This window comes from Diabrotica undecimpunctata, chromosome 6 (assembly GCF_040954645.1).
Source record: "Diabrotica undecimpunctata isolate CICGRU chromosome 6, icDiaUnde3, whole genome shotgun sequence".
Lineage (NCBI taxonomy): Eukaryota > Metazoa > Arthropoda > Insecta > Coleoptera > Chrysomelidae > Diabrotica > Diabrotica undecimpunctata.
In genome coordinates, this window is record NC_092808.1 from 145,694,654 (window position 1) to 145,766,742 (window position 72,089).

At 33.1% G+C, this 72,089-nt stretch overlaps 4 protein-coding genes across 8 annotated transcripts in view; 1 reads left to right on the forward strand and 3 right to left on the reverse strand.

The window, feature by feature from the left end:
• Nucleotides 1-2,606: 2,606 nt before the first annotated feature.
• LOC140444042 (sushi, von Willebrand factor type A, EGF and pentraxin domain-containing protein 1-like) lies at nt 2,607-49,924 on the forward strand. 3 transcript variants are annotated; one of them, XM_072535640.1, is made up of 31 exons: nt 2,607-3,065; nt 5,526-5,651; nt 7,269-7,527; nt 15,215-15,394; nt 15,455-15,601; nt 16,329-16,511; nt 17,533-17,745; nt 19,248-19,445; nt 19,512-19,613; nt 19,699-19,851; nt 22,059-22,180; nt 22,241-22,355; nt 22,562-22,693; nt 23,473-23,550; nt 24,896-24,981; nt 25,033-25,372; nt 26,051-26,212; nt 26,276-26,392; nt 28,021-28,221; nt 33,508-33,726; nt 37,503-37,716; nt 37,947-38,193; nt 38,325-38,434; nt 39,337-39,509; nt 41,837-42,054; nt 42,293-42,485; nt 44,959-45,132; nt 46,887-47,069; nt 47,926-48,552; nt 49,122-49,316; nt 49,662-49,924. In XM_072535640.1, the coding sequence occupies exons 1-31, from the start codon at nt 2,685-2,687 to the stop codon at nt 49,823-49,825; spliced, it is 6,012 nt and encodes a 2,003-aa protein (XP_072391741.1). In that variant the 5' UTR covers nt 2,607-2,684; the 3' UTR covers nt 49,826-49,924. The 3 variants fall into 3 exon arrangements, with proteins under 3 accessions (XP_072391741.1, XP_072391740.1, XP_072391742.1); XM_072535639.1 differs by having other exon boundaries at nt 2,608-3,065; nt 5,520-5,651; XM_072535641.1 differs by lacking the exons at nt 2,607-3,065; nt 5,526-5,651 and having other exon boundaries at nt 7,275-7,531.
• A 1,790-nt stretch (nt 49,925-51,714) lies between these two features.
• On the reverse strand, nt 51,715-60,132 carry ND-42 (NADH dehydrogenase (ubiquinone) subunit ND-42). The gene is made up of 8 exons (XM_072535642.1): nt 59,792-60,132; nt 59,390-59,640; nt 58,419-58,549; nt 58,133-58,343; nt 57,720-57,884; nt 56,451-56,568; nt 52,870-52,979; nt 51,715-51,790 (listed from the first exon to the last, which is right to left on the reverse strand). The coding sequence occupies exons 1-8, from the start codon at nt 60,020-60,022 to the stop codon at nt 51,781-51,783; spliced, it is 1,227 nt and encodes a 408-aa protein (XP_072391743.1). The 5' UTR covers nt 60,023-60,132; the 3' UTR covers nt 51,715-51,780.
• Nucleotides 60,133-61,562: 1,430 nt separating this feature from the next.
• Nucleotides 61,563-67,988, reverse strand: LOC140444044 (protein timeless homolog). Its single transcript, XM_072535644.1, is given in 3 exon segments — nt 61,563-62,419; nt 62,421-65,318; nt 67,860-67,988. Coding segments are annotated over 2 exon segments (3,666 nt in total). The 5' UTR covers nt 67,860-67,988; the 3' UTR covers nt 61,563-61,651.
• A 3,457-nt stretch (nt 67,989-71,445) lies between these two features.
• Nucleotides 71,446-72,089, reverse strand: part of LOC140444045 (uncharacterized) — a 19,434-nt gene continuing 18,790 nt past the window's right edge. For 2 of the 3 annotated variants that reach the window (XM_072535647.1, XM_072535645.1), the window contains one exon: nt 71,447-72,089. This exon is cut by the window's right edge and continues 1,141 nt beyond it. In XM_072535647.1, coding sequence (XP_072391748.1) covers nt 72,023-72,089 — 67 coding nt within the window. In that variant the 3' untranslated portion in view covers nt 71,447-72,022. The other variant, XM_072535646.1, reaches the window with a different exon arrangement.

Consider the following 72,089-nt stretch of genomic DNA (forward strand, 5'->3'; position numbering starts at 1 on the left):
GAGCAAGTGATACTTACCCGTCTCCGTATCGGCCATACACGACTTACTCATGACTATTTATTCCAGCGCAAAAATAAACCAGTGTGTGAAGTGTGCAACAGTGCTCTAACGGTTAAACATTTTTTAATACAGTGTACCAAATATAATAGTGAACGACTAAAATATAACATACCCAACTCCCTAAGAGATGCCCTAGAAGAAAATACAGACACCCGAAAAATATTTTCCTATCTTAAAGACTGCCAACTCCTTCAAAAGATCTAAAATGAAGATTGTAACATACAAAGATATTATTATTATTATTATTGTAAACTAATGTATATTTTACTTATTGTATCTATATTGTATTAATCTAAATACGCTAATGACCCTGCGTGGTTGATGCGTTAATATAATAAAAAAAAAAAAAAAAGCGATACAAGAAGAGTTAGTAAAACCTTAAAATACTTGAATGCCATTATGGTTCAAACTTCTTAAAATGTATGCTTTCAAAGAAGAAAATTCAGTTTTAAAATAATTCACTCTAAAAAAAATAAGAGCAATTCATTTAGTCCAGAAGAGCTGCAAAGTACTCTACTCTACAGCTGCAATGGCTTTTTGATTGCAACATTAGTACTGCTCAGCCAGGAAGTTCTTCAGTTTTAAGAATAGATGGAAGTCTGAGGGGAACAAATTTGGAAAATGGCATTTCATAGGGCAGGTGCTTCAATTTCCCAATTAATAAAACATTTTTGAGGCAGGTACATTATCTTCTTTAAACGAAGACTATTCTCAAGAATGCTTGCGTCCAGTTTTATTAGAGATTAGTATTCCTCGGTTATAATTTCGGAATGACAGATGAAAAGTCTATAGCTCATCGTATACTCAAATGAGAGGATTGTAAATATAGGCATAAAGGGATTGCAAATACGTTTACATATTAAGAGAGGTCTGAACCTTGGGGCTCTCGTTTACTGGATAGGAATACGACCTTCTTCTTCATGTACCATGTCCTTTTAGAACGTTGGTATCGCTATCTTAATTTTATTCACTTCCACCCTAAATAGCATGCTTTTATCAATACCACATCAATCTCAGAAGTTCTTCAACCATGAAGTCTTTCTTCGTCCTGGACTGCGTTTGCTTGCTATTTTTCCTTGCATAATATTTTGTAGTAACCTATATTTGGGATTTCTCATTACATGTCCGAAGTACTCCAGCCTTTCTTTTCTTGATGCTTTTTATAATCTCAATGTTAGGTATATATTAATCCTGCATTGGAACAGCAGATACTTCGGAAAAATTAGACATGCTTGGGTAAGGTTATGTTATGTCGATGAGCAGCTCCGAATATCCACGCTGCTATGAATAATTGATTTGCATGTAACTGTTTTATAATTACATAAATAGTTATGTTTTGTTAGTCTGTGCTTCATTAAAAACACAACACTCAGGAGTCTTGCTGATATGTTCTAGTATTGTAAAGTTTAGAATCTTTTCCAATCAAGAAACTTTTAAAATACTTCTATTCTTCTGGTGACTGTTGGTCTTGAATGTCTTACTATTTGGGCTAGTATCTTACTATACATTTGACTTCTATCTGACTTCCATTTCGTTGTTTTGGTAGATGATTTCGATAGTTTTTATAATATTTAGGGGAACTTCTCTATTATACAGAAGATGGATTATATCTTTGAGTCTTACTCTGTCAAACGCTTTCTTTAGGTCAATCAGACACAGAAATTATGGTCTATTATACTCTAATGATTTTTCAGTAATTTGCTTTATAACGAATATTGTATCTGTAAACGATCTTCCACTTCGAAAACCCTGTTGTTCATCTGCTAAAGTTATTCTCTGATTTATTAGCACTTGTAAAGTTTTAGCGTAGTATTTAACAAGATAATTCCTCTGTAGTTTTCTTGCTGTTTTTTACCTCCTTATAATTTTAATAATTAATGTTGTTAATTGTTCTGTCATTGCTGCTCCACAATATTTCAGTAATTCGTTTGGTATCCCGTCTTTACCTGCTGCTTTTCTGTTCTTCAGGTTTTCAATTATTTTCCCAACTTCCTGTACATTTATATTAAGTTCTTCATTTGTGGTAATTTCTGGTGTTTCTGGTTCCAGCGTCGCGTCGTTTTTTCTTCCTCTGCATGGAACTTTTTTAGGTAGTCAATCCACGTATTCTTTTCTATGTGTTTTTGTTCTATTAGTTCCTATACCTCTGTTCTTTGATCTCTGATGAAGCGCCATATTTCCTTTACAGACAGGTAAAAATCATGTTCCATTTCTTTCGAAAAGCGTTCCCAATGGTCATTTTTTATTTTTCTTAGGATACAACTTTGGAAAAACAAGACATTGTCATAAGAAAGAAAAAGAAGAAGTAGATAAAGAATGGATGCAAAAAAGTAAATACTCTTATAGAACATTATGAATGAAATAAAGAAATTTGATCCAATAAAAGTGAAACGGCCAAAGAACACAGACTACGAAATCATTGATGTTAAAAACACACACATTTACTTGTATCATATAAATATGTCATTGAAACTATGACTGACAAATATTTTTGGTTTATCGTTATGTAGTGAACGCATTTCCTGCGAACATAGTTCAAAGACTGAGCTACAAAATTGTTTTACCAGGCTTACTACGAAGATCCGCACATTTACTATGAACATAGGGATCGGTGCATATATACAATGACCAGCACTCTTTTTATCTTATTAATTATAAGTCTGATAGCAAATACAAATTGCGAAATACCCGAAGATACATTTAATAATTACAGTGCATTTTTGAATTTCGGAAGAAAACGATTATTCGACGGCGAAAAAGCGAGTTCCGAAAGTGAATCGAAATCAAAAATAGATGTATTAGGAGATGTATTGAAAACTTATACAGAGACTATTAAGAACTATACAAAATTAGATATTGTGTTTTTGATAGACGGGTCGTCGAGTGTTGGTGAAAATAATTTTAGAAGTGAGTTAAAGTTTGTGAAAAAGTTGTTGAGCGATGTTATAGTGGATTATAATCATACAAGGGTAGCTGTGGTCACCTTTAGTTCCCCCAATAATATTGTAAGTATTCTGTACGACTTTTAACTTTTATTAAAGAGGAAATACATATCCGTCTTTTTATTGGCTTTATTAATCATTAGTAATCATTTACTGATTTGAAGGCTCACACTTTGATACGATCACAAATAAATTTAAACTTACTTTAAAATCCTTCCCCGTTTGTTTTTTAATGATATATTCTATAGTAGGTACCAAGTGTATCTCGTAGCCTTAAATGATTTGCAAAATAATATCCTGAAGAATACTTCTTTTTCTTCTTTAAGAGCCGAGTCCGTTACGGAATTTGAAAAGCCTGTAACTATACCTGTAACTATACCATTATCTTAAATTCCTCAACCAAGATATTCGTCTTCTTCCGACACTCCTTCTGCTCTCTATTTCGCCTTCGATTATGAGCCGCAAGATGACATATATATTTTGCGTGCACTCCTCTGCTCTTTCTATATGCTGGCCTCTTACCAGTAGAATTTCGGTAGTACTGTTGTTCTGACTAATTTGACTGAATTTGATTATTTAACATTGAAGAAGAGTCCATATTCTGCGCTGCACCGTAATATTTTATTCATACTTTTTTTTAGATTTTCTAAATTATCAGCTATTATTACGGTATTATAAGCATAGGTATCTAATCGTTAATTTAAAACCTATTTATTTTTAATCCTGCTGTTTCTAATTCAATTCGATTTCTTTATCAGATATTTCTAGTTCAATTTATATTGCTGCAAATAATTCTTATATTAAGGTGAATCACATTAAATTCTTCTTTTTGATACAGCTTGCTATGTAGCTTGTTTCAGTTCTATTTTTTTTTCTATCCTTTTCATAATTTTAATGTCTCTAATAACATGGTGCTCTTTTTTCTGTGTAGTTTTCATTCTTATTTTTTTTTATTTCTGGTTGTCACTTGGTATCTTTTTCTTCAGGAAGTTGGTTCAGTTAGTTTTATGTGTGACACCCATCTCAATCTCCGTACTTAATAATGAAAATACGACTAGATTGAAATGTGAGTATATTTTCTCAGTTTATCATGTTAATTATGTCTTGATATATTGTTTTATGACTTCCCCATTTTCCATCCTATTGGAATTTTTGACAAAATTCTCTTAAATATTCTTAAACTTTTGTGGTAATATGTGATGTGAATGTGCTGGTCATATTTCGAATTGAAATCCAAACATAAGTCTTCTGACTTCTTATTGCTTCATATAGAGTTCACTACTAGTGAACAAATCTTCCTGATGAGAGGTGAAATCTCGGAATACTTGACGAAGAATGTTGCAGCTCTGACTGAAAAAAACTGCGATTGTCTACTTGTATTTTAACGTTTTTTCTCGACGTAAAGAGTGTAAAGAATGGTGTTTTGCAAGGGTAAACTGTAAATGTATTGTCGAAACAAAAATGTTTATTCCTAACATCATCCAATAGCTTCCAGCAAGCTTAGATTCGCAGTTCACCTAATTTGCCATCGAAAAGAGAAGTCTCCTAACTTCTTGTTGCTTCATATAGAGGTCACTACAAGCGTCCTCGGGCATGTTACGTTACTATAACAGTCATGTAGATAAACAGCACTTTATTTTCATCCAATAGCTTCCAGCAAGCTTAGATTCGCAGTTCACCTAATTTGACATCGAAGAGAAGTCTCCTAACTTCTTGTTGCTTCATATAGAGGTCACTACAAGCGTCCTCAGGCGTCCACAAAGCTTCTTAGTGTAGGCTATCGAACGATGCTAGGAATAACCTTTTACTCCGACGCATCTACAGTTCAACCTTAAAAAAATTATCTTATTACTATTACGACAAAGTTCCATATGGAAAATTAATCAGAATTATAAAAACATATAGAATCGATTGATAAAGATAAAAATTTATCTTTAACAAAAAGCAACTTGTCTCTCGATATCACCCTGTACAATAAAGTATATGTTAATTATTCAATATAGTAATAATTAAAAATGTATCGGTAAAACATGTTGATACAAAGTTTTGTAATAAAGTTTAATAAACTAAGTCCCAGGGCCCTGGCTTTGCAAAAAATGTGAATATATCAAAAACTATTAAATATGCTTACCAAAGTGGCATTATTTTTTTTTAGTAGATTCTAAAATTAGAGTAAAATAATTGAGAATGTTCCATTAAACAATATATAATCTTATATCGTTGTTGTAAATTGGCACTTCTTGTACATGTCATACTAATTTCATTTTTTATATTAGTGGTATAGGTAATGATAGATTTCCTATTAATCCCGATAAGATTTAATTATTTAAGATTCAATTAAATGCTCCTGAAGATGCTCTGAGAGCGAAAGTACTTGGGCAAGATTTAATAAAAAACTGCTTGATATCTGCCTTTTATTTGAATAAAGTTTATTTAATTTCGTTCTATATTATACTTAAGCTTCTCATTTATTACTTATATTGCCATCAAATAGTTTGTTACATTGATTTTCTTAAGTTTAAGAATATCGACCAGATTGGAAAAATTTCCCAAAATTATAATAAATGCATTTTGCTGACGAGACAATTGAAGAGAGTACGATATAGAGGAGGGGAAACGTTTACTTTAGGAGCACTTAAGAAAGCCAAGGTAAGAACCGCCAGGTTTATAACTGCTTTAATGTAAATTTATCACTAACGCACACATGGCAAAACAAGAAATAATTTTTAGTATTCATATTTAAAGTTCATGCAATATAGGGTTCTATCTATCTATCTATACAGTCCTTGCTGTCCAATTTTATACATAGGTCTCATCTTCCTTCGTCCACGTCTCTATTGTAGGCAGCTTGTATCCACTTCGGGTCATTTTATTCCATCTGTCGTCTTTCTGTCTTATGGTATGTCCAGAGAACTTCCACTTAAGTTTTGCTATCTGCGTTAATACATCGGTCACTTTTTTTTTGTTGCGGATCCAAGTATTTCTTTTTTTGTCTGATAGCCTGATGTTCAGCATTTGCCTTTCCATGGCTCTTTGGGTCTTTGCTATTTTTCCATGTTTTCCTTTGTAAACATCCAAGTTTGAGAACCGTAGGTGAGAACAGGAAGTATACATTGGTTGAAGACTCTTGTTTTTAAATATTGGGGGTATTTTCTATTTTTTAGTATATAGGAAAGTTTTCCAAAGGATACCCAAGCCAACCGTATCCTTCTCCTTAGTTCTCCGGTCTGATTTTCTTTATTTAATTTAACTAGTTGTCCCAAATATACATATTCTTTTACTTGTTCTATAGTTGTTTGTGCAATTGTAATTATTAATTCTTCTGGTTGGTCGATCATAATTTTCGTTTTATTATAATTCATTTGTAGACCTATTTTTGTTGATTCGCTATTTAATTCATCCATCATATTTTGTAATTCTTCCCTTTTATCTGTTATTAATGCAATGTCATCTGCATATCTCAAGTGATTCAAGTATTGGCCATTTATGTTAATACCCCGTTTTTTCCATTGTAATTTCCTCATAACGTCTTCCAAAGCTTGATTGAATAGTTTAAGTGATATAGTGTCACCCTGTCTGACTCCTCGCCGTATCTTAATGGGCTCCGTTTGTTCAACTATTTTGATGGATGTTTTTGCTTGATCATATATATTGGAAATTAAGTCCGTATATCTATAGTCTATTCTTTCATTTTGTAAAGACTTCTTTACTGCGCAATGTTTCACTTTATCGAATGCTTTTTCAAAGTCTACAAATGCCATATACATTGGGATTTGTAATTCGTTGGCCTTTTCAATTAATATTTTTATCGTAAGCAGATGGTCGCTTGTACTGAATCCTTTTCTAAAACCGGCTTGCTCTCTTGACTGGTAATTATCTAACTTAGTTGTAAATCTGTTTGTTAGGAGTTTAGTTAACAGTTTGTACATTACATTCAGTAGCGTTATGGGCCTATAGTGTTTCAGATCTTTTCTATCGCCTTTCTTAAATAGTAATAGTGTTATTGCCTCATTCCATGTAGTGGGTATTTGTTTTGTGTTCAATATTTTATTCATTAGTACATAAAGGACTTCCACTGTAGTTTTCCCCCTATTTTTTTTAGGGTTGAGTTGTATAATTCCTATATATGGCAATACAATCAGGTAACAGTTATGGTATTAAAATATAGCCCCATCAGTATTATATTACATAAAATTGTTGAAAAACTTTTCAGAAACAGACGCTTTTTAATATACATTTAATTCTTAAAATGATACATGATTTTAGGAAATATTTGATTTATCTAATAGAAACGATTCCAAAAAAGTAATATTCCTTATAACTGACGGATATTCAAATGGAGGCGATCCTGTGCCGATAGCAAAGCAGCTTAAACTGAACTCTGTCTCGATATTTACTATTGGGATACAGAATGGGAACTACAAGGAACTATACGATATATCGTCGACTCCTGGTCAGTTCTATAGTTATTTACTTGACAGTTTCAATGAGTTTGAAAGTTTGGCTAGGAGAGCCCTACACTCAGGTAAGTAAGTATGATCCCCTTATATTTTACTTTAAGCAAATAATAGAAATTACTGATTTAGTCATTTTTTCTTCATTTTAGAAATCAATATTGTTTAGTATATAACATGCGGCGGTTGTAATCGCTTGTTACATTGACTGAATTGGTTGTTCCCTTAATCCTGGATAGCATAGCAACTTGTTTCATGAGGGGTCGTGTGGGATACATGTGTGTCCCAGGATCAATCAGACCAAAAATATACATTCAATTGACGTTTTATTATAAAAAAAAAGATTGTTTTTATGAAATATTTATTAGACAACCTTATATTTTGTTAAAAGAGAATAAATATGAGTCATTTTAAATAGACGACCTGAGATTCTTTATGATATTGTTTGCAGATCCAGTTATCGCAGAGGGAACAATAGTCTGTTGTACTTTTACCTCTTTTTCGAGGACATATGTAGCCTCGACCATTTCCTGTTTTGGACCTCTTTGGTTGGGATGTAATTGTTTCTGCAGAAATCGAAGCTTCTTCCGAGTGTTCTTTGGTTCCAAATAAAAATCCGCATTTTTCCGTCAATTGTTTCGAAACATTAGGAGCGCACAATCTCTTTTCAATCTGCGGCTTCATTAGGTTCAAAGCTAAGCTGCGTAAAAAATTACGCCGTACAACACTCTGGTTCAAGTTATTCATTTAGAATAGTACTAAGTCATTTATTTCTGTTATATTCTGACGACATTACAAGAGCCACACAAGAGAATGTTTGTAGTCCACTACCATTGTTGCTTTGCCAGTTTCCTTGTCTGTGCTGTCATGTGTATGGCTTGCAGATAGGACAAATACATTTTTCTTCTTCCTTGGGACAAAAGATACAAGCGTGCAGTTTTTATGAAATGCAAACTGACTACTAAAGTCTGGTCTTTCGGTGGTATTTATGAATTCTATAGGTCTCACCCACTTGTTTTTCTTTACTGTTCCGAGTATAGTTAGCTTGAATTTATTCTTTAGTTATATTGCTAGTGGGACGCTAGAAAACAAATTTTTCGTAGTTATCGTACACGATATGTTCCTCTTGCCCTAAGTTCTATGGGACTTATACAAGACTCGCCCTCCCTATTCTACAGATTCAGATGATATGTTCCTCAGTTCCTAAGTCGCTTAACAACATCCGATGGGCTATTAGATAGTCGAAAGGGGCCTTCTGGTTGAGTTCCTGCGTATATTACGAGGTTCAGAGTAGATATGTCACTTGAGTCAAATAATGAGAAGACCTTAGTGCCGTATTTAGCAGGCTTTGAAGGTATGTATTGCGTTAAAGAGCATCGACCTCCGAAACTTAAAAGTTGTTCATCAATTGTGAAATCAGGTCCAGGTATTACTGGTATTACTGATTTCTGGCAGTTTCTTATAAATATCTCAAAAATATCCTGCATTGCTGCCAACTTATCGATTTTTCTTCGGTTCTAACGACCATTGATATCATCAAAGCGTAGGAACCGATTTTAAAACATCGTGCAATATATGGCGTCTGTCCCAGTACCGTCTGTTCGCCAAAAATCTGTTTTATTTTGTCTGCCTGATTTAGTAACTCCTTGAAGGGTATAACATTCCAAGTAGAGCTCTCATTTTATACTAATCCGTTTGTTTAGCATTTCATTCACGGTTGTACTTGGCTGGCCATTTTCAATTTTTATATATTTGTAGTAACAAAAATTTCAAAACATTCTGTTATGGTTTTGACATTTGCTGTATCATCTATGGTCGAGATCTTTTTTTGAATATATTATATACTCTAATTCTTGTTTGTGGTCGACAAATTTTTCTCCAGCGTTTTGTACGGTCTTTTCCAACATAACAGGTAACTTCATCGTTATCGTAACATCCTATAACTTCCTCGGCAACATCCTCCTTCCCGGCATCTTCTTCTGAACAGTGTCATAGTTTCTAAAGTTGGTAATACATATTGTAGTATTGATTTATATGTGATTAATGTTGTAGTCTATAAGTTTCATCAGCCTTATTCACAAACGAAGATACCACAATATACAAAAGAGACATCTGGGTCCTGCAAATAAATTACAGCCATCCCATATTACAAAACAAGATCAATAATAGAAGCCATAAAAATAGAAGCATAAGGAATCCTCAATAATAGACGCCTAAATCTAAATCTAACGTAGAACTAGCTATTAAAAATGCCAACATTGAAAATCACCAGAAAAATTCTCACCTCAAATTCCTACCTACCCAGGAAGAAGACTACTCTATAAACACAGTACAGCACACGTTTATTCTCTCACAGAGTGTATATAATATGAAGCTTATAATTTAATTTTTAGTTGTTTAGTTGAATGATTCATTAAAGTTTTTATTATAAGTTTCATTTAAGTAAAATGTTTACCATAATGCGTAGATAAAAATCTAGTAAAACGACAAAAAAATTGTATTTTTTTGTGAAATGTTTCATTACAGGAACTACTTCTGTATCACACATGATAAAATTCCAACAGGCGATATAAACTGCTCGTCAAAAATAAAAGATGTTAGTTTTCAAATAAAACACTTGAAATAAACAAATTTTAGTTATTTTTAAAGCAAATGGAGGTAAAAAAGCCTATAAATGTTTTTTATTTACACTAAAATTATTGGTTTAGTATGTATTATGATAATAATTATTTGAAAGATAGGTATTGTTCAGTGTCCGTTTCGGATTTGTATAAAAAACGGAAAGAATATTTAGCATACCGAAATTTTTTAATGTACCTATAACGATGCTAAGAAAGAAGTTAATTGCTGTAGATGTCAATATATCCATTGGTATCATTCAGGTCGAGACTAGACAAGTGAAATAGAACATTTTAATGTATCGCTTTCAGATCAAATCGAAGTACAATGGATAACCTGGTCACACTACATACTGACATTGTTAATGCATTTTCGAATAGAAGCGAAGTCATAGCAGTAACTTTAGATATCCAAAGTGCCTTCGACACTGTACAAAGACCTCTAATTCTAAGAAAATTAACGGAATATAATTTAACTAGTAACATTTATTTATTTTTAAAAAAATTTTTAACAAGTCGATATTTTAGAGTATTAACAAATGGAAAAATATCAAAACCACACGCTTTGGACAACGGTTTGCCTCAGGGCTCAGTCTTAAGCACTACCTTATTTTTACTTAGCATGAATGACTTTTCCTCATATATAGAACCACCAGTCAGGTACTCGATATATGCTGATGATATTATATGATACTGCCGAGGCAGAGTCACAGCTACCACCAGCACTTTGCTACAAAACGCAATAAACAAAATAGACACCTTGTCTACGCGTGCTGGATTTGTGTTTTCAGCTCCTAAATCCAAAGTAATTCACTTTACCAAAAAGCATAGACCTAATCCACCTATTCTATAACTCTAAACGGACTTCGTTTACAAACAGTTAATTATTTGACACTTCTTGGTATCACCTTTGATAAAAAGCTTATCTGCAGACAGCATATTCAGAAACTTAAAGGAAACTGTACCCAAAGAATCAATTTACTTAAATCTCTTGCTAGCTTCTCTTGGGGAGCTGACGAAGAATCTCTTCTTAAAATATATAGAGCGTTAATTCGCTCTAAGCTAGATTATGGCAGTATTCTTTATATGGCATCTAGTAGCTCCCTACTAAAGTCTCTAAACACGATTCAAAATACATCCCTACGACTATGCCTCGGTGCTTTCAAATCAAGCCCCGCTGAAAGTCTGTGCGTTGAATCTTCAGAGCCACCACTCCATCTAAGAAGGCAGCAGCTTCTACTTTCATACTTTGTAAGAATATCAGCAAACCCAAGTAACCCGGTAATAAATCTAATCAATCCCATAGAACCTCCCCCAGTAAACGCTTCCAATCAGTCTCTCACATTACCACAAATATTATCTCCTTTATTAGATTCCATCAACCTCTCCAATACTACTTCTATTTATACCCCCAAGACAGCTCCATGGATGCACAATTTTCCAATATTCAATACTGATTTATGCAGATTCGACAAAACAGAAACCCCAAACTCAATCCTTAGAAAATCCTTCCAAAACATCCTTAACTTAACACAATTTGATGAAATTTTATACACCGATGCGTCCAAGAATGAAGACTGTAGTGGCTTCGCTGTGTCCACACTGACGACGACAATAAGCTCTGTGCGATTGCCTAAAAGTTGTAGTATCTATACCGCAGAATTATATGGAATACTCCAAGCATTAAAGACTTCAATCCGTCCTACTTCAAATGAAAGCATAAAAATCGCCATTTGCACTGATTCTCTTTCCTCGATTTATTCAATAAGATGCATTTTCTCGAAAAACCCACTAGTCCAGGAAATCCACACTATCTGTAACCAACTATATTCTGCTAACATAAAAGTCATAATGATCTGGACTCCATCTCATGTTGGTATATTGGGAAACGAAAAAGCAGACCAAGCCGCTAAAGCAGCATGTTCTTCTGACATAGCCTTCCAAGAGGTCCAAATCCATACGGATCTTAAAATATTGGTAAAACAAAAAATCCTCAGCTCATGGGCGGACCTGTGGAGTAAAACAAAAACTAAGCTGCATGAAGTTCAGCCCAACTTATCTCGCGTCAATATCTCCTCTATGAACAGGAAAGAAAAATCATTTATTCACCGACTACAAATAGGGCATACACGTCTCACACATGGATACCTTATGGTATCAGAAAACCCTCCAGTCTGCCACTACTGTAATAACGTCCTTTCCATCAAACACGTGATAGTGGACTGCTGCCAGTATGACTCTTCCAGAAACAAGCACAGCCTAAAAGGAAATCTAAAAGACATTCTCAGTGTTCCAAACCGTTTTGACAGTGTTCTTAGATTTTTAAAAGAAACAAGTTTATTTCAGCTAATATAAACAGTGCATAGTGATAAGCTTTATTGTTCTAACCTTTCTATAAAAAAAAATGTTCATATTAAATTCTTGTACCTATACCTATATAAAATATGTATAATGCTGTAAACTACTGTACCCGTGTCAATGACCATAAGCTGTCGAGACACGTTAATTTTAAATAAAAAAAAAAAAATGTATCGCAAAGTGTTGAGCTCTAGAATAATTAATGATAACGAAATTACCGCACAGTTACTAAAGATATGTGCGCTTATCATTTGACAGTGTACAAAAATATGCACATAGTGAAAACATATCGCTGCACAGCGCAGTAGCAATAAGAAAACGGTTTATTATAATACATTGTTCTCACAATAAACCAACATACCTTTTAGAACCGTTAGGAATTAAATGAGTTATGGGGAGTAATTTATAAGGTTTGCTATATCATTTGATGTGGTTTCTAAAGACTGTTTATGAAATGGGATTTTGGATTGGATTGGATGTTTTCGATCGGTTGTTAATACACGCTATAACTTGGATTAAGAATAGGTATATTATAAAGCACACAGTCTTTTTCAGAATTATTGGGTTTTCCGTAGCAACTTTTAATAGGGAGCTTTGACGATTCTATCTATCGATCACCTAGGACTGGCATTACTGTGCAATGAGTTTGGAAACCAAACAAAGGCTTTTAATTCCTCTGTTCTTTAAATTATTGAATTGTGAAGTATTCATAAGGAGTATTTTCCAGGACATTGAAATATTCTTCCGGGAATCGAGTGTCGACAGAGGCCAACAAGATTGACAGGAGGAAGGGTAGTTTGCATTTGAGACACCTGAAGAATAGATGTCTTTTAGAATGGTAAGGCACTCTGAGGACACTTTGAGCCCTTATGTTCAGCTCCGAATCATCCTCAAAATGGATTTATTAAGAAGTCTCTAATTTAGATGCGCGAGGTTGTATATAGTCTTAGTAGACTACTTAATATTATTAAGAATTTTTTTATTTATTTTTTATCATTATTAGTCCATTGAACAGTTACATTTAGGGCTGTATTTTTCAGAGGATTTTTTTGACCTGTAGGAGGGTTAGAGCTTAAGATCAAGTTTGTAGGGTCACCCCTTGTCCCCCGGTAGCCAGGAATGTAAAGGGCTTTCGCACTGTATCTCGCAATACAGCAACCTTACAGAAAATTCCATTTCCAAGGTGGCGGCCGGGGACAAGGACAAACTTGAACATAAGCAACCCCCCCTCCCCCGCCAACACATCAAATGAAATTTCTTTCTCTGAAAATTGCATGCTAAGGCCTAAAAAATGTGACTATGTGTGCATATTTGCTAAAATAAACGCATATTTTTGTGTAAGTTGATACATATTATGTGCATTTTTTTTTATATAGCCCCTTTTCTATCAGAATTGTCGAATAAAGGCCTCTCCCATTTCTCGTCATTCATCCCTGTTGTGTGCTAGGCGTTTCCACATTGGTCCTGCGACTCTTTTGATATCGTCGTTCCAGCGCATTTGAGGTCTTCCTCTTGGTCTCTTCGCATCGTACGGTCGCCAGTTTCCGACTTCTTTGTTCCATCTACCATCTTCGAGACGTTCGTTGTGTCCAGCCCATTTCCATTTCAATTTAGCTGCTTGTGTCGCGGCGTCCTTTATTTTTGTTTTGTTTCGGATTGCTTCGTTCGTTTGCCGATATATTAGTGAGATACCAAGCATCTGTCGTTCCATGGCTCGCTGAGTTTTTCGAATCTTGTCCATGTTCTTTTTTGTGAATGTCCAGGTTTGAGCTCCGTGAAGTGAGAACGGGAAGGATACAAGAATCGAACACTTTGGTTCGAAGGTTTTGGGGTATCTTTTTGTCTTTCAGTATGTATGAGAGTTTTCCAAATGCGGCCCATCCCCCAGCGTGGTTTTCTTTGTTTACCTTGATATTCTGACCCAGATATATGTATTCTTCTACATGTTCCACTTTTGTTCCTTGGATGGTTATCGTCGGTTGATCATCTTTATTTGACATTAGCTTAGTTTTACTCAGATTCATTTTCAGTCCTTTTTTATGGATTCCGTATGAATCTCATCGATCATCGTCTTCAGTTCTTTCCAGCTGTCGGCTATTAGTACTACGTCATCTGCATATCTTAGATGGTTTAAATACTTTCCGTTTATCGATAGTCCCTTCGTTTCCCAATTTAGTGATTTAAAGATGTCTTCAAGTGCGGCAGTAAGAGTAAATAGTTTTGGAGATATGGTGTCTCCCTGTCTTACTCCTCGGTTGATTTTTATTGGCCTCGTTTTCATTCAGTTATCCATCGTGACTACCATTTCAGCGTGTTATATATATTATGTATATATATATATGATGTATTATATATATTATATATTATGTATTAATATCCTATATCTAGAATCTATTCTGCTGTTGACCAGTGCTTCCGCAATGGCCCATAATTCTATGCTGTCAAAAGCTTTCTCGTAGTCTATAAATGCTAAACAGATTGGTAAATTGTATTCGTTAACTTATTTCTATTAGGATTATGTGCATATTTTTGGTTATTTTGACCATTGAGTTTAATGATGAGGAATTTACGTTTGGAAACTTTTGGAACTTTATTTTTGAAGTTTGAGCTTTCAGATTAGAATAAATATGCAGAATACAACTTCTAACATTCAAACAACTTCTTTAACGTTAGTAGGAAAATCAATTGACTCTTCTTATAGTTTAATTTTAATTGCCTCATTTACAATGACCATTTAGACAAAATATTCTAGTGATTTATTATTAAATTTGTCTTTTTTCAGACTTAAAACATGGAGACTACATCCCTTTAGGATATAATTTTGCTTGTAATGAACTCTGCAAAGAAGGAGATAACTGTTGCGATGAACATGCTATGTGCACATGTGGTACAACTACCGGCCACTACGCATGCGTATGTAAAACCGGATACTACGGTACTGGTTTAAAAAATAATTGTTTTCGTAAGTATAGCTCTTCTAATAACTGTGGATATTTTTATATGGTGTCTTAACTTGTTGTAGCCTGTGATCCTGGTACATATTCAACTGGACCGAACGTTTGTTTACCATGTCCTGATCCTTTTCACACTACTATACCCGCATCGTATGGACTAGATAGTTGTGTTTGCAAGGAAGGATACAAGGCTACCGGAAAACGAGAATGTAAGGGTAGGTATAGAAGTAGTCAAACAAGAACGTGGATTTTTATTTTATAAGTTCATGCTTCCGCTATAGTCTGTCTAATCTTGACTTTACAGTACACTAACATAGCACAATGCAATCATTATCTTTCACAGCTTTAACAGCATTACGGTCTCTTTCATTTATAATAATCTATCTATCTTATTCCTAATAAGAAAATTATAATTATTATTGTATAATCATTGAATTTAATAAAAGAGAATCGTACTTCACTTACTCCATCAAGCATATTATTTTATGTTACCTGACCAACCTTAAGTTGTTGTCTTTCTTTCTTTTATTTTTTGATTGTCTGAATACTGTCTGTGATGGTTTTTATTTTGATTCATAGAGGCTTGAATAATATTCCTCTGCCGTTCCTGTTAATATGCATTTTTTCCAAGCGATTTTGTATTATTTTGTTCCATTGCTTGCTTGGCCTCTCTCTTTCTCTTTTTCTCTTTATCTATTTTTGCACTTCTTATCTAATAATAAAAGGAGGCATGTTGGCTAGTTCAGCGCTTTGCTTGGTTACTAATATAGAAGCAAATAAAAATATTTGTATCCTTATTTTATAGTTAGTTCATATCAATTTTTATTTGATTACTTGTACAAACAAAACACCAAAACCGACATTATGATGATAATATTTTAATAATACTAAATAAGATGAGGTTTATCACAACTAACCTGCTTTACTTTCTTTGTTTTTTAGAATTAAAGTGCGTAAAAGCGACAGCTCCTATTAATGGATATTACGTGAAGAATAGAATGTGCCCTAATGTGATATTTAGCGCATGTGGTATTCGATGTGAAGTAGGATATACTTTAAAAGGAACCAGTGTAAGATTATGCCAAAAAAATGGTACCTGGAGTGGCTTGGAACCAAAATGTGAAAGTAAGTAGAAAATATGTTAATTTAATTATAGCTGAAGTACATTCAACCAACTCACACCTCTAAACGATTAACAGAATTCGCAGAAAAACTTTTTAATTACTTACTTTGTTTAGAATATTTTTGCCTGTATTATCAGTTTAGAGTTAATTTGTATAAAATAAGGAGCAAAAATTCAAATGGAATTTTAAATATTATTGTTTACTTGGCTAATAATGAATGTATAAATATAATGGTTAACCAGCTGTACAATTATTTTGTAAATAACATTATAATAGTGTAATGATTATTTAAATTTATAAATCATCATCATCGTCACTAAATTCACTACCGCTATCATTATGTAAATCTATAATCACAGGATTAATTTCACTAATTTTATTTTCCCGGATCCACCACTCTTCTATTAATTTTTCACATTATTTTTATAGTTTTGGCCCATATTTCTGGAGTTGCAGTTTTAAGAGCTTCTTGCCACATTTCCCTAACTGCATCGTTACTGTATCCACTGCATCCAACGTGATTATCATAATACGTTTTACATATATCCCAGATGTGTTCGATGGGATTAAACTGGCAGTGATACAGCGGTAAGCGTAGTACTTAATGTCCATAACTTGATACAATTTGGTCAACTATATAAACTGTCGGTTTTTCATTACCTTTCGAAATTTCCAGTAACTCTAATTGATATTATTTTTAACTAACCAATTTTTTATGCTCTACGTTCCACGACTGTTTTGGCGGTTTCTCCAAAATCTCCGAATGGTAAGGTGCATTATCTAAAACTATAACTGATGGTTCACTCAGACTAGGTAACAGTTTCTCCTTAAGCCATTTAACAAACATATCTGCATATGTGTTATTTTCAATTCGATTTGCAACTACATAGGTAATCAATTTTCAAAACAGAGTTCAGGAATATAGTTATCTTTATAAATAGTTTCTTTTTGGTACTTTGCAAAGTTTTAAATGAACGTTTGATCAATCCAAAATATTATTTAGTAAAATATAAGTATTTTAGTTAAGACCTGCAATCAATTGGAAATTCCCAAAGGCAGTAAAATGGAATGTATACAACCAGACACCAAAGAAAAATATGACGCCAATAGTACCGACCTGCCAGTTGATACAATATGCAGATTCAGCTGCAACGAAGGTCACATTTTAACTGGATCAAAAGAAAGGGTATGTTTACCTATAGCAAGATGGTCCGGTCTTAGGACATTTTGTAGACGTAAGTATGGAAACAATTTAAGTGTATTTAGGATTTTCAAGTACAAAATGTCAAAATCTTCTAAACTAATACCTTCAAAGTTATTTATATATATATATATATATATATATATATATATATATATATATATATATATATATATATATATATATATATATATATATATATGTATATATATATATATATATATCTATTTGTTATATATGTTTTTAAAGAAATACGCTTTTATTTTTAATTCAACCACATTTATTTATCGTATGGCAATTACAACACATTTAGAACAAATACACAAACACTAGTAATATAGGTATTTGACAAACTTTAAATAGTTACAAACAAACATAAAGTGTATTTATATAATCAATTGACTCTGAAGTTGCAAACAGGAAGTCTTTAGGGCTACCATTGTAGGATCTTGAGGGTCACTCTTCAATAATGTGGTCGATGGTTTGGTTCTCCCCACATTCACATTGAGGAGACGGGTTCTTTCCCCATTTATGTAGCATGTATGCACATCTGCCATGTCTGGTTCGGATCCTGTTTAGAGTGGACCATGTTTTGCATGGAAGATCAAAACCTGGTGGCTTGTGGGTAATGCAGGGCATATTATTTTGCCATTCGTTCCATTCTTGGGACCATGCATTCGTGATATTGAACTCCTCATGTATCATTCTTGCCGTTTTCATTGGTGGTTTTCTAGAACGGACACGGGTATTTCGTGCATCCTCGTTATCTTGGTGGATCGGCAGGTTTATATTGTTCATGATCTTTTTGTATTCACGTGTAAATACCTCGACTCGTCGTCAATGTGGAGGTGGGATGTGACTTAATACTGGAAGCCATTGGGTGGGAGTTGATTTAATTGTACCAGCTATCATCCTCATAGTGCTGTGCAGCTGATTGTCGACCTTTTTTACGTGTTGACTGTGTAGCCAGACTGGAGCACAATATTCAACGGTCGAGAAAACAAGGGCTAAGGCAGTAGAGCGGAAAGTGGAAACCGATGCTCCCCAGGTGGTACCGCAGAGCTTCTGTATAATGTTATTTCTTGTACTCAACTTTTGGGCAGTTTTTGTTAAATGCTCTTTAAATGATAGCGTTCTGTCTAGTGTTACGCCCAGGTACTTCGGTGTTTTGTTGTTTCAACCACAAATAATTGTTCACAGTATTAAAAACCGATATAAATACACCGCCTTATAAAGGTCAGTGTACTTTTATCGAGTTTATGTTATAAGAAATGAACCGGGTATATGTAAAGAAAACAAAAATCGACGGACGGAGGTATATATCCCATACATTGTTATCTGTTAGTAAATAGTTTTTTTTCGTTTTCTGTCTAGGTATCGGACAGGATAGGAGAATTACAATTAAGTAGATCGGAGAGGCAATGTTGCCGATTTTAGCGCTGTATGTAGTGTGTAATATATAATTCAAAATTTAACGTACTGTATGTGGCTTAGTATGGTATGAGGATCAAATAAAAAAGAAATCTATTGTTTCAGCAATTAAATGCAAGAGATTAGTCCCTGTTAATTTTGGAGACGTTGAGCCGGCCTCTTGTAAAATAGGCAAACAAGAATTTGGTAAAATTTGCCGAGTGGTCTGCAAAGAAGGATTTAAAAGTGATGGACCTACAGAAAAGCGTTGCTTGAAAGACAGGGGAAATTGGGATAGTAAATTCGAGTCTACTACTTGTAAAGGTGAGTAATTCTAAGTATTAAAGAATTTAGCAACTAATAGCTGCTAAACAAGCTAATTTTTTGTAGATATTACACCTCCAAAAATTACTTGCCCTGACAACATAGTGGTGAACTCATTACCAGGAAAAAAATATGGCCATGTATTTTGGACTGAACCGAATGCTACAGGTAATGAATTTTTTATTTATTTATGTATTTATCTTACTTTCATATTTATCAATTTTTATTTTGATGTTAATTTTTACTCTTTTAGATAATTCTAATCTCAATGTTACGATTTGGATGAAACCTGCAATTTCGGACATAAAAACATCTAAATTTGAAATAGGTACAACGATGATAACGTATTTTGCACAGGACGCTTTCCAAAATAGAGCAAACTGCTCTTTTAAAGTAATTATTAAAGGTAATAAGATTTCTGATATAATCCGTTCATCATCATAAGTGGCTCGACAATCCGTTGTGGATCTTGGCCTGCTCACAAAGAAGTCGCCACTCCTGTCGATTCCTGGCAACTTCCCTCCATCTTCTAACCCCTAGAATCTGTAGGTCTTCTTCCACATCATCAATCCATCTCATTCGTGGTCGTCCTCTGCTTCTTGTGCCCTCTGGTTGTGAAAATGTTAATCTCTTCGTGTATTCCTGATCTGACATCCTAGCAATGTGTCCAGCCCATCTAAGTCTCTGCACTTTAACGAATTTCACAATATCTGGATCGGTGTATAACTGATACAGTTCAAAGTTGTATCTTCGACGCCATAGCCCATTTTCATTTACGGCCCCAAAAATCTTTCTAAGAATTTTTCTCTCAAAAATACCAAGAAGTCTTTTATCATTTTGAGATAAGATCCACGTTTCAGCCCCATATATCAAAACTGGTCTTATTAAGGTCCTGTATATATTAAGCTTTAGTGCACGTTTTATATTTTTATTTTTTAAATGTCTCTGGAGGCCGTGAACAGTTCTGTTTGCTATTGCTATGCGTCTTTTTATTTCGTCGCTTGTCGTGTTTGTTGCGTTTACTAGCGATCCAAGATATGTAAATTCGTTGACTTGCTCAAAGGTATGGTTGTTAATTTGAATTCTTTGTTGGATATTTCGAGGGTTTTTAGAAACCAACATATATTTGGTTTTTTCCTCGTTTACCACAAGTCCTAATTCACTTGCTGCGTCCGCAAGCCTTGTAAAACACTGCACCATGTCTCTCATACTTCTGCCCACTATAACTATATCGTCAGCGAATGCGAGAATTTGCGTCGATCTATTAAAAATGGTTCCATTCATTCTAATATTTAATTGTCTGATTGCCTTTTCCAAGGCAATATTAAAGAGCAGACACGCCAACGCGTCTCCCTGTCTTAGGCCATTATTAATGTCAAAGAACGTAGAGTTTTCTCCTTCAATTCTAACGCATGAGCTTACGTTTTGCATTGTTGTGTATAATCCGTTCGCTCAACTTAAAATATTTTGACAGATTCATTGTAGGAAACATAGAACATACAAATTCCTACCTCTTGTTATACTTGAAGGGTGTAAAATCAAAGTCGACAATCTCCCATTTCCATAATCTTGGGAAACCGCAAAAACTGTAGAAACTAACAAAATTAAATTAAAACAATAAAACTGATGAAAAATGATATAAAATTTGGTTTGCGATCGGATGTCCAGAAAGAGGAGCTTAAGCAAAATATCAAAATTCAACAACGGCTTGGAAATGGAATCATAAAATTCAAAAAAGTACTCACCTTAGACGTTTTGCAACGTTTTTCTTCCATTTTTCAGGTTGTCTTATTCGCTTCCTTACCTTTGTTAGTGTGACAGAAGACGCATTAACTTCCATGATAAAAAATTAATACTTTTTGTATATTAAACTTATTTCTTAGACACAAATATAGTTTAGGAAAAGCACACAAGCAATGTAACGACTCCCAAAACTAAAACAAATCGTGTTGATCACGTGCGTGCGCTATGTGGTTCTTATTGGCCGCAGCGGAGATTGCCGTGTTTGGTACGCACTCAGCTATGGAGATTGACGCTTTTAATCCCAACAGGAACTTTTCACTGCGATTTGTATAAAGTTAAAACCGCTTTTTGGTTCTTACAAGTAGTTTTATCTAACAGATAATAAAAAAAACACAACAGATGGCGTCCCTAACTCAAAACAAGAAAAACTGGAAATTGCCGTTTTGATTTTACACCCCTCATTTATTTTCTTTGATTTAAAATGTTTTAACTTGTTCTAAATGTTCTACTAGTCGTTGACCACCGTTGTTCTTAGCACTGCTGCTGGGAGATAGCCATTTTTTTCAGAAATTCACCATTTGTTTATTTATTAGAAAAGTGTGCGAGTTTCAAATAATTCCAAATATAAAAAGTGGTCGGGAGAATGCAATCGGAAATCTAAATGAGATTTAACATAAAATAAATATATATAGACGGTTACTTTTTGATTCAATTCGAGTCTATCACATTCTCCAACACGTGTTTCAAGGTTTATCTTTCATCAGGAAAAAATTTTGTGAGAGGACTGAATTGAACTGACGCGTATGACAATTATTTGTAAAATAATGCAGCAATAAATGCTAATAGCGGCTGAGATTTAATATGTTTTAGATGTTGAACCACCCTTCTTTGAAAACTGCGAAGATCCTCCAATATTTCTGTCGACCGATATAACAGGAGCTAATGTCACGTGGGACGAACCATCTGTTTTCGACAATTCTCAAAAGATTACGGTAAGTTAAAATACGTATACTAGATATAAGATATATAGATATAATTATAATCATTTTTAGTTAAATAAGTCCCGTGAATTTGGATTTATGAATGTTGGTACGACTACGATTACCTACATCGCCTCAGATAGTTCAAACAACACCAGTACATGTAAACTAAATATAACTCTTGAAGGTAATTTTCGATTTATTATTTCTTAAAACTCTTTTAAACACTCTAAAAAATTATTATTATGTATTTGATTTTTAGAAATTGTCTATTTTAATAAGTCTTTATTGTTTTAACGGCTGCCTTAATTTAGTACGTTTTGCATTTGAACCAGTAGCTATCGTAAAAAAGCTAAATCTATATAAGAGCTAAATTTATATTTTTTCATCTAGTATCAAGATGTGAACCTCTTCCAGACCCACCAAATGGACGAAGTCAGTGTATTAACCAAACTGATGGTATTCGTTGTTTAATTACTTGTGACGAGGGTTATAGTATACCTATTACACAAATAACCGAAAAAGGTATAGTATTTAGTTAATATAATCATTAAAAATCTGTTATGCATAAAACATGTAACTTTCGATGTGACAATTGTTTTCCATAACATAAAAGACACCATCATAACCTTTTTATAGTAAAATGTAAAAGTTAATTGCATAATGCAAAAATTACGATTATTATTAATTGAAGACGAGTTAATTAAAACAGTCCAATTGCGCCCTTTTGATTATATTTACTAAGTAAATAGTTTAGATACAATAAAATTAGAAATCAGAATTATTAGCGCAATCATAATCCATGTTTCTACATATTAAAACAATTTTTTTTACAATCATGATGCAAATAAATGAAAAGGAACATACAGCAAGCTAAGGTAAGAAAAATAAAAATGAAGAATGAACAGTTAATAAAAAGGAATCAAAGATAATGGAAGTAATCAAGGAAAAGTGGAAGGAACGTAAAAATTTTATAGTGTAGATTCATAACATCACTATTTTTTAATTAAAAATTCTACTTGTATTCCAATAGCACTGTGAAGGGTCCACAGTGCCATTGCGGATCACCTAGACAGAGCATAGGTCACTGTGTTTCAGAGTGCCCAAATCGTGCCTACCATGGAAACTTCCAGGACTTGGAATGTTCCCCAGAAGCAATTGATAAAGTAATGCAAAAAAATGCATCTTATTACCGTATAAAATAAAAATGGATGTATGTGTTTTAAGACATTTTAAATAGAATTTTATTAATTAAAGTTTTGAGTACTTCTTTAGTAATACTAGACTAAATTTGACATTTACAGGTGATACATTTTTTATGTGCAACAATGTGGATCCAGTTTGGTACAGCCAAGATGGATTCCTCTTTCCAGAATGTTCAGGTAAGAATGAAATGATTAGAAAATCAGTCGTTAGCCCAGTAACTCGGTCGGAAAATTACACTAAATTCATATTCAGGGATTCTACAGTATTTACTGCCTTCCCTCGCTCAACCGTTTCCATCTCTCTCTGTTGTCCCATTCTCCATCGTTTAGGCCTCTCTTACTCATGGCGTCATCTACTTCGTTCCTCCAGGATTTTCAGGGTCGTCCTCTTTTCCTCCTTCCTATGGAGCTCCGTTCGGTTATTCTCTTTATCCATCTGCTGTCGCTAGTTCTTTTCACATGTTCATACCACTTAAGTCTTTTTTGTTGTATATATGTTAGTATGTCTGTTTCTATTGATGTTCTTTGCTTTATTTCGTCATTACTTCTCCTATCCATTCTTGTTACTCTGCAGCATCTTCGCAGCCATTCCATCTCTGTTGTCTATCCCACCATACTGAGTTTAGTTGTCGGATTGCTGTTCTCGTTTGTCCTAATCTTTGTGTAATTTCTTCCTCTGTTGTTGCCTTGTTCGTGATTAAAAACCCCAAGTATTTGAATGTATCCTTTTCTTTGATTGTTATGTTGTCATCAATCTGTAGATCTTCTATGTCTTCTTCACTTGTAGTTAGGTATTCTGTTTTCGCAAGGTACTCCCATGCCTTCACATTTTCTTTTCCATGTAGTCAAGGCTTTCTTTAAGTATATTTTGAATAGGATTGGAGATGTGGAACAACCCTGCAGGAGCCCTTTTGTTGTGGTGAAGTCTCCTATGATTAATAAATCCGTAAACTAATTTTTGAAACCAAATTCAGATTTATGCTTTAATCTGTGCCTTCTAAGAATTGCAAGGCAAAACAGACGTTGATAAAGATGTTATTAGAGACATGGGGAATCTAAAAATTGCATTCCACAACATATCTCCTTAACTAAGCAAAAATCCTTAGCGAATTGGTTTCTAGTACTCATAAAGAGTAAACCGGAATAAAAAGGAAAAAGACAGTTAAGATTTGATTTCACGTATAGTGCGTCTGTATATCCGCTTATACGTATTCCACCCTAAAAGGGATCATCAGAGACGGGTATTTACAGACGCTCTGAACGTGAAAACTGTAACGTGAGAACTGTAAATAGCCATCTCTGATGATCCCTTTTTTACGTTTTTAGGGTGAAATATGTATAAGCGGATATACAGATGCACTATAAGTGAAATCAAATCTTAACTGTCTTTTTCCTTTTTATTAACTTAACTCTTCGCAACATTGCCCCCCCCCCGTTCCGGGGATGTGTTTCCGTATTTGGCTTTTTCATCTTGCGGTTTTCGTTCTTCTTACCCTTTCTTTAAATCTTTAAAATATTTTAGTAACCGAAATTCCTGAGGAAATACAGACTGGTGAAATAACCATAACAGAAGATGGCAGCTGCAGTGATCTACAAGACATAGCAACAGTACAGTAAGCCAAATTATTTACTTTTCTAGAAATAATACGTATTTTTTAGGTAAAGGAAGAAGCCACGTATTACCTAAATACAGAATTTTGTACTGATAATTGCACTCTAAACACAGAATTAGAGTGTACTAATGAGATTGAAAAACTGGAAGAAAATGACAAAAAGAATCTATCGAAAAGAGACATTGCCAGCGTAACAAAGCGTCCTAGACGGCGGAAACACAAAAAGAGGGTTAATGTAAAATTTCGTTTGAAACATAAATACAAAAATACTACTCATCCACTTACACATAGAAGGTTTCAACTAAAAAGTGGTCGACAAGCTTCTATCCACTACAAGACAAAAATTGCCTGTCCTCCTGGTTTTGTACAGAGAGTTAAACGATGTGGTAAGTAGAACTTAAAAACGTTGTACATTCTAAATGTTAAAGGAATTTTTTTGGGATGTTCAAGAGAGATGTGTAAGCAGTGTCCTGTGACAACAGCTTTCTGAAAGTATTATTGCATAGTTAGCAGTTATAGGTAATAATATTTTTACTTGCCTTTGACCTGAAATATTTTTTCAGTAGTCCGCACTAAGTTCTATTTCCCATTTTCGATCTACTAAAAAAATTCCTACTAAATCCTCAAGACTATACACTCGAATAACACACGGCAAACGAGCTGTATTACAATGTGATATGCGAACTACTCCAGTCGCCTTGCCTATGATAAGCATATCTAATATTGCATTCAAAATGCCTATCGAAACCTATACAAATTAAGCCTGAGAGTCGACGTGTGCTGCCGAATTGAAGCGATGCTAGCGCGAGCAGAATGGTTTCCGAAAATGCATCCAAAGATATTACAGCCACCGTGAGCTGTTGCCAGTAATTGTCATTCGTAAAGTAATTTAATGATTTCTTGAAAAACATATTTTATCTTTAAATATTTGAATTATTACAAATCAATTTGAAATATGATTATGTAGTTTTAACTACTGATAATAAATTTTAGATTTTAGGGGTGCAATGCATCCATGCACCGCACGCCCCTGACTTTTTATACTTAAAAAATTTCTGTTGCAGTACACTGTCCAAAAGGATCATTTCACAACGAAACACGAGGTACTTGTCAAAGTTGTCCATTTGGTCGATACAATGACAAAGTGGGACAGATTTCCTGTACTCTTTGCCCTGAACACCATTCTACTGGCAGGATTCGATCGAAAAAAATTCAAGATTGTAAAGGTAAAAGTCAATTGAATACAAAAATTCTTAATGTAACCCTATTCTCATTTTTTAAATTTCTAGAAATGTGCCCTCCGGGCACACATGCAAGAAAAAAACTACAGAGAATGTACAGGCGTTTTCATAATATTACTATTGAAAAAACTACTTTGAAACCATTCTGTATATCCTGTGAAATAGGTGTGTATATATTTTAGTTAGATATATCATAATGAATCGTTTTATTACATAGTTTCAGATATTCTGTAACTAGTTTGCTAGTTTTGTCCATCTATTTGCTACACTAATCGGCAAAAAAATGGTCACCCTATAAACTTCCGAAAATAAAAATTCATTGAAAGTTCACGAAGCATGTTTTGAAGTTCTGCAAGACTTTCCGGCTGGCCTGGTTGGCTTCTAACCCTACAATGAAATTTATCCCAAAGATGTTCGATGATATACAGATCAGGACTGCAGGCTGGCCATTCTAGAGTATTAATTCCTATTTCCCAAAAGTAATTTTTTACGTGTCTTGCAGTATGCGGCCATGCCTTACCATGCATAAAGACGAAATATACCGGTGAACATTCAGCGGGCCATTGATGAAAAATAAGTTCAGTTCCAGCTTCAAATGAGATTCCAGCCCAAACCATGACACCACCACCGCTAAACGTTTTTCTCTGGGATATACAAGCTTGCTTATATCCTTCATTTATCCGTCTCCAAACCCTCTCTTGGCCATCGACAGACTTCAAACAGAACCGCGATTCATCAATAAAGAGAATTCGGCTCCACTCCTGTATATCCCAGTGTTGATGTTGTCGAGCAAAAATTATTCGATTCCTACACTATCTGGGTTGCAATTCGGTAACAATAGCTGGCCTTCCAATAGCCGGCCCTCTTGCCATTGTTTCTTGCAGCAATTGCAGTGTATTGGCGATTTCTTGAAAGTTCCGTCACAATAAAACGATCATCACTTTGCGAGGTAACTCTTCTACGACCGGAACCATGTCGATGTGAGTATGTACCGTTCTCTATAAAGCGATGGAAAGCTCTCCGTACTGTAGTTCGCGGAATACCCAAAGTTTCGCATACATACACGTTTAAAAAACTAAATTACTGATTAATTAAATGTTTTTAACTAAGAAGATAAACAGCGACTACAGAAAACAATAATATAAACCTCAAAACTGTCAAAAATAAGCATACAAGATCGCAATAAAGATTTAAATTGAGACGCAATATGAAACAGTGCATAAAATTTCCAATGAATTTTTATTTTTAGAAATTTATAGAGTGGCCACTTTTTTTGCCGTTCAGTGTAATTTTTTTATTTAGCATCTTTATTTTACAGTCCTTATATTGTTTAAAAGATAGGGAATTTGTTATTTTTTATTTATTGCCATATGAAAATGATATATGTATAAAAAAACAAAAAAATAGAGAAGACCAGAAGAAAACGAAAAGAAAGAAAGAAACCGAATACACTAATGTTATAAATAAAGGGAATAATCGCTATGGTACATGACGTATAGTTACGAATATGTACTAAAAGAATCAGTCGAGAAAAAACTAATTTAGGAAGAAAAAAGTAAAAGGACAACACTCGGAGAATAAAAATAAAGTGGATTGTTACCACGCACTAGTAATTGTTACCACGCACTAAGAAACTTGGGAATGTTTATTGAAGACAATATAATTAAACTTTAAATAACGATTCTAAATATATTTTTTACTTAATTAGTTTTAAATTATCTTTTTCGCATACTTTAAGTTAATAAATGAAGTTGCATAATGTGTTTCAAGGAGGTAATTATTCTTTTCTGTAGGTTACTACCAACCAAACTTTGGACAGCTGTCTTGTATACCCTGTCCAATCGGGTACACTACCACTGGTATAAATTCAACAGGTATCGAACAATGTATACCGACTTCTGATGAAATATGTAAAAGTGGTATTTGCAGAAATGGAAATTGTGTAACTGTAAATAATTTTGAATATACATGCAACTGCTTCGATAATTACATTGGTAAGTTAGACACCAGCAAATAAAAAATAAAATGAGTCATACGCGTGATCACTAAACTTATCGTATGTATATTTTCTGCCTAGGATTTTTTTTTTCTTCTTCAAGTAGTCATTATATTCCTCCTCTGCTTGTCGAGTTCTGTGCCCCTGTTGCATAAGTAAATAAACTCTGTTTCTTCTTTTGTTATAATCTGATACTCATTGTCAAACCAGTCATTTGTTCTTGTACTTCTTTGTTAACTTTCCATGACTAGTAATTCTTCAGCTGCCTCTTTAATGATGTTTCTGCACCCTTCCCACTCTTCACTTATGTTTTAATGTATTTTCTAGTTATCTGGCCCTTACCCTGATTTCGACCCGGTAGTGATCAGAATCTGCATTTGATCCTTTCCTGGTGCAGACGTTTATTATATTCGATTGGTGTCTTGAGTCTACAATAACATGATTTATCATATTTACTGTAAATCTGTCTGGTGATTTCCAGGTGCCTTTGTGTACTTCTTTTCGGGCGAAGTTAATATTCTACAGTCGATTCCAAAAAAACTACTTAAAAAAACAAGATATTTTTGAAATCAGAGCATCAAAAATATTTAAAATTCGATATTTTTCGAGTACCAAACTTTTTATCATTTCTGTTCCGTGCCGTACAAGTTAAACATTTACTTTGTATTCCAGTTTGGCAGAATTTTCAATTTTTATTGACGCTTGTAAAATAAAAGCATTTTTTTCTTTGCTTAGTTTTAGCAATAGTTTTTTTAGGTGATGATTCATCTGGTGTGTCTTTATTTTGCTGTGTAGACACATTTTGACATAATTTCAGGACATTGATTAATTTCGTTATTAAATAGACTAGCTCGGTTATTTTCATAGTGAAAGGGAATTAAATTTTTCTCAGAAATAAACTTCGAATCTTGATAAAATCTTGTAATAATATGATTCATGTAATGCATGGCTCAATGTATAACGTCGTCCAAATAACACGTTTTAGCATGTTTTTAGAAGACGTTATGTACATACAAACCAAACAAGTATCTGCGGTTGATACTTGAGTACTCTTTCTATTGATAGATTAAATAATTAAATATCTAAATATTAATTCTGCAATAAAAAGAATATACTAATGTAGTATTTTAGATCTTTAGGTATATAGTCGACTCCCACTCTTCTAATGAGAGTAAAAACTTATTTTATAAACTAGATCTAATGTATTATTTTTATTATTATAAGCAGAAATTTAATATTCTATTGTTACGATGTAAAGTGACCAGCAAGGATACATTTTCATACATTTTCTAACGCGCCACCAACGATCGAATTCAAAATTTCCGAGAATTCATGATTGACACGTGATTTCGAATAGTATTGACCACGTACGGCGCGTGATTTTGGATGACTAATGTCATTTTTTATTTGGCAGACTATAGTATTATGATAAAGGTGAAACTAATGATACCATCTATGTTCGACCCAAAATCATGTAACATGATCACTTTGATAGAATTAATGAAAATGAATCCACGAATTTTTAATGGTATATATTCTTCTTGGAACCTATATTAGCATCTACTAGTAAACCTATTTTAAGATCTAAAATAAGCATTTCAGATTTTAAAATTTTTCACAATGTTCTGATTTTGTTTTGTGGAACAATAAACTCACTGTTGGTTGAAATATTTGATACTATTGTAATTTTTAATTTAATTTATTTACAGTCTTTTAACACTAACACTAAAAACACAATTAATTAATTGTATAACATTTATTTACTTACAATTTATTTACAATTTATGTTTATTTTTCACTTGCATATTTTTTGTTTATTTTACCTTGGATACGGTTACCATAAACACACTTTTTATACCCTAGGGCATAATAAGCGAGCGTTATGGCCTATAACGCACTGTTGTATAGGAAAAAAGCTAATGTTATAGAACGAAATTTCCTCCAAAGGTATTCGGAGAATACTTTTCGGACTAAAATAATTAAATTAGAAACGTGAACTAAACATAAAAAACAAGAAAAATTAACATACCAATTCCTGAAAGTAAGCCAATATTATGGTCTCATTTATGTCAGTTATTTTATTTTTCAATTTTCATTGAATCAATATTTTATACGCTTTGTCGTATAATGGCCTGGATTAAAGCGGAAATAAATTTTCTATTGCCTTTATTAGACTTTCTCGAATTTTTTGTGGTAAATCCATAACTGAATATAAATCCAACCGACAAATACATAATGTAATCAAACAAACGTCAAAATGTCTACAATTTTCATAGACTACTTCAAACACTTTGTTTATCATAGACTACTAAAAATATACATACAGTCTGTCCCAAACCCTTCTTTCAGTGCGTCACTAATTTTGACATAATATAGGATTTTAAGAATGTCGAGAATTATTTCATGTCATTTTAGTTCAATTTGACAGTTGCAGGATCGTAATCCCTCTTTTTCTAATTGAAAATAATTTAATAATTTTAATATTAGTTTTTGTTCTTTCTCGATATATCTCAGCATATTTAAAATATTTTTATGACAATAAATACAAAATTAAATTTTCACTGTAAAATGTCTGATAATACTAACCTGGAATGACAATTATTTTATCAATTGACGTTATGAAAGTAATGTCAAAATCGAGACCTTCTGCGTCAAATTATATTTATGCGCATCATTGATTGGATATCTATTTAGCGTATTCTAAACTCCAACCAATTATACATCCGTAACTAGAATTAGCTTTACGATAAATAATTTTCCAAGTTCTATGTATAATAATCACAGACTCACTTTTTTTTCTGTCACTTCTAGCTTAATGTGTTAGAGAGGTCCATCTAATTTTGATAACGATTTACGTCATTATATATGTCAGAGATTGAAGTTGACATAGTTGCCAAAGTATAAAAAAATCCTGAATCCATTTTAAATCAAATAGGTCACATAATTATTAATATACTCTTTACAACGACTATTTAAATACTTACATGACATTTTTGAAATAAAACACACTAATTTTGTTCTAAAAAGAACAGATTTTATTAAATAGGTAAAAATATAAAACAAGAGGTATTCACTTTAAGATTTAAAATAATAAAGTACAAAAAGTGTCAACACCGCAACTGTCAAATAGGTGTTACCAATTTATGCCAAAATTTTACCTTCGTTCAATTACAGTTACAGTGTGTTCCGAACAAATGTTCTTGATAAAAACGCTTTATAATGCATTTATACATATTAAATGAAACATAATATTGTGTATTTCTTTAAGTTAACATTAATAGAAACTTTTAAATATTAGTTCTACGCGTATATAATAAAATATGTCTAGTGGCTGTAATGCCAGTGTACTCGGTAAAGTGATTCTAAAAAAGAACACACCTACACCCTAAATATTTCGTGTTGGTATCATGTGACGTCACAGGCTATGACGCCGATGACGTACATCGTTAACTAAATTAGATGAAGTGTATATATTTTGTAGGTTCCGCAATTTAAAAATTAAAAACGTCTCAATTTTAATTTTTATATTATGTGAAATGAATAATAAAATTTTGTATGTACCACTGGTGTTATTGAAAACGCCACATAAGATCCAACCTCGCGCATGTGGCGTGTGCCGACTGTATCCGATGACGTGGACTGCCACGTGATTATGGCTTTTTATATTTTTAACGGCACCGAATAGTTACCGCTGCGCTACTGAAAAATATGTAAGTGTGGATAAATATGTAAGCAAGGCGCTTGGATCGAATCGGTACGAAAATTTGCGCTGGATCTTCGTAACTGACGTCTGGATGATGTATGTTTGTCTCGTCTTTCCGGAAACCTATCGAAGTCTCTTGGAGGCATTAGATCTCGCTTCGAACGTCGAATTGTTCGACAGGTTTCTAGATTCCTCGTGACGTCAGAACATCGTAGATTTTTATCAAACGCCGTTAGAATCGTGGATCAGTGGAGTAGCAAGGGCTTGGTGTAACAATATTATTGATAAGTAAAGTAGACTTTACATTACATGATTTTATCATATGACAATATCATATGAGATTTGTTATGATTCCTCGTTTCTATGATGTTTTAAAAAATCGTGTTTACACTGCATGATAAGTTATGACTTATGATATGAGTGACAATGAGTGAGGTTTTCTTGATTTTTCTTTTTGTTTATGGTCATAGAGATATTAGACACAGTATAGGTATCAACTATTAGATTTTGAAACCATTATAATGGAAAATAAATCGTTGATTGCATTGGCTTCCCGACTTTTAATAATAACACGCCGGCAACAACTGCGTACAGATTATAGCAGTAAGAAGAAAAAGATCAGACGCCTTTGGGCTTGCAGGTGGCTCTTGCGAAGAAATCGTGGACAGGCTATATCAAATTTAGTGTTGATATTATACCAAATTTAAAATAATTAATAAAGAAACTAAACTAAAAGTATGACTAAGAAGACTATAAAACACTAAACTAAGAATAAAATAAACTAAATAAATAATAAAAGAAAAATATATAATACACACATATAGACAATAGCACACATTAGATAATAGGTTCAATATCAATGCAACAAACAAAAAATAAATAAATAAATAAAGAATGTTGTCTCTTGGTAAGGGAATGTCGCTGAATTGACATAAGAATAAGGCACGATATTTAAATATGTTGGTGTTATTATTACCGAAAATCATATGATTTTATCATGCGGAATAGGTACCGTCCTATTCTCCTATGACAAGCTATGACGAGCCGCATGACAGTGCTTATGACAAAATCATATGACAAATCACACAGTGTAAACATGTAAATTTCACTTTATGACCAAATCATATGACAAATCACATGATAAATCATGTAGTGTAAAGTGTGTATTAGTTACATTTTAAAATATTTTTGTGATTTTTCGATCTTAAACATAAACGACAATAGTCGATGAAAACCTAACGATAGGACTAAACAAAAAGAAGCCATGCACACAACAGCTAAAGGTGTTTTAATATCTGACAAGTTTAGATGGAATCAGATTGGTTCGACGAAACGAAGAGTGTAGAACCATAAATTAGCAAAAAACGAAGCACATACGAGAATTCACAAGATAGAACGCGGTTAAACATGTAACAGTATGAAAATATTAGGTGAGCAGAGAAGAGAATTTTCAGGGGGAAGAAAGGGCAATACGAAAACGTTCTAAACGATATAGTCAACCACCATAATAAAAAAGACTCTAACGAAGATTTTTTATAAATCAATAATACATATATTTTAAAACTGGACTTTGAATTTTAGGTACTTATTGTGAGCAAACCGTACACGGTTGCCAATCCCAACCATGTTATAATGGTGGTATGTGTTCCTACAACAATACTGGGTACTCTTGCTCATGCAAGGAAGGATACGGTGGAAAATTATGTGAAGATGTCATCGATAGTTGCAATAAACCGTGCTTAAATAATGGAGTCTGCTACTCCGAAGATAATGGGAATTTATTTTGTTTGTGCCCGCCAGGTATGATTAATAATTAATGATTTATTTAAAATTTAATATTCATTTAAAAATATTTTTTATCTAATTTTATATTAGAAACTAGAAAGAGGCAGCTTTTATGTTGTGAGGGCGAGACGAGAATCGCACGAGAGAGATAGAGAGAGAGAGAGAGAAAGCAAATAAAACTACATGCTAACTGATATATCGCATATAACACATAACACAACACGTACCGCACTCAGAGCATTGGGTGCGTTCAGACGACCTCAGTGGCTGACTTAAGCACAAGTGGTTATAACCAGTGGCTTAGATCCAGCAGACAAAAATCGTCTGAATGCATTCGTTTCAACATTTCATTTCACGCTTGACGTTTCGACAAATCTAACTTCAATATTTACAGAAATATTTCTATAAATCCATTTTTTAGTTCAATAGAAATTTTTAATTAAAAATTTAAAAAATTTAAAACTCATTAATGCGTACCACGCATGCCCAAGCAACCGCTGAGTTCATCCAGCGGTACTAAAATACGTTTAGAAAATTTGACAGCTGCTTGAGCTGGAGGCGTCTGAACGCTACCGCTTAGTCAGCTGTTCAGAGGCTGAGGTCGTCTAAAAACTACTAGTATTGTATCAATCGCGATTGATTCGTTCGTTTTGATTCAATCGCTTCGAAGTATTGAACGACCGAATCCCGCTAGTTCATAACGATCCGATCGTGCAGTGACAAAAATCGATTGATCGACCGCTGACGACGCCGATCGAACCAAAACAAAATCCCAAAGCCAATACCCTAATTACTTTTAGTCCTCGGTCACAGTTTAATGCTAAAAGAATTCTTTAGCAATATCTTTTTAAGCAATATACTGTGCCTCAGTCGTTCCTCACTTGCAATGAAGACCGATCGGCTGAAAGCGTTCGTTTGAATGATTGAAAAATTAAAATACTAAATATTGAATTAAGAATTGCGTGCAAGGCAGGAACTAGGAACTTAGCTACAGACCGGGAGTATTGGAATTGGAAAATATTCTATCGGGCCCCAGACATTGCTTTCGCTTGTGTCGTTAATAGTTAGTAGGTAGCTAAAACCATTAATGACTATAAATATTTATATTTGGATGCAGCACATATTTCTATATAAATTTATAATTATGTTTGAGTTACATCAAAGAACCTAAAAACAAAAACATAATAAGTTCGAGCTTGTCGAATAATTTCTTAAGAATCTGTACGAACTTAAATATTAAAAAACATATATTTAATGAAAACGTAGGCTTCCACGGCCAGAGTCAGAATTATAGTTTATTCGTCTTCCGGGTTTGGACCGTGTCATTTGTGAGTGACCCAAAAGTGGGTTCATCTCGACGTTTCGCTACAATTGTATGTAGCTTCTTCAGGAGAACAAAAAAAGAAAAAGAAAACAAAAGACAGGAAGATGGGTAGTTAGCAACGGTAACTCAGTTACTCAACGCAACCAGAGGCGAATACTAACTACCAAGATGGGCGTTTGGTCACAGTAACTCAACTACTTAACGCAGCCAGAGGTGAAAACCAAATGCCGATCTAAATCGGCATTTGGTTTTCGGCATTTAATCTAAACTCACAACATCCGAGTATAAAATTCACAATGGAAGTAGAAAATAATCGGTCCCTTCCCTTTCTCGATGTGTTAGTCACCTCCAAGCCCAATGGCCGATTCGGTCACTCTGTTTATAGAAAAAAGACTCACACGAATCATTACCTACATGCTTCATCACACCACCATCCTGCCCAAAAGAATTCTGTGATCAACTCTCTCATCCATCGGGCCATTTCGATTTCTGAACCTGACAACCTTATAGAAGAACTTGGCCATCTGCAAAAAACCCTTGTCGCCAACGGTTACTCCAAGTCCACAATTCAAAATATTACACACCGACATCTACATCCCCCTTTACACCCTAGGACGACAAATTCAGAATCTTCGGGTAATACTCCTGTGGCTTTTCTTCCGTATATTCGAAGTGTCACTGATAGGATTGGCAAAATTCTTCGCAAAGAAGGTATCAGGACTACTTTTCGACCACCCAAGAAAATCTCACAATATCTACCCTCTCTTAAGGACCCATTACCGCCCCTATCTTCCTGTGGTGTCTATTCTATTCCTTGTTCATGTGGACAAGTGTATATTGGCGAAACTGGTCGTTCCGTCCAAACTCGGATTCAAGAGCATCAAAGATGCATTCGATCAGGTCTTTTCTCCCATTCTGCAGTTGCAGAACACTGCCAAGAAACCGGTCATTCCATATTGTTCGAAAAAACCCATATTATTTCTAAGAGCCCCTTATTTTATTCCAGGAAAATCCGCGAATCTCTAGAGATCCGAAAAAATCCACATAATATCAATCGAGAGGAAGGATACTACTTGTCTCCCATCTGGAATCTCAGTCTAGAGCCGCCGTCCGGTCCCGCTACCACGATGCAGCCACATGATTGGCCAGCGCGCGCTTCTTGACGTTCGCGCCACGGAGTGTGCCGATACGTCCCGACACGACAGGTCACCGCGACTATAAATAGAGCGGTAGCGGAGTAATCGTCGGATTCACTCCCCGCCTCTCGACGCATTAGTGTTCTGAGCTGTTGGACGTGAATCCCTGTCCTGGCATTTGGTTTTCACCTCTGGCTGCGTTAAGTAGTTGAGTTACTGTGACCAAACGCCCATCTTGGTAGTTAGTATTCGCCTCTGGTTGCATTGAGTAACTGAGTTACCGTTGCTAACTACCCATCTTCCTGTCTTTTGTTTTCTTTTTCTTTTTTTGTTCTCCTGAAGAAGCTACATACAATTGTAGCGGAACGTCGAGATGAACCCACTTTTGGGTCACTCACAAATGACACGGTCCAAACCCGGAAGACGAATAAACTATAACATATATTTAGGTGATAAAAATAAACGTGATATTCCAATAATTTAGGTGAAGGTGAATGAAGAGATATATGAAATACCGTAAGCAATGGTCTGGGTTTTCAGTCGATTCAGCTCAATCAATCGGTTGCTCGTTATTTCTTTTAAACGGCAACGAAAAGTATTGAAACGAACGAACGAACGATTGACACAATTTTTTTTATAGTCTAAGTAGACATCAGACTGATCGACCGACCACGACCAATCGTCCGATGGCGATCAACCAACTTTTTTATTTTTATTTTTAAACTCGCATTACTCGATCGTGTTCCATCGACCGACCGTCAAAACATCAGGAGGCTGTAGCAACATAACCACATTTTTGTAATATTATTTTACGTACATTTTTTTAAACAGACACCAACAAGGAGAATTATTTGTGTTATATCCCATTCTGTTAAATTTCAAAATTATTATCGCATAAGCAAGCCCAAATATTATAGGTTAATTACAAATTTTGAAATGTCAGTGGTCAATGTCATTGTCATAAGTGATGGACGGTCCATCAGTCTGACTCTGCGCATAAATTTTCATGGACTAGTAATGTTGGTCGATCGTGGACGGTCGCTCCGGTCGAGCAGTCTGATTCCTTTGTAAACGCGTCCATTAAAAGTGATTGAAAGGCTGCCTCTAGTTAGTGAAACCTGTTTAAATCTGAATCGTATGGTCGTAGATTAATTTTTAGGCATAGACAGAATTTCGCATTACCCAAGTTAGATTATTGATTTTATAATATGCAATTTGTCGTGCCCTGGATTCCGTGTTAGACACGTTTCCGAGTTACTCAAGTTTCACTTTAATGTATTAACTAAAATTATGTTTTTATACATATGTACCTACTCCATCCACTATTTTAGAATTTATGGGAGAATTTTGCGAAATACGAGTTAACACTTGCGAAGAAAACTATTGCGAAAATAATGCGATATGTATTAACAAATTTTATTGTAAGTGTACAGACGGATTTATAGGCTCAAGATGTCATCTCTTGCCCTGCGATTATAGACCTTGTGCAGCTACCAAAGTATGTGTTAACATTCCCGAAGAAAATGCAACCAGAGACAGTTATTCGTAAGTTTTCAAGTTTGTATATTCTGTAAATTTTGAGCAACTAAGTCTTGCTTAATCTAGATTTCCTTAAATGTTTTTAGTATAATCTTCTTTTTCTTTTTCGCGTGAATGCTTATGTCTTTCTTCAAATTTTACCGGGCATGCTCGTACGCGAACGAGCGACTACGAAGAAATTCGTCCATTACAAAAAAACTTATGTTCCAAATAATCACAAACATTTATTTTCGCAGGTGCGTTTGTCCAGAAGGATATTTGGGCGAAAACTGTGACGAGAGAATAAATTACTGTATAAATTCTCCTTGCTTCAACAATGGAACTTGTATTAATCAATTAACCAATTACACTTGTACCTGTTCAAGTTTATATTTTGGAAATCATTGTGAGTTTAAAAGAAGCACGGCGTATGTGCTAAACTTTAATCAATACAGTATAAATAATTATGTAAAACTAGAACCATTTGTAGAGGACTTGTCTGAGGTAAGGATTATACTGAATATTTAATTATTATTAATAAATAGTTAGTAGTAGTTGTAAACCACTCTTGATTTATACACATTTTAATTTGTAGATTTACATAATGTCTAACATTTCTCCTCTTATGTTTACAGATAACTACTTGTCTTTGGATACAAACTTTAGATGAGGTTAATTATGGAACCATCGTCTCCTATGCAACAAGAAACGATGACAATGCGTTTACTTTAACTGATTATACAGGGTAAGTTAAAAGTTCTATCTAATTAAAAAATTGTCGGAAGTAAGGGAGAGTCGGCTAAAGGTGCGCGTCGTATAATTGTCGCGTTATCTATTAGCATCTGCCAGATATATATCACACAAACGAACTTCGGGAGATACTTTACCGGTTAAATGTGTGTTTATCGTGTGCTGTTTGTGTGTTTGTGTGTCTGAGAAAATAAGCAGTACAAAATAACAGCTTCCGAAAGCACCCCAAAAAAAAACTTCGGAAAAAACGGAAATAAACAAAAATCTCAGATATTAACAGAAACGCCTAACAGAGAAAAACTTAAGAAGGAAATTGAAAAAACAAAAGAAAGGTTATATTGTTTAAACAAACATCAAAATGGACAAAAGGGTAAAGAGAAAACCCCGAAATTGAAAAAAGGTGCAAAAAGGAAGATTTTTGAAGATAGCAACTCCGAAGATGTTCCAGAAAGTGAACTGTGTGATAATGATGAGTTGGACAATCTCGTGTCAGATGAAAATTACTTCTATGTATAATGTGGTGATGGTAGCAAAAAAGACGAGGTTTGGCACAAGTGTTTGATATCTTCTCAATGGGCTCATGCCATGTATACAGGAGAAGATAGTCCCGAAGGATATATTTGTGACTTCGGCGTTGCTTAAATTTTTTTTAATATATCTTTAACTTGGTTTATTATCTTTTTCCGTATATTTCTTTGTACCTTTAATATTTATGTTCAATAAAATACATTTTCAAAGATCAATTTTAAGTTCTATTATTGCGTACAGGTATCCAACATATGCGCACCATTAGCCAAATAGGTCGGGTAATTTTGCGCGTTACACTAAGAAGAAATTTTTCTAAATTAACTATAAACTAAATTAATAATAAATTTTATTCTCTAATACATTTTTAAGGCTAGTTTTGTACGTAAATAATAAATATGTAGTAACTGATATTCACTTGAATGACGGAACGTGGCACCATCTCTGCATCACCTGGACGCAGTTAAATGGAAGCTATGAAGTTTTTGTAGATGGAAAACTTAAGAAATCAGGCAGTAATCTTTCTCCTGGACGTAATATATTAGGTATGTATTTCATATTACATAATTTTTTACAAAAAAAAAAACAGAACAAAATAGATTCTGTTACAGAATTAGTTGATACTTTTTCGTTGTGTTTTTTAATTGTCCTAAATATAATGTAATAAGTAAAACTTATCTTGTAGATATATTAGAAGCAGTTTATGAAGAGGCAAATTCGAATAATTGTAATATTATAAGAATAGTTAAACATTCTAAGAAAAAACAGCAATTATATTTTGCTGTGAACAATAAACGAATTTTATTCCATTTGGGTTCTGGTAAATAGGAGCAAAAGTGGATAAGTACATTCTGAGAAAAAAGAGATAAAATTTTATTGCGAATAATACATTGATATTAAAATAATTTTTAATAATATGACCAATTAAGAGTCTTCACCTAAATTTATAATCTCTTCCAAGAATTTTCTTCCCACTTTTTTGCGTGATCAGGTTTTTTCCAAACTGCAACACTAAATTCGTCAAAAAAAGTTTCGCATAATTGTTGAACATTCCCAATATGAAAAGACAAATTTCTTTGTCCCGTGTATTGCTTCAGTTATGCCCAAACTAATTCGATGGGATTCAAATTTGGATGGTAGTATGGTAATCGTAAGACACTGTTGCCATGTTGAGTTAAAATTTCATCTATCTCGAACGTTTTAAATTTTGGCTTATGGAGTTTAATAATGTTGTACAAATCAGGTTTTAACATAGGTATTCATGTCAAAATAAATATTCTTAGACTTTAACCATACTATCATAATTTTTTTTCTAGTATTAGACTTAAGTTCTTTATCTTTTTGAACATTGTGATAAGACGCATTCTCAATAACCACGACTAACTTTGGAGGTAGGTTAAGAATTAATTTTTCTTCCAACTATTTTTTGTAATTCGTAAAATTAATTTCGTGATGCTAGTCTCCGGTATTTGAATTTGATTTAAAAATCAATTGAGTGTTGGGAATAAAGCCCTTCTTGCTACCAGCATGACCAATAATTAATCGTCCTTCATTGGAATTGTCGTTATATCCTACCATCATTTTATTTGACTGTCTGTACAATTTCATGGCACGTAAAAAAGTTATTCTTACGTGAAGAATATCATGTCTTTCCAATAATATTTTTCTGTTCCTCTTCGTCTTTCTCCAGCGAAATCCCGTCGATTTTATTTATTACTTATCGAAGAGAATCTTCGCCTCCTGTACATCCAGTTTCTTTAAATTTTCTTAAAATATTCGGCACTGTAGGCACTATTTTATCAGTGTCATAGTAGTTATCAAACTTTTATCTTCGTTGTCTAGGTGACGATTTAGAAGAAGAACTTGCACCACGTTCTATATCCTTTTGCTCAGTAACAATTCTTCGAATACTTCTTTCCGAAACGCCTGTTGCAGCGATCACTCTTTCGTACATCTGATCTAATGGAACGTTCAGTACCCCAGACGTTTTTTCTTCATCCATATATTTAAACACATTAAAAACATTAGTAAATTAAACAAATTTTTTTTGTTGAAACAACTTCCACGTATTTCACTGTTTAAAATCTGTTTATACAATTTACTTTTACTTTCACTAACTGTATACGGACCTGAATTTCGATGTTTACTGCTAGGATATTTTAAACAGACTGATCACGATCACAATTCTCAAAATACAGTAAAAATTTACCGCACTTCTTGAGAAAGAGCCATATTCGTTTGTCACCGGCCATGGTTCGTTCCGACAGCTGTAGGTATATGAAATGTACAAATGGCATGCAAACAGAGTAACTCATAAATCTAAAAAAAAAAAAGAAAACTCTAACAAATAATATTGAAAACAGCTGGATTGGCTGATAAAGACATACGAATAATTACAAATCTATACTGGAATCAAGTGGCGGTAATAAGAGTTGAACAAGAACTAAATATCACATAAAATAAATATAAAAGAAAAGTGAGACAAGGCTTTTTACTCTCACCCCTTCTCTTCAACTGGTATTCATGGTAAATATTTAACAGAACAATAATGTAGACGACACAAAAGCATTGTAGTGAATGGCGTAAACATGAACAACATAAGATACGACGATACGAAATATAATAGTTGTTAGCGGGTTAACAATTTGTTGGTTATGCTTTTCGCACTATTTGTAAATCGTCTTTTTTGAAAACGAGTAGTCGAAACGTCAAATATTAGTCAAAAATGTAATTTTTATTCAATCAATCAAAATGTTTTTTTGTATCCAAATTTAGGAAGCATTATTACCAAACCCATCTTTAATTATACCCTAAGCATTTATAATTATGTATGTATATATTTTGATTGATCAACTTTTTTGATTTTTTAAAGGCAAGGGAAGTTTTATATTGGGACAAGATCAGGATACATTTGGTGGAGAGTTTAGCCAAAGCGAATCATTCGTGGGAAAACTAACATACGTAGATGTCTGGAACCGAGCATTATCACAAGAAGAAGTTTTAAATCATTTCGAGGAGTGCTATGGTTTATTTTTCGGAAATTTATACGCTTGGCCAGTGATGCAAGATTTTATTCATGGAGAAGTACAGGTAAGCGAGATATGTTATTTTTTTAGTTTTTTTTTTGTAGAAGAAGGGATTTACCAGATTCATTTTGTGTCAAAATTTATTACCATTTCCTATGTACTCTTCTAACATTCTACTACATTTTACATTATTAGTCGCTTTGATTATCTGATCCTAGAAAAGTTAAACTGCCTCGTCACGATATGAGAATATGGTTGCCTATCAAAGATTTGGAAATTTGAAACTTTTTTTTGTTTTTTAGATCGAACATTCAACATTTTGTAAACGCTGCGAAGCACCTAAACCTTTATATAATGGCTATATCAATCTGGTAAAAAACATCGCATACTATTCGTGTTATCCTGGCTTTACTTTAAATAATTTGGACTATGTCAATGGACGAAAATGTACCAAAGCATCTCGTTGGGAAGGCCATTATGATCCCTACTGCCGCAGTAAGCATATTTTTTGTAATTAGTTAATTAGACTAATGCTATATACTATATTAGGCACAGAACAATCGGTTGTATAGTAACGTACACTTTCTAGTTGTATAATAAATATTTTGAAGTAATATTATCGCAGAAATGGTATGATATTATCACCAAGAGACATATGGTGTAATTAAATAATTTTTTACACATATTTTACCAAATTAGTTTCATTACATTATATTTATTCGTACGAAATAGGTACCTAACTAACTCACCTGTGAAGCTTGAAACTATTCCTTTTCAGATAGATTTGAGCCCTCCACTATTTCATTTCCATGATTTACTTAACCAATGCAGTTAAAATTTAAAGTGGGCTGTTCAAAATCTGCTTAGCGAAACTTCAATTGCTGTTTGCTGTACTATACAGGAAAAATAATGTGTGAAACATGTATTGTACAATTATTAAAATTCTTTGTAGTCTTTCACTAAGTACAACCCAATTCAAATAAAAACCAATGCTGATCAATATAAGCTGAAGTCCAAATATCAGCAAAACTAACTATATGGTAATATATTTTCTTGTATTCTGAGAACGATTTCCGAGGTGTAAATCAAAACCTCAAATATGAAGGATTTATATTAAAAGTGTGCTTTGTGTTCATGAAATAGTAGTTAATACTAAAGATCAGAATATTAAAGCGCTAAGCATTTTTTGTGCTGCTCTACAGAGCAAAAGCATGGACTACAACAGACACCGTCCTTCAAAAACTAGAATCTTTCGAGATATGGTATACATAATATAAAGAAAGCATTAAAAGCGGTGCTTATCGGTGCAATAGTATCAAACAAAAGCAAATCTTCGTGTAGTACTGATGGACCATCCATAAAAATTTTCTTTAATCTCCCAAAAAATGTGTTGGAAATCCTGCTCTCACTAATTAAGGATTCCATTGAAAAAAGTATATTTCTAGAGTGCCCGAAGATAGCCATTATTATTTCTCTTCATAAGGGTGGTGAAAAATCAATGTCTGCAACCATAGATCTATTGCTTTACTATCGGTACTATCCAAAATTATTGAGAGACTTATAAAAGCCCGACTTATGTCCTTTCTCGTTGAAAACAACATTTTATCACAGTCAGTTCGGCTTTTTATCTAATAAATGTAGCAGTGATGCTATGTTTTCTGTACTACATGAAGTCTACCAAGCACTAAATAATAATCTTTACACTGCCACTGTTTTTTGTGACTATGCCAAAGCTTTTGATTGTGTAAATCACGACATTTATATAAAAAACAGATCAGTATTTCTTTGAATTGGTTTCAATCTTACTTGGGAACTAACTAAAAACTTAAAAACACTAACTTAAAAATCAATGGAAAAATTTTTCTTTTTGCTGATGATACCAGTATCACCTGGAGGAACTCTAATATTGCAACTTTTCATGCAACTATAACTTCTGATCTACTTAAAATAATCCGACTCTAATTTATTCTCTTTTAACGTGAATAAGACGCATTATTCTATAAAGGAGCTCTTTTAACCCTTGCTTCTTAATAGCAGCCAGATCAGTATCGTTGATTCTGTAAAATTTCTTGGTATTTTTATAGACAGCAGCATTAAATGGTCCATTCATATCGATTTGTTAAGTAAGAAACTAGCCTCAGCCTGCTATGCAATAAGATCTATTTCGGAGGAAATCAATTTAAAATGTTCCAAAATAACAAAATAACTGCCTCTTTATATATTTTAGAAACTGTTTGCTTAATTCGTAAACACCCACATGTTTTTCCAGCAAGACCTAATCATGACCACTCCACCAGAAATTAGACCATTAATGTGTATCTACTAAATTATACAACCCTTTACAACTTAAATCTGCAACATCTTTCCTTAAGTTCGGTAAAATGACAAAAGCCTATCTATCTGAGAGACCATATATTATTTAGTAGAAGAGTTTCTTAACGAATAACCGTAAGAAATTACAGTACCTTTATGCAGAAGTAACTAAAGAATTTTTATATATATATATATTTGGATATCACATGCAGCAACTTAAACTTATTAGTGCGTAAGGTTTTATTATGCAATTTGCAATTTATTTAAATTTTGCAATGGATTGTTTGTTTTATTATCTTTTATTTTGTGATATTGACTATTTATGTAATTTCAGTAAATCTTAAATTGTTATTGTTCTTTTTCTGACTTTTTGTAAGCTTTGTCCATAAAGTTGTACAATTTTTAGTTACAATAAAGCATATTTCCATTCTATTCTATAAAGATTTCATTAGTGGTGGAACGTTTAAAATCATAATATTGAATTTTTTTAATTTTAAAATTAAAATTACGAAATCACGAAAATACTTACAAAATGAAGGACAACGCTAATTCACAAGGACAATAAAACACATTCAAATTTTTTTATTGTTTTAATAATTTCTAATTTTTCGCCAGTTACTAATTTTCATTTTTTGTAATACTTCTTTACTTTCAGGAATGTACTGTGGCTACCCAGCTTCTATTAGAAACGGTTACACGATAGGCAATCGATACTTTTATGAAGACAAAATCATGTTTAAATGCTACGAAGGTTATAATATGATCGGACCTCCAGTTTTAACCTGCGACCAAAATGGAAAATGGATTCCTCAAAAACCGCGATGTATAGGTAAGATTCGAAAAATACAGTGTAATAGGAGTCTATTTATCTATTAATCTAAAAAGCCCAATTTGTCCACTGCTGAACGTAGGTCTCCCTATGTTCTTGCCACTTGTGTCCTTTTTATCCAGTTTCCAGCAATTTTTTTATGTCATCGATTCATCTACTGAGTGTCATGCCTCTACTTCTATAAGCTTCGTGTAACGTACGCAGTCCCACCATAGACCAGTCTATCTGTGAAAAAATCATTGATTTCGTGTAAAAATCTTATACAGATATTTCAAGATTCTGAAAGGTATTATATGAGATGTAGCTGATGAAAAATCCGCCAAGGCGTAAAGCTGAGTTTGCTTTGTTTTTATTTTAAACAATCTTAAAAAGTGAAAAAATTATTTTTTGTCTATAAAACGTTTCCAAAATGGTTCAAATAAAAGTTGTAAATGAGAAAAAGTTCTTTAATTTTGAGAGGTTCTAAATTAAAATACAAAACAACTAACCGGGATGATTTAAAAAAAAAACCTTATTTTTTAAGTACCTAATTTATAAATGTCAATAACTTTTGTTTTTGCATAATGATATGTAATATAACTACTCAAAATTATAGCAGTTAATAACGAGTTTAAAAGTTATTCAATTTGGTTATCCCGGAGAGCGATAATTTAAACAACTGTACCTACCCAAACAATCACTCTAGAGGTATTTTGTAAATCACAATCGATTCTTTGAAGTTTTATTTATAAGGTATACTAAAAAAACCTAAACATTTTATTAAATTTGTTATTAAGAAGTCTTCACGCTTGTTAGTAGACGCAATGAAAGGATGGTGAAAAATTACATTAAAAAAAACAAAACCTTCTATGACCAATAAGAAACAAGATAGCATTTTTTTTCTTAAAATCATATTTCCATTGTTTATTAAAACAGTAAGAACTGAAAATTGAACGGATTCTAAATAAAGATCTAAATTTTATGATCAATTTTATGGATGGCGTATCTATACAGTAAAAAGTTATAACCCGTTAAAATGACAGTACTCGTAAAATACTGCCACGGAAAAGTGGAGGGGAGAAATGTCCGAGCTCCTTTTTTTTTATTAGAACTTCAAATTGGAGCGTGCTTTTAAAATTTGAAATATATCTGCTTCTATGGCACGTAGAGTCACACACCCCATCTTTTTGCTGATCATTTGATTTAGAATTCGGTCCTTTTGTTAGGCTTTCTTGGCGCTGTTAAGCCTACCATAAATTATGTCTTTTTTGTGTTTAGGAACAACTAATTTTCTTTACTTAATTTTACCACCCTATCAACCATTTGTTGTAAATCCTCAAGAAATTTAGTTGTTAGAATTGTATTGTCTTTCAATCGTATAGGTATTATTGATTGATCGCCCATGTACTTTTTTTCCTATAATTACAAGGAATTTTTTTCCTATATGTATATAGTTAGTGCTTCTAGTCCTTCCTGGATTATTTCCTCTGAGTACATCTTGAACAGAGTAGGAGAAAGGACACAGCCCTAACAGACACCCCTCCCAATCTGTATTTCTTATGAAAAAACGTTATCCTTTACTAAAAAGTCGGATATTCAATAATTATTGTTGTTAGAATCATTCTGAAATATTGTGACAAACTTTATTTTGATAAAAATGTGTTTCACATTCACATTTGTTCAATAGTTCTTTTATTAACTAACTAAAAAAACTAGAATGAAAAGTTGCACAAGTTATTATCAGATTTTGTTTAAAACAGATACATTTCTTTTAGGTTCACAACAATGTCCAGCTTTTAGGAAACCTGAGTACAGTAACATTATGGTAATTTCTGATCAAAGTTATGAAGAATTCAAAGAAAACCAAACAAAATATGAGATAGGCACACAAATCGAATTTGAATGTATTGATGAATATGAACTCGTTGGTCAGGATATAATGAGCTGTCTTGAAAATGGTAAGTGCATTTTCTTTGTATTTTAATACATATGTTGCAAGCTATTAATAAATTCAAATCATGAATGTGTTGCTTGTGTGAGTCCATTTCAAAAGGTGAAAGAAATAATAAGTTAGACTTACTCACAATCAATTTAATTTAACTAATCGGACGACCGGTTTCGCTTTCTATAATATGCAAAGCATCTTCAGGTCACGATACAAAGTTAAAATGCTGAAAACAATAATCCCATATTAGGGTGTTGTCTAACAAAGATAAAAAACATAGGTAGGTGATATAAATTATATAAATTACAGTAATTATGCCAATATTACATGTCTGTGGTTTTATAAATGAATAAAAATAATAATAATAAAATGTTTAAGCAGACAAGGTAAGACCCACAAATTGGTAACATCGTCTATTAAACTGTAATGAATCAATAAATAAATAAACCACTAAATAAACATTACTTACATGCCGGCATGTAAGTAATGTTTATTTAGTGGTTTATTTATTTATTGATTCATTACAGTTTAATAGACGATGTTACCAATTTGTGGGTCTTACCTTGTCTGCTTAAACATTTTATTATTATTATTTTTATTCATTTATAAAACCACAGACATGTAATATTGGCATAATTACTGTAATTTATATAATTTATATCACCTACCTATGTTTTTTATCTTTGTTAGACAACACCCTAATATGGGATTATTGTTTTCAGCATTTTAACTTTGTATCGTGACCTGAAGATGCTTTGCATATTATAGAAAGCGAAACCGGTCGTCCGATTAGTTAAATTAAATTGATTGTGAGTAAGTCTAACTTATTATTTCTTTCACCTTTTATTAATAAATTCTTTGTTTTGCAGCAACGTGGGATTTTTCGCCGCCTCAGTGTGTTCAAAGAACAACTACCACAACCACAACTACTACCACGACAACTACAACTACAACAACTACCACTATTGCTCCAACAACGACAACTACAACACCCTCAACCACTACAACCACAACCACCACACCCCCAACCACTACAACCACAACCACCACACCCACAACCACTACACCCACAAGTACCATCCCCACAACTATTACTACCACGCCCACAACTACAATTATCATGCCCACAATTACCACCACCATTCCTACGACTACAACTATCACAACCTCTACCACAACCACCACCCCCAAAACTACAATTTCTACAACTACAACTACTACTCCAACAACCACAATTATTATTCCGACAACTACACCAACGACCATAAGTACATCAGTTTCGACAACCCGATCAGTCAAATCTGGCTGTTCCTTAGAACAAATTCCAAAAGCTCCTGCTAATGGATATGTAAATATTAAACCATATAATACGATTATAAATGAATCTCCAAATGTTATCGAATATAAATGTAACGTAGGATTTAAGCTGGTAGGTGATAAAGTTTCCACTTGTATTATAGATGGATACTGGACAGAACCAAATATAAGTTGTCAACGTAAGTTAACTTTTTATATTGCTATCTAAAATATCTTTAAGCTCCGATTCTCACATAAAACCTAAATTGAGTATATATACCTAACCTATGAGGCAGAGTACAAAATGATTTTTTAGCATCCTAATTTTTCTAATTATAATATACCTAATCCTTTCAAAATTATAGTTCCAGTTATATTTTCGAATTTTATTTTATTATTTAAGACAATATTTTCCTTAAAAAAGAGTATACTTTTTTACTTTTTCTACGTATGATCCAGATCTATGACCAAAATCTTTAATTTTACACAAATTTTAACCCTTAAGTTTATATAAATTTTATTTCGCGCTCATAACTGACATTCAAAAGCGCCGGTTACTTCAAGCGTTGTTCGTGCAGTAGATGCATGCGATTCCTTGCCTCGGACGCATAAGGCAAACCGCTTGTATAAATTTACCATTTGAAAAGTGCACAGTACGTCGCTTACGTCGATTGCATGCAACAATCGCGTTAGAGAGAATGCACCCTTACGTTCGTATAACTATAATAACAAAAAATATGTCTTGATTCTAAATTCACACATTTTTCAGCAATTAGTTGTAACTCACCGCCTAAATTTAAAAATATGGCAGTCGACAACAGTCAAGCAACAATCAGCCGATCGTACCTGTATAAGCATCAATTGAACTTTACTTGTGACGAAGGGTATGATAAATTGGGAGCACACCTTGGTATCCGCTGTTTATCAACGGGGAAATGGTCTCGAATTCAAGGAAAATGTCTACGTGAGTAAATATTATTTTATAAATGTATAACCCCAATATTCAAGTAACAGTTCTAGCTACTTCTGTAGTATCGTACGATAACTCTTCTCGTGGTTGTATGAAATACAATCAAATTTAATTAAAGAAATGAATAGTCCTTTAAGAGACAAATTCAGATATATAGAGTTTAGCTATCCTTCGGTAATTACTTTATGAAATATTCGAGAAAATATGTAAAAATTGCTTTTTAACTAATTCAAATTTTTGTCGCTGAGCATATCAGTTCGTGTTGTTCTCGTTTATTTTTTTTTTTAATTAGGAAATTGTAATATGAAATTAGATTAATAATATTGCTGTTTCTTATAGGAAAATCTTGTGGAAAACCTGAAATATCTGATGATACAGATATAAAAGGTAGATCGTATTTATTTGGAGATAAAGTAGCAATAACCTGTCCAAGTGGTTCCACATACACACTGATCTGTAACAAAACTGGATCCTGGGACGGTGAGAGAGACAAAACTTGTTAAGAACTCGATGTTTCTTAAATAGTAAAAACGCTTCAGCAAATTTTGCACTTTATGTACTTAATTTTGTATTATCTTAAAAACAATTTAATAAAAATTTCCAAATAATTATTTATTTTCTTTAGGGGCTAGTAGAAATGTGTGTAGCATTAAGTAGCATTGTTTTATTATATAACAAATATTCTGGATACACAAATATACAGCAATTTTTTAACTTATATGAATTACGATCATATCTTATGTTCCATCTCTTAAAAAATGACAGTGACTCGATTAGACCAGTACTAATCGAGTAACGACGAGAAGTAGATCCACCAGGCTTGAGAATGGCAAGTGAGACCTTGCCGAAACGTCGCCAAAACAATGGTTTTCAAGAAAACCAGCATTTTACAACGCGGAGTCAAACCCGGAAAAATAGTGACAGCACATATAGCTCCCGCGGAAACCTCAAAACAAACATATATATATATATATATATATATATATATATATATATATATATATATATATATATATATATATATATATATATATATATATATATATTGAATAATTCGACAGTATACATCCCTGATTCAGACCTCCTATCTTTATGTCGTCTGTTGAATGATCCCCAACTATAACATCTACAGTTTGTTGCTCTGCTGTCTAGACCAAGTGAATTTAATATTTCCATCAGTTCGTCATGTTTTATTCTATCGAACGCTTTTTGTAATCAACAAAACACACATATCACAATTCTCGAGAGACACAAAGTGCGTCTCGAGTATCCAATGTATTCGTGAAGCCGAATTGTGTGTTTATCATGTATTCTTCACACTTTGTATATTTTCTTTTATGTAAAAGTTTTCAGAAGATGGTTCAGAAGGCATATTATTCGATAGTATTCATATTTTGCCGCTTCAGGAATAAGTGGTCCGGTATCGACATTTTTATTCTGTGTGACTGTGACACTCATCTTGTCTTCAAATGTTTTTGTCACATTTTATAGGTCTATGTTCATAGTCCATCTATGTTGTTTTTACATCTTCAATACATCATCATATAACGGGGGTCCTACGGCGATTGCCGCTTCCCGCATTTCAGCCTCCATCTTTTCCTATCTCTCCAATCTCCCTCTTCTAAGCCTCTAGATTGCATTGTTTTTGTCATTTCTCTTCTCCAGGAATTTGGTGGTCTTCCCCTTTTCCTTCTTTCTGGCGGAACATACATTAAGGCTTTCTTTGGCCACCGCTCCTCCTCCATTCTCATCACGTGACCATACCATTGTAATTGCCTTCCTTGTATTCTATCTGAAAGAGTATCTCTAATTCCTGTACGGTTTCGTATTTCCTCATTCCTGATTCTTTCCATTCTCGATACTCGACATGACCTTCTAAGATAATCCATTTCCACAACGTCTACTTTATCTCGTTCATTCTTTGTCATCGTCCAACATTCGGCACCATATGTGGTAATTGGTTCTACAATTGCTCTGTATACGCGAAGTTTGGTATGCATCTTTATTTTATTAGACCACAGTAATGAATTCAGTATTCGGATGCATTTTTTCCCTTGAGTTATTCGGTTTTGTACATACACCTTCAATACACTTGGATTAAAACAATTTTCAATTCACGTCTAATTTTCCGAGTTGTTGTATTTTGAATCTAGCAGGATAAACTTAAGAAGTAACAAGGTTTTATTCGAAAACTACCGACATTATAACTTATATACGGTTGAAGTACTGCCCGACATGGATTTGGGAATGGGGCTGTGCTACATCTTGTTGAAACTATATCGTATTAACTAAAACTTGTGGATTTGATTCGAAAAACTGACAATATCATTTAAAAAATGTTCAAGCCTATTTTCACATTATAGAAGCCTAAAATTAAATAATAAAACTAAAATTACTTTTGTATATAATTTTATTTTAAATTATCTATTTTTGTATATACAATGAATGCAACATCTGTTTAGACGGTCCTAAAAACAGAAAAAAGCGGATATTAGAACTTTCATGAATGAACTGACAGATATAATACAGATAAAGATATGTTTTATGATTTTTACTTGTAAATATTTTCACAACTATAAACCTTCTCCAATGATAACCATCAAGGGTCCTGGCACGTTTCTAAAATTTGCATAGACCTTGCGGTATACATCGGCAAATAATGAGACACGTCATTGTTAGAATCGAGAGGATGTATAGTTGTAAAAAAATCAAAGCCACAAAAACATTATATCTTGACCTGTCCTATATCTCTTATTATAAAAATCGGTTATGAATTCCTTGTACTTTTTTATTGCTTTTAACAAGCGGTTTTTTACATAAACCTTTTTCTTAAAAATCTTTGAGACACAGCTCTAAACGTGACAAAGTAAAACGACAGGAAATTTTGTACGAACCTCTCATTGGTTGCACAGTGGGTGAAGTATGCACGTGCCTCTCCCTTAACGAGAACAAGGAATTTTAAATAATTATCTTATTAGACATAATTGTTTGTGTAAATTGTTTGTTAACCCAATTACTACACAAACACACTTATTTAACCACTGGAAACACGAAAAAGAGAAGCAGTCTCAATATACAGTCCATTTTATCATAAGGTATCAATTTTTACGAGTAGTTTTCATTTCTTTTTTCCGAATACTTTCTCTTTCTAGACCCTTGGTTTGCACAGCGTGCCGAACTTTCACAAGACATGTCTCATTATGAGTACTGTATATATGTGATATATATGAAATATAAAAATACGTGTAGGAAAAAAGGCTCGCGTCATGTCGAAAAATGGGGCTAGGGAAGTATTAATGATCACATAGAGCATATGACATAAAAGAGGAGTGGAAGGAGATTATAATGACGTAGAAGAAACAAGAATTGATGATCAGATAATCGACGTAAAAGTCAGAAATATTTCGTCGTACGAAAAAAAGTTTTAAAGTGCTTCTTCGATATTACTGATTAGATAAAGGTAATAAAATACAGTGGAGATATTCCTCGCTAGCAATGATTTCATATATTATTATTTTTTGGCACATTATGCAGGTGTATGCATTACCTTCTTTCTCTTAATGGTAAAGTGTTACGGTGAGGACTCTTCGTTTTGAACAACAAACCGGTGTCTCCTAAAGCCTTATTGTATCCAATTTCAAACTCTTCTCCAGGCGCCTACAAAATAATTATTTATGAATAAATCTAATACAATATACAGTACGTACAACTATAACAGCAACAATAAAAGTAAGTGGTTATTTAAATACATTATTTGTGATGATAATTGTGTTGTGCCAATTGATTGTTTCGTATATTTACTCCCGTATACATTTCATTTTTTACTTCTTTAACTAATTAACCACCTTCTACAATGAAAATAAGAATTTCTTTATTTTATTCTTTAATTTTTTGTGTATTGACTTAAGATATTTGTAAAAAGTAAGTACTTAAATAAAAACAATAACTTTAATTCATGAAATGTGCCTCTTTTCCGCTACAATTTAAAATATCTCCAAAACTGTTAAGTATAGACATAGGAAATACTTTGAACAAATTAAACTATACTGACTTTAGTTTATGATGGTCATACAAAATACAGGGCAATGCATTTAAAAAATACTGAACAACTAATGCGAAATCCAAAGACGAATTACTTTAGCGTGGGCCGACTTTGGAAAACTGCGAGACATACTTAGGGTCAACATACCAATTAGCCTCAAAAGAAAAGTATTTGACCAATGCGTATTACCGGTCATGACCTATGGGGCGGAAACTATGACTCTAACCAAGACTAAGGCTTCGAAATTGAGAATGGCACAAAGACGAATGGAACTGTCTATGCTGGGAGTGACATTGCGGGACCGAATAAGAAATGAAGATCTGCAAAGAAGGACGAGTGTTGCTGATCTTGTGGAATGCATAGCGGAACTGAAATGGAACTATGCAGGCCATGTAGCGAAAATGCACGACTCACGACGGACCAGCAAAATTACAAATTGGAGGCCAAGAGCAGACAAATGTAGTAGAGGAAGGCCATCTACACGTTGGGCTGACGACATCAGGCGTATCACCAAAAATTGGCAACAAAAAGCACAAATCGTAAAAAATGGAGGAGTTTAAGCAGTGGACATGATAAATGAAGGCTGGATGATGATAATGAACAAATAATGAATTTGTATTAGATTTAAAGTATTAGGAAAATTAGGAGTACTAGAAAAATGAAATGTGACTGTCATTTAAAAACTATGACTACAACAGGTAGTTGCTTTTCTACCCTTTTTCAATTATACAGGACGTTGAACTTAATACGATTGTCTTGAAACGAGAGAAGAAGCGGATTTTAAATGTACAATCAAATAGAGAGTGTTTCATAAAAAAAACATTCATTTAACTTCGCTAGAAAAGACATACACAAAGGCACCTAGAAATCACCAGACGGACTTACAGTAAATATGATAGATCATGCTATTGTAGACTCAAAACACCAATCGAATATAATAAACGTCCGCACCAAAAGAAGAGCAAATGCGGATTCTGATCAGTAGATAGACAGTTTCCTGGCGCATCCCTTAAAATCGCAACCCCCGGCCGTAACTGCCAAACGGCTTACCGTAGGATGACAGGTGAGGTATCGTTGGAAAGGGGATGAAAAATAAGGTTGAACGCAGTATGTGGCGTGAGCATCCGAGCATGCCAAGAGGACATTATATTGTATCTTCGTTTCTATTGGTCCGATCATAACGTATGAGGGCTCGTTGGAAAGGGGAGGGGACAACGAATACGTTGAGGTAAAAAACAAAGATGGCGGCATTGCCAAATGGGCCTATAACGTATCTTCGTTGCTATTGGCCCGATTTTGACGTATGGGGTGTCAAATGAAAGCGGTGGCGACACAGAAACCAAATGTCAATTCTTCTTCTGTCAACTTTTAATATTAACTGTCAATTCTTCTTCTTTTCCGTGTAGTGCCTAACAGAACGTGACATTCGATGCAGGATGTGACATTTGACGTGACATTCGATGCAGCACGTTTTTTTTATTTAATATATTTCTGTATATAATTCCAAGTCTTTAATTAATAATGTTATACATATATGATATTTTAAAGGACACAAACAAATTTTACAATAATAATTACTGTTAGTTATAAGGCCTCTTTGCACGTCAGGTTGGCCGAGTAGTCAAAGGCGTTGGAGTTAGGCTCCGATCCCCAAGAGGGAGCGTGGGTTAAGCCATCTGGCATATTTTTATGGATGTTCAGGATGGACATTGTCATGTGCTTCACATGTTGACCTCTTGCCTTTTCAAAATCATCAATCTTGTCGCTGTTACATGTCTAACGGTGAACGTAGTGCATGCCTATCAGTAGACGTTGGCACGTCCTATCACGTTCTGCGTCGAATGTCACGTTCTGTTAAACACAATACGAAAAAGAAGAATTGACAGTTAATATTGAACGTGGACAGAAAAAGAATTAACAGTTGGCTTCTCTGTCGCCACCGCTTTCATTTGACACCCCATACGTCAAAATCAGGCCAATAGCACTAGCGCCCATTTGGCAATGCCGCCATCTTTGTTTTTTGCCTCAACGTATTCGTTGTCCCCTCCCCTTTCTAACGAGCGCTCGTACGTCATAATCGGACCAATAGAAACGAAAATATGACGTAATGTCCTTTTGGCATGCTTCGATGCGCACAGCACATACTGCGTTCAACCCCATTTTTCATCCCCTTTCCAATGATACCTCACACTTCATCGTACGTTAAGCCGTTTGGCAGTTACGACCGGAGGTTGCGATTTTAAGGAATGTGATTTAGGGTATGCGCCAAGAACCCTGTTGTCTGTCTACTCTGATCACTACTGGGTCGAAAGTAGGGTAAGAGCCAGCATTTTAAACATTTAAAAAAATAAATAGGTTCAGATGTAGAAGGACTCAAAAATACAAACAAAAATAGAGAATAAAAATATCAAACTAGAAAACAGACTAAAACATGAAAACATAAATGAAGAGTGGGAAGGGTGCAGAAATATGAAAGAAGCAGCTGAAGAATTACTAGGCACGGAAGGTGAACAAAGAAGAACAAGAACGAATGACTGTTTTTTAAAAGAATGTCAGATTATAACAGAAAGAAAAACAAAGCATATTTACTGATGCAATAGGGGCACAGAACCCAACAAGCAGAGGAGGAATATAAATAACTACGTAAGGAAGAAAATAAAATATACCGCAGAAAGAAGAGAGAAATATGAACAAAGAACTTCAAGAACTACAAGATCTAAGTAAGCCAATACAGACAAGAAAATTTTACCAAAAACTGAACAAAAGCAAAAACGAATTCAAACAAAAGAAGTGAAGAAATAAGGAGGGTAACACATTGACAGAACAGCAAGAAAAATCAAGATGGAATTCCTGAATGTGACCGAAAATATTTTAGATTATATTGATATATAGATTTTCGTTTGTAATACTCCATTTAACGTTTTTTTATATAAAAATATTGCTTTTAATTATATGCATTTCTTTATTTCTTTGCTGAAGTGTAGCTGGCAACATCGGCTACCACATCTGCTTTTCCTCCGCATAGATCAAGTTCACAGCTTAACTTACCTTAGCACTATAGTGTATTGTAATAAAAATATGATTACCTCAGCCATAGTCCTATGGTATTTATCGGCGTCCTCAGCATCGACAACCAGTTCGGGAACATTAAACGCAGGAATATTGCAATAACTCATAATTTCTTGATCTTTTTTATCGGCGTATCTAGAAATCAAAAATTAAAGTAAAGCAAAACAAAACAAATATGATCAAATTAATATGTTATAATTAAGATATTAAATTTAATTCAATAAAATCAATTCGAAGAAAAGGTTTAACTCTTAAGACAAGATCGAATTGGTGTTTTTTGGAATTTATTTAGCTATTATATACTGTTGTGTCGCCTCTAATTGTGGTCCTGTGTTTTAGCGCAGTCCAAAATTATCTTTCACCGTCAAATGTACTGCTCGTCGTCTCTTTTGATGCAGAGAATTTCTCGGCTCTCACGTAAGCGTAGCGTAAGGTTCCAGAACATTTAACTGTCCTTATATAAATCCTCTGAGGTGGCCTGTTATCATTAGTATTGACGAACTGTTTTGTACGTGATATCCGTGTAAATTGAAAGCGACAATTATTAAATATTAGAATCTATGATATTTGTTATTAAATGAGTTTTTTAAATATAAATAAAGTTAGTCAAACCACATTTGCTTCACTTATAGTTCAGTAGTCACTTATTTACTTTAATAAATATTTGACATATCTGCATAAATTTGTTAAAATACCATTTGTTGTATTTTATTGTAAATGGTTCTACCGTTGAAATAAATAAATAAATAAATAAAATAAATTGTTGATATACATATACAGTAATCTGATTACAGATGGAATTAGATGATAGTTGACTTTGTGAGTTAAAATTTTTGTAAGTATATACTGACTGGAAAATTATAAACAAAGAGGTGCTTCTTCCTTATAACAAGCCATCCTGCATGGAAAATATTTGGGAGAAAAGGTCCAGGAAAAAGAACATCCTAATTAAAGATCCTGGTTCAACACATCATCTGCGCAGCTTTTCCGCATTGCTGCAGACAAGATAAAGGTTGTCATGATTATTGCTAACATTCGTCACAGATAGGCACATCAATAAGAAAATCAAAAAGATTATGAAAGTGTTTTTTTTTTTGTGGGAAGATAGCTTCCCAGTACCAACAAAAGAGTTAACACTACACAGTTGCTGATTTTTTACCTGCAGAGTATTTTATAGAGATGTTGTAATGTCATTATTATACAGTTTCACCTCCTAAATAGTTATTAAAATTATATATTTAAAAATGTCAACATATTATAATGAATAATAACACTCATTCTCTTACTTATGTCGTAAGACTGCCCATTCTTCCTCTAATCTGTACACCCAATCCTTCATCTGTGTGTCCTGCTCATCAAATCTGTTGAAATCAATTCTTTCAATATCTTCTACAACAATTTCTACATCGCCTTCATCAGACCAATCATATACCAATAATTCAGCATGTTTACTGAAAAGTAAAAAAATTCTGTAGTTTTTAATGAAATAAATTATTCTTTGAATGCAACATACTATAACAAAAGAACTTAGATGTAACAAAATATTCACAGAAAACAAAAACAGATTTATGTCAATATAATTTGTTTACGTGAATATTTTAATGTAGTTTAAAAAATTAAAATATTTGTATGAAAGAAAGTAATAAATGTTTCTATTATAAAGAGTTTTATGAAGAATAATGATCTATTAAATATTTACCTGATCTCCTTCAAGTAATTTTGTTTGTATTGTTTCTCAATAACTCCCAAATATTCAGGAGTCAACACTGAAGAATCCTTTTCATAGCTGATGGCACGTTTCTTAATATTCTCTATAACTTTAGGTACAGGTTTATCCAAGTAAATAACTAAATGCGGTCTTAACAGTTCACCAATAGTATTATCACGGAGTTCGTAGTAAGTTTTACGAGCTATGAACATAAGACAAAACATTAAAACATATTGATGGTGATTTTATTTAATTATTATTACTAGTTAATACATACCAAGTTTGTGTATATAATTTTGACTAAACATGGCCTCAGTAAATACAAAGTCTGAATAGACACATCTGTCCAGAATGACTCCTTGGCCAGTACTCAATACATGTGCCAATGCATCAACATACTGGGAAAGTCTGAAACAGTTATGAATAATTGTAAAATTAAGAGCAAATTTTAGATACAATATATACTACTCAAGCATAACGTTAGGATCACTCTACAATTTGAAGTAATTTTGGAAATTGGTATTTTTTTCAGTTGTAAAGTGACTAATTTATAGCAAAAAGAAAGATTTATTGAAAGTAATTAAAAAAAATTATAAATGCATACACTCCCACTGAAGAAGCTGAAGAGGATATTAAGCATTCTTTCTATGATCTGTTCAAATGATGATGCGATAAAGTACCCAGACATGACCTCATTATTTTACTTGGGGATGGATCATTGATTTTTCTTTGTGAAATCCACACTGGTATCTGCCTATCTGATGAAATATGCACTCTTCACCTTTAAACCCCATTTTAATGTTTGTCAATAGGACATTCTAATCAAAAGATATTGAATTTTTACCATCGAGTTAATACAAAATCTTATCAGCTATTATGATTTGCTTATGATGTACAAAAAAGAAAAATGAAAACCACTGAAAATACTGCCTTGATATTCTACAATTTATACACTCACTATTCAATTTCTGATATGAATTTGAAGTTTATGTTATTAAAATATTATTTTTGAAAGTATTTTCAAATTAATCATAATTCTTTTTTAATTTTTTTTAAATTTAACCACTTAAAAGGTCAAATTTGCAGCTTTTTATTTTACAATTAATTTTTGATAGTTTTATATACTAAAGTATTCGATAAGAACAAATATATTTCTGTTAGAAACAGAAATTAACATCTTGGAAGAATAAACAATAAAGGTAAATCAATTCACATCATGGTAGAGGTATATTTTATAATTAAACTTACTTTACTTGGTACTGTTGCATCTGGAACCTAAGAGTATGCCTATGTTTAGGATTCTTCAAGAAATCCATAACATCCCAACTCCTGCAGCTTTCAGGTATCTCAGAATCAAGCTTTCTTAAATCAAAGCCATAGCTATTAATATATTCCATATCCAAATTAGCCTCAGGTAAATATAACATTTCAAATTCTGCTGCTAGTTGTTTTGCAAGCTTTGATTTTCCTGCTGCTGGTGGACCCTCTACAACTATTATCTAAAATATTAAAATTATTGTAACTATCTTAAACGAAATTTAGGTACATAAAAAAAATAGGCAAATTTAATATTGATACAACTGTGGTCAATTTATTACATTTTTCTCTTCAAGAGTTACAAAAGAATGTTGCCTACATTTGAATACTAACCTTAGAATTTTCATCTAATCTCGCAGTTGTCTTATCATACAAATAATGAAATAAATTGAATCCTTTCTCTTGATACGGCCATGGGGCTGGTTTAGGAGATCGCTGCTCTTCACCACTTCTTGTAGTCTTACTAGAAATTGCTCGAATTAAAGTTACATTTTGAGTTTTGTTTAACACATTACATAAGCCTTGATTAACTCTGCTAAAACCGACTCTTACAAAAGTAGACATATTGAGTGTCTTAAGAAAAATACATATACTTTTTAAAACACTGCCTTCTCTCTATTTTATGTAACTTTAATAACCCCTTTCCAGCTGTCGCAACTGACAGTGACAAATGACAAAATGGTTAAAATTGGTTTAGATGTACCCTTCAGATAGGCAGCTATTATTACACTACTTGAAAATTTCCCAAATTTTCAATGTCGAATCTTGATAAAATTCTTTTCTTCTACTGTATTACGTGTTGTTGCAATATTCTTTCATTCTGCTGTGTCTGTTCGTTCAGTGATATTTCACGAGGTCTTCCGCATGTTGTTTTCTTGAGGTTCCAAGGTCCAAGTACAGCTTTGAATTATTTTCACAGCTCGATTATCCAGCATTTTTTCTATGTAACCAATCCAATCTAATATTTTTTGTAACTTTAAAAATGTAATAACGTCTGCATTAATTGATCCAATTATCTTTCTAAGTCTTTTGTGTTCAAAGATTCTTAGTTGATTTTCATAAACGTTTTGTAAATGTATAAAAGCACTTATTAGCGCTATAAATATGCGTATCTATTTATATTTCTTCAGTGACGTTCTTCCTATCTTTTTTTTTTGAGCTCAGGTACTCAGCTAGATTACGTTTATTAGGTTCTCAGGTCGGATTTTAAGCACATATTTTCTTTTCTTTTCGTTAACATTTAAGCAAAGTTTAGCAGGTTCTTGTTTAAGGTCTATATTATTTTGGGCTCATTATGGCAATATCATCCGAAAATGCGTATATTTGAAAAGATTTGAAAAGTATATTGATACAGACGGTGATTACTAATATTTTAAAAAGTACTGTTAACTGATCATCTTTTATTGGCACCACTTGAAACCATTCAAAACCATTTGTATAATTTTTAACCAGATTTTTAATTATATATGGACAGATAAATTCTTGGATGCCCAATGTATCCCCAAGACCCAATACAACTGCCCCACTCAGAAATTGGCAAAACATCTCACCGTACCCCACAAACCATTAGCCGAAAACGCCTGGTTCTTTGTCAAAAATTCTTTCTATTTCATTGATCTTCCGAAGAACATTTCTATTTCACCCTCAAATATACTAGTTAGTGACATTTTTTCTTTATTCAGTAACTCAGTAATTTTCATGTTTATTCAAAGAAAAACGTTTATCCAAAGAGTAATTGGAATCATTAGTATGTTCTTAAAAGTTTTCCCAGGTTTCTTTAGACCTTCATTTCTATGTAATGATTTGTTTAGTCTATTAATTTTCCACTTGGGCGAAAAGACTGGATAACATCAGGTAAACGAGTGATAGAAAGACTGAATGTACAATAGGAGGAAAATTAAGTGTAAGACAACAATTAGAAAGAAAATGATAGGAAATATGAATACACTACGTATTAATACCAACGATAGATGGTACATAAAATAGGGTAAAGTGAAAACAGGTACAGCTTTAATGGGGCTAAATGATTACATTAGAAGTTGTACTAAACGGTGTGCAGAATTTTAAGTGGTATTATGAGGTCGAATTTCTAAAATAGAGAAAATTCTTAAAATAAAACATATATTTATACAAATTTTAAAAAAGTACATAAATAATTTATATGGCCTTACGTCTATCAAGTATATTAAATTATCAATCTTCAGTTTTACTTCGTTTGACAGGGGGGCTATCAGATTCGGAATTTGTCCTGCTACGTTTTGTCACGTCTGTGACATTGTCACCATCATCTAGTGAATTTTCATTAATAATTAACCGTTCCATATCACTATCTTCACTGTCGGAGACTAATTTGGGTCGAGATGGTTTATGTTGCTTTGGCATCTCATCTTCGCTGCCGTCAGAATTAGAATTAATATTTGAATTTGATTTATTATTGTCTGTTACAGGTAAATCTTTCTCGGCCTCACTGTCATCATCCGAGGAAGATATAATTCGAGTTCGCCTGACAGTTGTAGATGGAGACTCCTGAGAACTATCGTTTTGATTTTGCGTATTATCTTCCGGTAAGTTATTATCTAGACCTGTTGTAATCAATTCATAGTGATCCTTTAAAGTATTAAGCTTAATGTGACTGGGTATCCTCCAATAGCTTTCTTGTTCATCAAACGGCGCTGAAAATCCGAAAGATCTTAGCAATTTTTGGAAATCTTCAGTCTCTAGAGCACTTTCCACATCTTCATCCAAAGGTACCAAAGGAATTCCTTCATGGTCCTCTTCAAAATCATCAATAACATCAAAGATGCTTTCTTTTAACCAAGTTAAAGCATTTTCTCTTCCTGCAGTTATATTTTCTTTAAGTAGTTTTATAATCGCTTCCTTTCCAGCAGTAACTGTATGAGGTCTTCGTTTTTTAGACGTATTTTTCGATTTATTTTTTAACAGGAACTCGCTTTGATGTGCTAGAGGCATCAGAATCGCTACTTAAGAAACCATCGGGAACTTCCTTTTTGTTGCTTTTAGTCTTGCTTTTCTTTTTCAAATCGTGTTTATCTTGAATTAATCCCAATGTTAACATCTTATCTATAATTTTATTTTTAGGCCTAGGATAGCTTAATCCACTTACTATATATTTCAGTACATCTGGAGAATCTTTGAATTGAGAATATAATTCACGTAACTGTGTCTCCTCTTCTGCAGTCCAGTACGGAGAATTATTACGTCGACTTTTACCCTGTTTTGAATAATTTTCCAAGATATCCAACTCTTTTAATTTTTTCAGTACCATTCTTCTTGATCTAGTTTGGTTAACTAAGTTACTTAAAATCCAATCAACGACATCCTCTTCAATTTGCTTATCTTGATGTTCTTTGAATAATACTCTCAACTCATTTTCTTCTTCTTCAGTCCACATTTTGCCAAGCGCTGCACTCGACTTTTCAGTAGTACCATACCCATGTTCAATTTCATATGCATCTTTCTTATGTTTCCAAAAGAGAACTTCAACAAACACTTTGTCGTTTGTTTGAGTTGTTTTAAAAAACTCCCTTAGTATGTATATCGCAAACTTTACCAACTCTTTATATTGAGGTAAATTCTTCAAAGAAAATATTCTCTGGAACGTTCTAAATAGACTGAGTTGAAACATCATAACATAGCATTTACAATCAAAAGCTATTCTATGCATTAATTTCAATATAGCATGATTTGTATTAACCGAATTAGTTTCAAAAGATTTCAATGCATAAGCAGCAGCTCTTACAATTTTTGGATGCAACAACCGACAAAGGAAGTCATTAAAATTAAAATTAACTTCCTTTTCTCGAGGCCTGGATGGTTCATCTGATTCCTCTTCATCTTCTTCCTCCTCATCGTAACTATCAGCATAAGAGGTATTTTCTATATGATTATCACCAAGATCGGCATAGAAAACATCTCTTAAAGCAAGAAACTCCTCTTCAATTGTCATGTTATCATTTCCGAAGGAATTATTTTCTGGCCAAACTTCTCTAGCAGCCCTCATCAAGCCTATGGCACTTTCATATTCGGAATGCCTCAATTTGTTTTGAATTTTTTTCATCGCCATACCTTTTTGGTCATCAATAGGTATGTCTAAGGTGGCATCAAATGGAGCATCTGTAAGAAACTCCCCACCAGATTCTATAATTGCTGACAACTCCGGACTCACTTTATCCCACATTTCATCCAAGTTTAGTTCAGTTGGACCATTTGAACTGGTATTTTTAGTTCGCTTCTTCTTCTTTCCTTTTGTTTTTTGTTTCACTACAATTAAACCTTCAGATTTGCAGTACATCTCAAACATTTTTACAAATAAATGCTGAGTTTCCATTAAGTCTCTTAAATAGAGATCAGTCATTTTTAATTCATCATACATTATTAATAAAGTTACTATAAACTCTCTGTACTCTGGTAGGTAAAAAATATTACTTTTGATAACTTTGGACGATTCATTAACCACCTTATCGGAAGACTTATCCATAACAAAAAGTGTTGATAATAGTTCTTTATAGCTTAACAATGCTGTGTGTAGTCTTGTTGACCAGATTAATAATTTCTTTTTGTCAGTTTTCATGAGATCTAAATAATTTTCACTTTGTTGTTGAACATAATGGAAAGTTTGTACAGACAAGGTTTCACTGACAAGTTTTACTTCAAATTTGTAATATCTATTAAAAGATATGAAAAAACTTAAGGCCCAGAGATAATATGACTCATCATGATTTTCTCCACCACTTCTTACTAAAACGCCCTTTACATACTGCATCATATTGTTGTAAGCACCATTCAGATACTCTATACAAAATTCTTTTAAAAATAGTCTTATTGTAAAAGCTGATCTTCTCTCAATTTTATTATCAACCAGAGGTGCTCTATTCCTAGGAACTTTCTTCTGTCTTTTGTTGGTATCAAAATTTAACGAGTCTAATTTATTAAGAGGTCTATGAGAAATTAAATCATTATCTGTAATACTTTTCATGGATTTAACAACAAAAGTCCCTCCAAATCTGGAATGTCTGGAGCCCGTATACTTTTTAGCTTTATTTTGCTTTATATTTTGTTCAGTGTGCCTTATATTAACTAACTCAGCCTCATCTCTGATTTTTTCACCTTGACTTCGCTGTAAAGCTGCACTGGCTAGTTCACTAGGCTTTTGTCCTTTCAACATAAAAAACATAATTTCTAATATATACATATAATAACCTTGCTCTGCAGGATTTGTAGTAATATATAAAATAATATCCAATAAACCAGAGTGGTGAAGTGCCCATAACACTTGATCGTGAATACTAGCGTCATTGTCAGGTCTTTTCTCCATCATATCAGCAGGAACAAACATAATATTTCTTATAAGAACTAAAACTCGTTCTATCTTAACACCATTCTCATCCCCTCTATCAGTGTAATCAACGTCGAGGATTTTACTGAGATGTGTACTAAAAACAGCCCATACACCTTCATCCACAAAAGCTTCTTTGTATGACTTCAAGTGGTCTTCCAAGTCTAGGTAGTGATTTCGGAGAACTGAATCTGTTGGTATCTCAAAATTAAACAGTAACAAAGGAGGAGTGGTTAAATTCATTATGAGTCGTAACAGAACATCAAATAGATCACTTTCTTCATGATAACTTTTTAATAGAGGTAAGAGATCAGTTGTTAAAACGTTTGTGTCACCTAGTTGCCTTCTAATAGTGTGGATGTCATCATCTCTCCTCAGATAACGAATAAGATCTTTGACTGTTTCCAGAGTGTTCGTATCAGCATAATATTTATTCGTTTTTTCATCAAAATATCCCAATGCATTGCAAGTGGCAGATATTTCCGCAGATAATAAAGATGACATCTGAAAAAAAAAAGTTAATCTATATTACAAAATAAATTTAAATTAGTAAGAAATATGTTTGCTTAAGAAGGGTATGTAAGCGTAAGAAGATTATATCCGAAAACACTAAATAAAAAGCTACAAGAAAACTATAACCAATGTTCCAATGGTTTTTAGCAAATCATCTTTCTCTCAAGAACTCAAAATCACAAACAGTGAACTTCACTTCAAGACATAATACCATTGCACATCCCATTTTAACCAATTCTAACACAAGCATAGGCAGTGTACCAGTAGCAAAACTGGGGAGCAGTTTATGAAAAAAAGATGAAAAATGAAAAGAATACATACAAGAAACACCTTAATAAATGCCAAAAAAGAAATGTATAGCAACACAACAATTAAAATAAAATTGGAAAACAAAATAACAAAAGGATTTTAGGCAAGTAAAGGCCTTAACAAGGGTCGCTCTTTGTCCCATACTTTATTAAATATATATATATATATATATATATATATATATATATATATATATATATATATATATATATATATATATATGGAATAAACTGAAAGAAAAAATGTCACAGGATAGGGATTCTGAAAAACATATAAGTGTTACAGCCTTGTAACATATCGCCAAAACATCTTAATACAGTCCTAATATATTTCTTTACCAATAATATGTCCAAGTGCAATGGTTCCTCCAATTTATTTAAATGTATTTACTACAAAAAAAAGGGTCGAAAAATAGTAAGTCTCATATATCTTTTTACTTGTTTTCAATCTACACCTGTAACTCCAGACTACTTTTTATATACAATTGAATTGACATTTAATGTAAGTCTATCTCGATAAAAAACTGAATCGCCCCAAAAACAAGTAATTTCAGCTGAAGCTTGGAAACTTGATATGGCAACTGTGCATAGGTGCACAGGTGTCAGTCCTAAAAGGTTTTTTATTACCTTTTAATATAATAATGTAAGCCATAATCCATTCACTTGTATTTTTTTATCCTTCTAAAAGGTTTATATAAAACAGTTGATTATAAAAAGGTTTTATTGCTTTGATTTTACAAAAGTATGTTAACAAAAATATGTTAATGCCAATAAATTACAGATTTATCAACCAAGATTAACACAGCAAAGCACACAAATATGTTGTTCAAATGGGAAATACTACAGAAATAAATTCACAACTGGAACATATTTCAGGGTGCATACATCACAATCAAACACAGTGCAAGAAATAGAAGTTTTTCGTGGCCCAACAAATTTAATGGAAACAAAAAAATTTGTAATAAATGGTTTAAATTATATTGAACTTTTATATACTCATTCATAATTTTAATCTTTTTTGTCATTGCACTCAACCATCAAAGCATCATGTTTTTAACAGCCCAATATTCAGTTTTGTACATCATAACTGGTCTTACCACAGTTTTATAGAATTTTTCTTCCAGTTTCATTAAAATCTTTCTGTCACATAATACACCACTCACATCCACTTCATCCATCATACTATGATTATTATCCTACTCTAATTATTATCATTTAATTAAACCATTGATTACTCAGAATATAAGCTGAGCCCACATAAGGATAAAGGCAAAGAGAATCTTCTTGAATTCTCAATTATTAGAAACTTTCTCTTTATTCTATGTTTTGGCTATGAGTGCATGCATATGTACTGCTAGGTGTTTGTCACCTAATTTTAATGGTTCAGAGAGAAGATCATCAAATCCTGGCAGCTGTTGTATCTTTGTGCCTGTATTGCTTAGTTAACCTTTTCAATAATCGGGGTTCTTATTTCTTCATCCCTGTCCAAACTTGTTAGGGATGTATACCCTTGTTCGCTTTTGCATATCTGCCCTCTATAATTCCTCAAATGTTGTTCTTCTTTCTCTAGTTCTCCTTTTCATATATCTCTTGTGTGTTTTGTTTCCTTTTTGTATGGCCTACTTACATTTTTGATTGTATCATTATGCTCTTTTTTTTATTTTTGCCTATAATCTGTCACTGCACGAAATACTTGTGACTTTTTACAAAAACAATTTACAAATGATCAAGCTATGGAAATTATTACAATACTCTGTTTACTCATATAGTATCAACAAAAAAATGTTAAGAAAATCAAAAAACAAAATTTAAAATATGAAAAAAATAGTATCTCTAACTCCTCTAGAGAAACATAATTAAAAGGAATATTAATGAAACTGAGAATTCAGGCGAAAGTGAATATCCATATATACAATTTTATGATTCGTGCGAGCTATAAATCAAGTAGTCATAATTACCGATAATACATTTATCATTATTGTAGTTCTTTACATTTCTTCAGAAGTTCTACATCTATTTTTGTTAATACATCATAGTATACCTACTCGACAAGAATAATATATTCCATTACATAAACTTAATTTTTCTTTGGAAATCGAGTCTGTTGAATTAATGGCAAGTTTTACTTGATATATTTGCAAACAATTAAAACAATTGAGAATAACTATACAATAGTACACACAATAGTATATAATACAACTATACAAAAAATTTTCAAACTTACAATTAAACAGCAACAAAATATATCAACTTCACATATATCATTGGAATATAAGATTATTTCGATCACTTTTATACATCCAAAATATTGTTTACCACTTTTAGGTTAGGCGGGAAAAATGACAGAATTTACAAATTTTTATCACAGAACAACTAATTATTGTCTTACTATGGATGAGTGGCGGTGCGTGGTGAGTTGTCTACGAACTACATTAAAGCTAAAAGAATGAAACATTTAAAAATCTGTAAAATGCATCGAGTGTCGATGGTAAAATTTGAACACTGTTGTTGTGTTCTTTTAGCTTTAATATAGTTCATAGACAACTCACCACGCACCGTCACTCATCCTTTACAGTGCGAATTTAAAACAAATTTTAATCCCTTTCCAAAACTATGACACCGTCAATATGTGCAGTATTTTGAGGGTGTAAAATACCCTTTAGCGTTTATGTCTGCTGTCATTTCCTTTCTAGGACCTCTTTCCTTTTTATTATTCTAGTAGCAGTTCTTGTTAATTTGTAGCAATTATTTGTTTATTACTCTCTCATAATCTTTCTTCTTCTAGTAACTGACAGGAATGTAGAGCGACAATATAAGCGTGTTTGCTTCTCTTTATTTTTAACTATATGCATTTTGGTTTAGTCTGACATTTTTTTAAATCTTTCTTGAACCAATCTTCTTATAGGTAGAGTTTTCCTCCTCCCTCGACAAAGGACCAGGTGTTTCCCTTTATTCCTCCCCTTTTCAGTAGCAAATTCTGCCATTTTGATTAGTAGGTACATTTCAATTCCCCATTTTTTTCTAAATATACCCCCATCCCAGATCTATAGACTTTAATCCCAAACTTCCCATCCAGACACGTATCAACACGACACGTTACAATATTAATGCTTCTGACTGTGAAATAATCCCTCTCCAAGTTCTGCATGTATGGGGATATTTCCATTTCTTATGGCGTCTCTGAGAGACCTGCCTTTTTTGAACCCATACTGGTGGTCCAACAGGCCTCGCTTTTCTTCTATTTCTTTTTCGAGCCTTTCAAATAGCTTGCCTAGTGTATTTAGCAATCATATTGGCCTGAAAACATATCCAATTCTTCAATTTCTTCCCAGATTTATGGATGAGGATAATGTTTGCTGCTTTTCAAATTTCCGTCTTCTAAGGTCATCCCATATGTTTTCCCCCATTCAGCTTTTTCCTTAATAATAGTCTTTATTATTTCCGGCGCAATTCTGTTAGGTCCAGCTGCTTACCTTGTCTTTAGTACCTTTCCTGCTTCCGTTGTGAAGCCATTTGTTGGTGCCTCAGATCTGCTAGATGCTTTCGAGTAACATCTATCCCTCAGACCAGAGGTCCTTTTGTTGGATTATGTTGCTCTCCGAGCGTAATCATCGTTTTAACACCCTTGTTGAATAAATAAGTATTATAGGATGGTCTGAAAGATGACTTACATTGATAATTAATAATTCTCACATTTAAAGAAAAACACTACTTGGGGATTATTTTAAAACTTTATTACTAATAATTGCTTATACAATTTTAATCTGTAAGGTTTGTGACAAAATGTTGAGAAACTATGATCGTTATAATAATATAATTTTTGAATAATACTTTGGTGAACGCTTGTTTCGCAGTTGAGATCATAAGACTCTGCTTCCACATTCTTTTGGCAAGCGTTGTTTCCATAATTCTTCCGATTAGAATCTCTTCTCTTCTTCCTTATTTTTTTACAATATACACGCCATCACCAAGTATCTTGATTATCTAATTAAAAAAGCTCCTCTAGATCGTAAAAAATATTCATTATGGATTATCAAAAATTTTAATTTTGTTGCATTAAAGTTAATTATCAAGTGTGCCATTTCATATAGGTATTTGGAAAATATTTTAAAACAAATTTCACACTTTTAACAAAGAATATATACGAGAAGAATCTTTCTCTGTCATTTTTTAGCGTCGGCAAAGGTTATACAAAAAACAATGAGAAGTTGATCACGATTTTAGTTCCTTATTTGTACCACTAGAGAGCGGTCATGCCAGCGCTATTACTGCTTCTAAAATAAGAAAGAGTGGGGCAACACTTTTTTTTAGATATTTTTATATATAGATGCCGCGTGGCCGTAGAATAACATTAAATTTTTGCGTTTCATAAAATTTTTTAAAGAAAAAATATATAAAATTATTTAAATTTTTAATAAATGAATCTTTTTAGAAAAAATATTATGACTTAAATTTTTAATTGAAATATGTACAAATCTACAAATATAATTAAAACTCTCTTCTTATAAACTATAAATAAAATTAATTAAAGTCAATTTGCGAGAGAGAAAGCTCAAAAATTGTAAGGTGTTTCGACCAAAAACCAATTTCTGATCTTGTTAGTACGCTAGAGTTGCTTTTTAGCGCATACACCGAAGAATTATTTTTTACAATTCTGAAGAATAATTTCTGATTTTTAAGTTAAAAAAATAAATAAGTAAGTCTCAAATAAAGCCTCACTAGAGCTCAACAAGCTCTAGTGAGGCGTTATCAAGAAGATCAAGATGAGAAAAAAGGCAAAAATGGTTGCTGGGACATGGACCATAGCAAATCCTACGAAAACCAAATCAGCAACACCGGAGGATAAAGAGACTTCGGGAGAATACCATCATCCCCTCGTAACAGAGTTGCTAAGAAACTAAGGGGCTCTAACGAGCAGACCAGGTCATAAAGCACCGTGGCAAATGTATTCATAATGATGGCAGCAAACAGACAACATCCTGATACTCAACTAGATCGGGCTCAAGCAAATTTGATCATTAACAAAGTGGAGGCTCCTATTGGAGGTCAAAATGAACTTCTGCAGTTCCATAAAACATCGTTTAGCGAAGGGACCCTGTGGGTGAACTGTGTTAACGAGTATACAAAAAATGGACGACTGAAATGCTAAAGACTATTGCGGCCTGTGGAAGAGATCAAACTTAAATATAATTGATCCAAATAATATGCCCAAGCGCCCCATGGTCCTCGAGAAAGAGCTTGATGAAGAAACCATCAGGATCCGTCTAAAGAAGCAAAATCAAGACCTTAACACAGAAGACTGGTTGTGATCTCTATTACACACTGAACGACAGTAAAGATAAAGGTCGCAGAGGGAGGAGTTATGAAGGAGATAGTTCTCAGATCAGCATACCTCCCATATGATGATCCCGAACAACCATCAAGGCAGTTGGAACAGTTAGTGAGAGATTGCATGAAAACTGCAATTAATCATTGGCTATGATACGAATGCGTACCATCTGACCTGGGGCAGTACAAACACCAAACTGGTAAAAAATGGCATGCCAATTTATACATAAAATTAATTTTAATTTTAATTAATGTCATCAGTTTATTTTCAATTAAGTATAAATCAGTTTAAGACTATATTATAATAATTTCACCAATATTTATTCATTGTGAAAATTATGTTTTACTAGTAGTTATTTTAAAAGAAGATTAAATAGTACCCATACAGCGTAAAAACTTTCACATAGACTATTAAAAGTTACTGTTAAAGGTTTCATTGCATGGTTTTTTGAACAGGAGAATTATTGTTCAATGAAATAATTTCGAAAATAGTCTAAAAAGTTTATAGAAAAGTCCTGAGAAAATGAAATTTTTAGTTGAATATTGAATAATTAAATAAAACGAGGGGTTCGAATTTATATAAATATATTTATTTATAAGTTTCCAGCACGATTATCTCTTATCAACTAAACTCACTCATAACATCGTTACATATATATACCAAAAAGTATTATTCTCGAATCTTCTGGGGTAGTACCACCTCTAATTCGTTATTTAATATAACAAAAATAAAGATTTTATTGTGTAAAAAAAACAAAAAAAAGACAGTTTGCAAATCAATGGTGTCGAAATTTGATTAGGCGTGGATGCATAAGTTAATAAATAGCTACGGTCGTACTCCTTTCCCACTTCCCCCTAACTACATCTTTCATGATGGTTTTAAGCCGATGGCCCCGGTGTGAGTTTATCGGCCACAGTCGCCCTCTTAAGGATTGTTTTGAAGTATAATAACCGTAACCAAATCGCCCATTTGAACTGTTCTTCTATATTCTTTGCTTTTAAGATCAATATCCAGTGTGCACTATTAGACACCTTTTAAAACTACTTAATTCAATAGTATTAGGCAACATTAACTTTTTCTGCAGTGTGTATTCTCAAATGACTTTTCAAACTACTTGTTTCTCTA

Bases quoted from the DNA above. Each gene is read 5' to 3' on its own strand.
- LOC140444042 (XM_072535639.1), top strand. From the start codon at position 2,685: ATGACCAGCACTCTTTTTATCTTATTAATTATAAGTCTGATAGCAAAT. The intron at 24,982-25,032 runs GTACAGTAAGCC...CGTATTTTTTAG, and splicing joins ATCTACAAGACATAGCAACA to GTAAAGGAAGAAGCCACGTA. The intron at 28,222-33,507 runs GTAAGTTAGACA...TTTGAATTTTAG, and splicing joins CTGCTTCGATAATTACATTG to GTACTTATTGTGAGCAAACC.
- ND-42 (XM_072535642.1), bottom strand. From the start codon at position 60,022: ATGTCTACTTTTGTAAGAGTCGGTTTTAGCAGAGTTAATCAAGGCTTA. The intron at 56,569-57,719 runs GTAAGAGAATGA...TTTGATTTCTAG, and splicing joins TGGGCAGTCTTACGACATAA to ATACGCCGATAAAAAAGATC. The intron at 52,980-56,450 runs GTAATCATATTT...ATTATTTTGTAG, and splicing joins ACCATAGGACTATGGCTGAG to GCGCCTGGAGAAGAGTTTGA.